This window comes from Apium graveolens, chromosome 7, assembly GCF_009905375.1.
Source record: "Apium graveolens cultivar Ventura chromosome 7, ASM990537v1, whole genome shotgun sequence".
Taxonomy (NCBI): Eukaryota; Viridiplantae; Streptophyta; class Magnoliopsida; order Apiales; family Apiaceae; genus Apium; species Apium graveolens.
In genome coordinates, this window is record NC_133653.1 from 120963682 (window position 1) to 121030153 (window position 66472).

The 66472-nt window shown below is 31.0% G+C and overlaps 5 protein-coding genes across 6 annotated transcripts; 2 read left to right on the top strand and 3 right to left on the bottom strand.

Moving 5' to 3' along the window:
* Positions 1 to 6551: 6551 nt before the first annotated feature.
* LOC141672363 (beta-glucosidase 44-like) lies at positions 6552 to 9618 on the bottom strand. Its single transcript, XM_074478940.1, has 11 exons — positions 9320 to 9618; positions 9156 to 9214; positions 8608 to 8683; positions 8456 to 8527; positions 8280 to 8367; positions 7916 to 8168; positions 7714 to 7829; positions 7408 to 7625; positions 7297 to 7328; positions 7099 to 7201; positions 6552 to 6957 (listed from the first exon to the last, which is right to left on the bottom strand). The coding sequence occupies exons 1-11, from the start codon at positions 9558 to 9560 to the stop codon at positions 6683 to 6685; spliced, it is 1533 nt and encodes a 510-aa protein (XP_074335041.1). The 5' UTR covers positions 9561 to 9618; the 3' UTR covers positions 6552 to 6682.
* A 4439-nt stretch (positions 9619 to 14057) lies between these two features.
* LOC141670372 (beta-glucosidase 44-like) lies at positions 14058 to 17262 on the bottom strand. Its single transcript, XM_074476168.1, has 11 exons — positions 16948 to 17262; positions 16506 to 16564; positions 16324 to 16399; positions 16165 to 16236; positions 15844 to 15931; positions 15516 to 15768; positions 15311 to 15426; positions 14976 to 15193; positions 14861 to 14892; positions 14653 to 14755; positions 14058 to 14493 (listed from the first exon to the last, which is right to left on the bottom strand). Exons 1-11 carry the CDS (start codon positions 17189 to 17191, stop codon positions 14219 to 14221), a joined length of 1536 nt encoding a protein of 511 aa, XP_074332269.1. The 5' UTR covers positions 17192 to 17262; the 3' UTR covers positions 14058 to 14218.
* A 914-nt stretch (positions 17263 to 18176) lies between these two features.
* Positions 18177 to 23093, bottom strand: LOC141672827 (actin-interacting protein 1-2-like). Its single transcript, XM_074479512.1, has 6 exons — positions 22702 to 23093; positions 20973 to 21134; positions 20445 to 20631; positions 19718 to 20137; positions 19023 to 19430; positions 18177 to 18636 (listed from the first exon to the last, which is right to left on the bottom strand). The coding sequence occupies exons 1-6, from the start codon at positions 23091 to 23093 to the stop codon at positions 18379 to 18381; spliced, it is 1827 nt and encodes a 608-aa protein (XP_074335613.1). The 3' UTR covers positions 18177 to 18378.
* A 20628-nt stretch (positions 23094 to 43721) lies between these two features.
* Positions 43722 to 47608, top strand: LOC141672784 (uncharacterized). 2 transcript variants are annotated; one of them, XM_074479454.1, is made up of 7 exons: positions 43732 to 43858; positions 43943 to 44167; positions 45366 to 45589; positions 45673 to 45919; positions 46026 to 46111; positions 46300 to 46391; positions 47160 to 47608. In XM_074479454.1, exons 2-7 carry the CDS (start codon positions 44039 to 44041, stop codon positions 47441 to 47443), a joined length of 1062 nt encoding a protein of 353 aa, XP_074335555.1. In that variant the 5' UTR covers positions 43732 to 43858; positions 43943 to 44038; the 3' UTR covers positions 47444 to 47608. The 2 variants fall into 2 exon arrangements, with proteins under 2 accessions (XP_074335556.1, XP_074335555.1); XM_074479455.1 differs by having other exon boundaries at positions 43722 to 44167; positions 45369 to 45589.
* Positions 47609 to 56726: 9118 nt separating this feature from the next.
* Positions 56727 to 62136, top strand: LOC141674011 (uncharacterized). The gene is made up of 8 exons (XM_074480739.1): positions 56727 to 56834; positions 57426 to 57628; positions 57800 to 58055; positions 58162 to 58247; positions 58766 to 58860; positions 59023 to 59149; positions 59697 to 59768; positions 61944 to 62136. Exons 1-8 carry the CDS (start codon positions 56727 to 56729, stop codon positions 62134 to 62136), a joined length of 1140 nt encoding a protein of 379 aa, XP_074336840.1.
* Positions 62137 to 66472: the final 4336 nt, after the last annotated feature.

Below are 66472 nucleotides of genomic sequence, written 5' to 3' on the forward strand. Positions count from 1 at the left end.
CTGCCAAGTTATTCTCTGAGTTTTCATATACAAATTTCTTTTTCTTTATACACTAATGGCAAGCTAAAAAACCTCATCTCTGCAATCTATAACAAGAAAGCATAACAGTTAATACATATATTTAGGCTAAATTTCATACAGATCAAAGTACCCAATAAACATTTACTATAATAATAATTATAAAGATGAAGAAGCAGGGAACGGTGGATAGTCCGTTGAGACGCCTGAAGTTGCAGAGCCCAAGATGACGGGGAAGTCAGAATAGGGGCATAGCATTCACCAGGGACTCCGGTGAGCTGTTCTTAATTCATCAACTTTATAATTGTTTAAATAGTTTTTGCTTATTCGGTATACGATTAATATGTTAAGATGCTTAGATATATATTTAACTATTATGTGTAAATTGTTATGGATTGTAGAGAAATAATAAAATATGATTTATATATCTGTGTGCCTTCCCTCTTTAGGGTTTTCAGATATAAAAACGATCCCCCGCGAGTAGAGAAATAATAAAATATGATTTATATATCTGTGTGCCTTCCCTCTTTAGGGTTTTCAGATATAAAAACGATCCCCCGCGAATCTGGTATCAGAGCTAGAAAATAGGCCGGAAAAAATGAACAGTAAATTACTGTAGCAAAATTTCGGAATGAATAGTAACCGATGAATAGTGAAAAATGAATAGTAATTATGAATAGTAAAAATTAAAAATTAAATGAGAACTCCAGCAAAATTACTAAAAAATAAGAATAAAAGTTATAAATCTAAAATAATAGCAAATCTATTAATTTATTTTATAGTAGAGAATAAAGAAACAAAACAAATGTGTAAGAAAAATCTATATAGACAATTAATATATTTATATAAATAAAATAAGGAGAATTTATGTTTTTGCCTCCTGAACCAGAGTCTGTCACTTAAATGCGGTTTACCTTGGTTCACGTGGTGCAGGCATTGGCGTGAGCCGTAAGATTTACCCAGCGCGCATCCGAAGGGTAGCGGCTGCGGGTTACATACGATAAAAAAAAATTCAAATACCTTCATATTGCAATATCACCAAAATTACTACAAAAAAGTTGAATAATTCAAAATCGGGTTTGACTCCAAGCACTCGAAATATTGACCAAATATCAACCGATTTATGTAAAAATTACTTTCTGGACCATGTTAATCGGATCAGATTTTGTAAACAAGTGCTCGGAACGAGAACTCGGCCGAGATTTTTATAACGTTGCAAAATCGAGCAATGGTGGAAAATAACTTGTTCTAAGTTTAATTATACAGCCACTGATGGTATGTTTTTAATAGTGCTTTTAACATATATTTTTTTACCAAAATTTACTATTTGATCTCAGAATTGTCAATATATTCACAAGTATAATTAAAATTAGACATAAATATGTATATTTGAGAAAATGTATTACTTCCCGTCACAATTTATCTGTCATATTTGATTTTTTGTAATCAAATTGACTAAATTTTGACTGATAATTTTACATAGTACATTATCGAAAACATTCATAAAAATTATATCACTAGAATGCATGTTTAATCTAGTTTAAAAAATATTTTTCAGTTTTTCAAATAATGAAAGAATGAATTTTTATTTATGTACAAAATTGAGTCAATTTTTTTTTTTATCATAGGTAACCCGCAGCCGCTACCCTTCGGGTGCGCACCGGGTAAACCCTACGGGCTCACGTAATAGCCTGCAAACCACGTAAACCAAGCTAAACCGTATTTAAGCAACAGGCTCTGACTCAAGAGGCATAATCATAAATTTTCCTCCCGTGGGATTCGAACCTGTAACCAAGAGGATAGTTATCCCCTCTTTAACCAGTTGAGCCAACCCTTGCAAGCAAATTGAGTCAATTTGACCATCAAAAATCAAATAAGACATATAAATTGAGATAAATGAAGTACATTTTTTAGTTCATGGAAGGTGTCAAAAAATTCACTTTTCACTTAATTTGCAATACTATTAAAATCCAAGGACATACCGAGCACATGGACGTATGACAAACTAACTGCACTGCGAAAATGCGGGACTATGAAAATTCGGAGATTTATAATTACAATGGACAAGTTGCAGTTTGTGCCCTACAGTGAGAGGAAAATATGTAGTTTTTCAAATTCGGTCCCTGATATCACGTAAATAAAATTTTAGAATCCTAGATCCCGCGATTCATCTCCGACGTTATTTACAGATCATGGCATCATGCCATCAGCCCATTTGACCCGGACAAAGGCTACAGCTAAGCAAGCATGGTCATAGAATTTTACTTAGACTATTTATTAAGTTTTCGAGTGCATATGATGAACACTCGACACTACAACGTGAACACACGGATTTGGACTTCTTGTTTAGATCAAAATAATGCATATGTTTCAAAATATTGTTGAGTTCAAAGGTATATCATGTCGAATAAATTTAGCTGAGCCTGAGTAACATATGATAAAATAATGTGTGAAATTTGTTGATTGCCAAAACTTTTGTATATCATGGCATAATGGAGTGGAAACAACCTTAAAATCGATATCTACTGGTTCGATACCGATAATTAAAAAAGCAGGTCAACTGACGATGAGTTCAAATACTGATACTAAAATCTCCAGTTACAAAATCAGAACAATGCCATTATAGGAACCAACAAAAAAGATAGGGTGCAAAGAAATTCTTTATATCTGCAGGATCAACAGATATTACCTACAAGCACGGCACAAAGAATTGTAGTCAAATTGGATTATGTAGACGAGAAGAGATTCAGCAGGATGACAATGGTGTAAAATCAACGGAACTAGGATTGGAGATGAAGGAAATGTTCCAGATAGGAAGTAGGGTTTCAGTATGCTTAAAATACATAATTATAGCAATAGAACCACTCAAGTCGGCTGTGTTGAACCTCGATTAAGTAATAAGCGTTAAAGTAATTAATAATCTCGTTAAAATAATATTTTTTTCGGTCCCAACATAATGAATACACACAGTGTATTTTTACTCCCGGTAAAATAATAAACTCATTAAAGTAATATTTTTTCTCGGTCCCAACCCCTATTACTTTAAAGAGGTTTAACTGTACTCGGAAAGGACGATGATGATATTTGAGTCTGAGCTCTTGGACATGACTCTGCACATTTGCAGGAAAGCTGTGATTATGAAATACCTAACAACCATCTTGAAGTCCTAACAACCTTAAAATCAGTACTTACGGGATCAAAACCAAACCCTACAGAAACAGAAGCACGCGTTGTTGGGATTAATAAGAGGAAGGAGCTTAAATTGTTCAGTTGTAGCATTCCAGAGGTAGATATTAAGATCTGAATCAGTAGGAGGAGGGCTAAAAAAGAATCCTGAACGATTACCATTATCTGCAGTCGAACCATAAGTAACAACAATACAAACAATGCCATTATAAGAACCGACAATATACAATTTACGCATTGTCTTAATTTCACCTTCAAAATAAGGAAAATCAGTACTCGATTCAGGGGAGATGGAGTTGTAATTATTATTAATTGTGTGAAGAAGAACAGATTTATTTGCATGACTAAAATGTAAATCAACAAAGCTAGGGTTTGAGATTATGGAAAACCAGGACTTGCACACTGTTCTGAACCTGAATAATGATCTCCCTGGAAGCCTTGATAGAATTATGATGATCAGATCCTCCGGAATATTAATCTTGCTTCCTAAGTAAGAAATGTCATCATTATTAATCTCTCCGCAAGTAGTGAGAGAGATTGAGTTGCAATTATCATTTACTCTGTGGACAGTAAGTGATTGGTGTTTGCTGAACTCATAATGGCATGAAGAAGATGATAATCATCGAACTTAGGGTGTTTTGTTAGCGAAAGCCATGACTAAGTTGTTTTGAATCTAATTGATGATTTCACAGGTAGCCTTGACAGAATGTTGATGATCAGATCTTCTGAAGTATAATGCCCTGCTATGGTTTTTATAATCAGAGAATCCGTACTACAAATCTGTTTTGAACTCTTATTTTGTTGAAGAGTGTAAATCCTGTTCAGGACTTCCGCCGACACCTTAATATTGTTTAGAACTTCCTCTGACATCTTAATATTTTAGAACAAATTCGAGTTCACCCACCCCATTTATTTATATTAAATATTTGTTATTAGTATGAGTGTTTGTATTGGGTATATTACTTGATGTTGTCAATCATATTAAGGTGTCTTCCTTTGACAGCTTAATATTTAGAACGATTTGTTACTTAACATATTTATCAAAAGTATCTTACTCAAATTTTAACTCATGTATAAAATCTTGCTCAGAGTTATTAAACCGTATTTTCATTTTAATGCATTTTCCAAAAAGATATTATTATTATTTATGATATATAGCTAAGTTTTAGGGTCTGTTTGCGGTGCTTTAAAAAATGTAACTTACGACTTAAAATTGAAAAATGTCATATAATTGATATGAACATAGTAACTTATAAGTTATTTAGTTGTTTTAGATAATTTTACGTATAAGTGAATTATAAGTTGATAAATGTGTTTGGTAAATCAGAACTTATAAGTTGTAATTTTTTTGCAACAAAATTAAAATATAAAGTACAAATTACATAAATTAATAATTTTGATATATGAATTTAAAAAAAAAAGTAAAAATAAGAATAATGACCCCAAAATAAAATTATATAATATACATTATTCATGAAGACCAAAATAAAATTTAAAATTTACTTTAAATATCTTAATATAATATTTTAATACGTCTATATAAAAATAAACATACAAAATTAAAAAAATATTAGTATACTAATTGAAACAAGAAGGTTAGCATCAATGCTATGTTGTGCAAAGTGGACTGGGGATATATTTTGCTAAGGAAAGAAAATGATATTAAATTGTTCGGCTGTTCAACCAACTTTGGCAATTTCATCATTTTTGAGGGTCCAAACCAATAATGGGCTTTCGGCCCATATATGACAGGAATACGGGCACTTAGTCTTTTGATATAACTCCAACAATGGTGCAATTCTTTCACATACATAAAGTTACCGGTTACTACCTGGCACGGGTGAGCAGAAAATCGCACAAACCGCAAAACCGCCCGCACCGTACTAATCCATACGGTAAAACGCGGTTTTTAATTTTCATGGTGTGGTTACGGTTTGAATTTTTAATTAACCGCGCGGTACGGTGCGGTGCGGGTTGTGGTATTAAATTTCTGAAATGCGGTTCAAACCGCACCGCACATAACCGCAATATTTAATATGTAATAGATATATATATATATATATATATATGTATATAATATACTTATATTCCTATCGGGTCATCCCACTAAATATTTACAGCACTACCACTTCCCACAAGTACCAAGATTACATTACATCCTACTATTTCTTATGTGATTAGAATAGTTAGCCTTTGAACTAAATTCATGATCATTGTTTACAAATTTTTTTTGTCAAACTTAATAAAAATTCATGATCAAATTTTGGAGCTGCTATTTATGTCTTTTGCTTTGCATTTTTAAGTTATTTTTATTTTGTAATTAAATTCCTAAAAAAGTTAAATTTTCCGGTGTGTAATATTTAACTTGTATTATTGAAGAATATTGACGAATTTGTATTATATTATTCGGAAATTTGATTAAATTTAGGTTTTGTATTTTATTTAAATCTTTCGAATTTTTAAAGTGTAAACCGCAGTGAACCGCACCACACCGCACCGCATTTTCGTGGTGTGGTTTATGTGGTTTTTAAAGGTACGCGGTGTGGCTGCGGTTTGAAAATTTGATCAAACTGCATGTGTGGTTTGATTTGCGATTTGAGGAAAAAACCGCACCGCCCGCACCGCGTTCAACCCTACTACCTGGCCTTGTGTTAGTGATCGGGGAAGCTTTTAATTAATTTCTTCAACTTTTGGATCACAAATTCATTAGCTGAACTTTCAGAGTGTCAGTTAATTGCATATTTTGCTACATTTGATGTTGTGGTCAGAAAATGTCGGGTTTGTTCTAGCTCCTTATGAGGCTGATGTCTCGTTCGCATACCTATCGACTTTCATAGCCAAATAAGGTGGAAAGTTGAGAGGCCAGTGATCTGCTGGCTGTTTGGATTACAGAATGTTAACTATATGATCCTTTTGTCCTCTAACACCTTAAGTTTTAGATGAGCTGGTTACTCAACATGGTATCTGAGTTTAAGCTGACAGGAGGAGTAAGGTTCCAGTGATGGGAATGATGAGTCAATAGTTGTTGAAAGCAAGGATATAAAGAATCAAGATGATTAAACAACTTGTGTTAGTTAGCAAACAATCAGAGGGATTCATGAGCAAGATTCCTTGGTATCAGAAGTTGACATCTTGAAAACCTCAAATGGTTTCGGATTTACAGAAAAAGCTTAATGTCCAAAGAAGTCAGTATATTGGTTTTCTGCTCATAATGCACTAATCAAGGTTAGCTGAACTATCAGTTTCCGATTTTTGGTTAAACAATCTGCAAGAACATAATCTGTTTGTGTATGTGTGTGGTGTGTTAATCATATATCAGCAAAAACTTGCAATAGAATGCAGTATCATGACAAAAACAGAGAAGAAGATTCATTGCAATTTAGGTCAGCATCTGAAGCTTTATTGCTACAATGGCACTCGCGTACCAAACTACTCTTGCTAAACGTCGTAACCAACCATATCAGGAGGCTACCACAATCTAATGCTTTTTACGAAGCATTTTCTGGAACCAATAAGCTGACATCTTTGGAGTCCTCTTAAGGGTTTTGAAGTCGACAAAAGTTATGCCAAATCTTGATGTGTAGCCTAATCTCCATTCAAAATTATCAAGCAATGACCAAGCAAAATAACCTATTACGTTTGCCCCCTCATCCACTGTCTTCTTTAGCTGCTGTATGTAAGACCTGTAGTAGTTGATCCTTTCTGTGTCCTTCAAACCATCAGGAATGGTCACATTGCCAGGTTGATCCATGCCTACAGTACAATCGTAATTAATTATCAAGTTAGTACTTGAAGCTCCTTCACACTGCAGATACATTAAGAGAACGGTAACATTCAATTTCTATCATTAGTCTTTTACACATATAGAAATGTGTAAAGAGTTCAACATCTCACCGTTTTCAGCCAAAACCATTGTAGGATTCCCGTATCGTTCTTTAACATACATTATTGCTTTATACAGACCCCATGGTACATTGTAGAGCCAGTATGAATATGCCTGCAGGTTTCCAAAATAACAGTTTATAACTTTGACTGATTACCAGATGAAATGCAATCTAGCATGCAGTGCTGCATAATTTCAATTCAACCAACCTTCGGACCAATAGGAACACCATTTTTCTCATCTGCAAAATAAAACAAGATGAAAAACAACATACGCAAGATTCACATATCAGAAGAAGGGGCATCAGGAAACCAACTTACAAACAAATCCAACTTGCCAGTCATTCTGATAACCAGGCGGCATTGATTCATTGACTGCGACATGTTGCATGTAGTAAGTAGTGTACTGGTTTATTCCAATTAAATCTGCAGAACCTTTTACTATTTTCACCTCTTCTTTAGTAAACCTCGGCAGCCTATCTTTAACTATATTTTGCATGGTTTTCGGATACTCTCCATACACAATTGGATGAAGAAACCTGCAGATATGTAACTAGTGTCTTTACAAACAGTAATAAGATTAAAACATGATTTTGACCATTCAATCAAAAGTACAGGAGATAGTACCATCCTAAATGAAAGTCTCTTGCTCTTTGAGCTGCATATTGATCAGACTTTCCTCGAGTTAGAGGTTCATACCAAACAAAATCCAACAGAATTCCGATCCTTCCTTTCTGTGTTTTCTGAGAACCGTTGCTAGTAAGTTAATTACCTGTTTCTCTATCGCAACAAAACAGAAATTTTACTAAACTAAGAACACAAATCTTACTTGATACTTCTCACGATATCTTTGAACTGCAGAAGCATGACACAAAATCAAATTATGAGCTACAATGTAAGGCTCGGTCCCAGAATTTCCAGCTGTACAGTTTCCATATGGTTTAGAACATCTCGATGGTGCAAAGAAGCCATCATTATATCCTAGAGCAGCAACAACTCTAGGTTCATTAAATGTAAACCAGTTCTTAACTCTGTCTCCATACATCTTGAAACAGAAGTCTGCGTAATCAGCAAAATCTTTCCTGCACCAGTGAATCACATTAACCAACTTCAACATTGTCAAAATTATGATAATTTTTCATTTGTTCCAAAGTCATGTAAAACAAATGTTAATGATTTGTAGCAATACTTACACCACTTCGCGGCCTAACCATCCATTGTATCTCTCTTGAAGGGCTTGGGGAAGGTCATAGTGATTAAGATTAGCATAAGGAGTAATGCCTGCATTAGAACAGAACAACAAGAGAAAATTTTCATCAAACACTGTAATTTAGTTAACTGTTAACTGTCAAGTAGTTTACAAACATGCCTTTCTTTAGCATGTAATTTATCAGTCTGTTGTAATAAGCAACTCCCTTCCAGTTAACCTTCCCAGTTCCATCTGCACACATTTCACATGTAAATTACAGACACTCTTTTACATATGTTGATTAACAATATACTGGTGGCAATTTCTTTTACTTGGGAAAATCCTGGACCATGAGATCGAAAACCGATATGCATCAAAGTTCAGTTTGGCCATAAGATCAATATCTTCCTGCAGTAAAACATTATTCACAATGAAATTCAAACATTTAATCTGCACCAACTTGGTATTTTCCATGATTGTTACATCTTATCCTCTCGTGTGATATCGGTTGCTTACATTTTATCCTCGCAGACCCTACCTTTACCTACCGCGCCTATTTCTGACATTGTTTAATTTCCAACAGTATAGATCGAATGAAAACACTAAATTGATATCAAGGCTCATTAAATAACATATCTGAAACTTTATATAGCAACTGCAGTCAGGGGAGGATCTAGTGAGAGGCACCGGGGGACACGTGTCCCACATAAAACAAAAATTTAACTTTTATTATCATTAAAATTTCCTAAAATATATGAAAATCCCCCCACACAATTCAAAAATATAAAGGTGTATTTACAAAATATAGTCGATGTCCCCTCGGAATTTAATTCCTGGATCCGCCCCTGACTGCAACAATGACTATCACCGACACACTTACCTTGTATCTGTGATACTGGTCTACAGTAACTTCCCCTGTAGCATTATTCACTTCAAGCCCTGTTTCAAGTAAATCAATCTCAAATATTCAACACAATGATCACCATCTCTGTACACATTAGTACAAATTTAACAAACTCGAAAAATGAAGACTAAAATGCATACCAGGCTGTCTAAGAAACACATCCCAAATGCTATCACCTCGGCCATCTTCATGAGCAGCTCCTTCAACTTGATAAGCTGAAGTTGCTGTTCCATAAATGAAGTCCTTTGGAAAGCTGTCTCTGCTTAGTCCACCGGTGTCGAGGTCCTTCGACACCGGTGAAAACTCCAGCTGCCCCTGAGCCAGGACTAGCAAATTAAGCACCAAGAAAAGTAGTGGCCATCTCATTTTATTTGTCACCATTGTTGTTTGATGTGAGAGTTGAGTACAGGGGAAGTGTAATTTATAGACACGTTAAGTTTACATGTAGTCCTAGAGTGAAAATAATGTGAAGAAGTAGCCGTTGTTTGGTTTACTTTGGTTCACGTGGTTTATGGGATATTGCGTGAGTCCGTGGGGTTTGCGCACCTGAAATGTAGCGGCTGCGAGTTAAAAAAAATAACGGTTGTTTTTGAGAAATTACTTTTACGGATTTTTTTTTTACCGTTTCTCCTTCATAAAATCGCACAAATTTTAACAAAATTATCGACTCATCGTCATCCCAATAATCATTTTCACAATTCGATAATCGAGTATTGTTTCACGTATATTTTTTAGATAAGTTACGGAATCCTTCTCGAAACATGTTATTATCGAAATTGTTATCGATAAAACAAATTTTCTTTTTTCTCGAAATAATATTGGACTTTTTCACCATTGACAAAAGATCTGCACCTCTGTGGCTCTGTTTTTCTCGATTTATCTCTGTGCCTTGTGTTTGTTTATTGTTATATTTTTATCACATGTTTACATTCTGTGTGGATATCAAAATAATTCTTATCTTCATGTTTCACACAACAAACAAAGCATGTGTGAGATGATTCACTGTCTGTTGTATACCCAGCTCTTGTACGGAATATTTTTGAAAATAATAAATAATAATAATAATAAAAAGAAAAAAATAGTCGATTTGAATAAGAAGAATACGAAAAGAAACAATAATCATATCACATGTTTTAAACCCAACATGTGAAACCCAACCTGATATAATTTATCATCAAGCTATCCCGGATCGTACCATAGCTCTTGATAACATGATAAAGTATAGAGAGAAAAGAGAAAAGTAGGGTTTTATTATAATATGATATGATTGTTGTTGATTACAATAGAAAATGAGCTTATATAGCCAACAATCAAACATAATAAAGGAAAATATCCTAACAAGGAAATTATTATAATAATGAAACTATCTAATAATATAATATCATTATATATGTGAGCACAGTTTTATGGAAACCGTTATTTCATCGGAGATCTCGGAGACCACCTATGTTCTGTAATCAAAACACTTTAAAAATTATTATATTGTGAAATATGTTCTACTAATATCTCTAATTCATTAAAATTGTTGAAGATCCTTTACGTTTAATAAGTAGAATGTGTATGTTCTGCAAACTGAATACATATTCTGCAAACTAAATATGTTTAGTAGAGGAAAACATTTTGTAATGTTTTACATGCAGTACGTATATTATATTGAAGATTTTGAATAAAATAATGATCTTTGCGGAACAAGATTTGTAAAATAATACGTTTTACAATGTTTTTATGCAAGATTTTACTTGCAGAACATAAGTGGTCCAGGTTTTCAACAAAAAGGCGGTCTACATAGAACTTAACTCTTATATATGTTAACAATAATATTAATCATCTTGGAAAAATGAGTTTAGTTGAACACCATTGATTGAACCAAAATTTGAACTTTCAAGTGAATGAGTGTTGTTCTGATTGGCGTGAAGAAAAGTATGGAGGTTCTTTTTGGACCATATGCCAAAAATAATATTCCTATTATAAAGTTGAAAAGCAAAAGTGAATAACGTGCTCGTGCCCTGCGTAACTCATGACACTAAAAGTGGCAAAATATGATGAATAATATGAATCCGCATGAATATACATTATACAGATATGTACTGACAATTCACCAGTGATCATCCATGTGTTGTTCAACATTATTGTTACTATCCTAGTTATTATTGACAAACAGAATCATATATTCATAAAATAATTCACATATCTTTGTTTAAAAAAGAATTCATGTTTTTAAATACGAAGAAAATCAAGAGCTCGAAATCTCATCTTAAGTACAAATTAGTAAATAAAACCGTGTTGAGGAATAGAGAATTAGATAAGGTATTATTGATAAATAGAGAATCAAATATATCATGTCGAACAATTTTAGCTGAATCTGAGGAACATATATATCATTAAGTAATTGATAATTCAGCTACAGTCGAACCTCGATTAATTAATAATCGTTAAAGTAATTAATAACTTCGTTAAAATAATATTTTTTTCCTGTCCCAATAATTTTACTCCCAATAAATTAATAAACTCGTTAAAGTAAATATTTTTTATCAATCCCAATCCTATTACTTTAAAGAGGGTTTAACTGTATCTTTGTTCAAAAAATAATTCATGTTCTTAAATACGAAAAAAATCAAGAGCTCGAGATCCCACCTTAAGTATAAATTGGGAGCTGATATGAATATACAGAATCAATAAATGCTTATAATGAGATTATGATCCCCTCGTCTATATGAACATCTCTAAATTATCGTTATACATAATGAATAATTGGTCTTACTTCTTAATAATTTTAATAAAAGATGTGCACCTAGTGTGTACGATTAGGGGTGAGCGTGGTGCGGGCGGTGCGGTTTTTTCCTCAAACCGCACATGCGGTTTGATCAAATTTTCAAACCGCACCCGCACCGCGTACCCTTAAAAACCGCATAAACCACACCACGAAAATGCGGTGCGGTGTGCTGCGGTTCACCGCGGTTTACACTTTAAAAATTCGAAAGATTTAAATAAAATACAAAACTTAAATTTAATCAAATTTCCGAATGTTATAACACAAATTCGCCAATATTTTTCAATAATACAAGTTACAAATTACACACCGGAAAGTTTAACTTTTTTAGGAATTCAATTACAAAACAAAAATAACTTAAAAGTGCAAAGTAAAAAACATAAATAGCAGTTCCAAGCTTTAATCATGAATTATTATTAAGTTTGAAAAAATAAATTTGTAAACAATGATCATGAATTGAGTTCAAGGCTAACTATTCTAATCACATAAGAAACAGTAGGATGTAATGTAGTCTTGGTACCTGTGGGAAGTGCTTGTGTAGCCAACTGAAAAGCAAACAATAACCTAATTAAGTATTAGGCTATAAATATTTAGTGGGATGAACCGATAGGAATATAAGTATATTATATATATTTATTTATTTATTTATAACATATTAAATATTGCGGTGCGGTGTGGTTTGAACCGCATTTCAGAAATTTAAAATCACAACCTGCACCGTACTGCGCGGTTTATCAAAAATTCAAACCGCAACCGCACCACAAAAATTAAAAATCGCGTTTTACGGTACGGATTGGTGCGGTGCGGGCGGTTTTTACGGTTTTCTGCTCACCCCTGTACACGATTATCAAAAAGTTACGCACTCCTTTAAAATTTCAATTAGAATATGATTTGATATCATATAAACAATCTCGAATCGACATCGTAATTGCAAGAAGTAGCATGATCGCAACAACAAATTAAATAAAACAAAATTTTATTAGATATCATCATCAAAAAAAAGGGAGATGACAAAAAAATGATTAAATTTTGATTTGAATAGTCAAAGAACTGAAATTTGAATGACATAAGATGGCATATAATGTAAAAAAATAATCACTAATTGGTTACAAAAGAATGGTCCATGAAACCAATCAATTAATTGAAAATGATAAAAAGAAAAATGGTCCAGAGACTGTTGAATTATCAAAGCTGTATTGTGCTTTACTACTGAGCACACTTGTAAATGGACGTATGGTTTGTTAGAGACGTTGAGTTAGCCTGATAGTGCCAAGAAAAAAAAAGATGTCATTATTTTCTGCCTTCCCATACCCTGAATTTCTGAAAATATACAAATAATTTTGTCACAACTTCAATCAGAGCATTTTAAGGTTTTACAGTAACTGATTCCTTGATATGGTATCAGAGTTCAGGCTGGCTGACAGAGAACTCAGATTCGATCCCTGCCACTGTTCGGCTCATTAATAGGCTCCCGAGTGAGGGGATAATTATATGTTTCTTGTACTGACAGACAAACCAGTATTCAGATTAATGAGGGCGGGATGACTCGAATCCGAGTCTCTTCCTGAATCTAGTTATTGTTCTCTAAAATTGAAGTTAAGGGAAAGCCCAACTATTCAATTCCCTACACCATAGTTTTATTCAATATCACTAACAAGATTACATCTGCAATGCATTAGGTGACTAACAATGACTAACAACAGGTGAATGATAATAGTTTGCTTGTTGATTTAGGAGTAGTTCTCCATAATCAGCAGGGTGTGTGTTTGGGATCTTCAGCTATTCCACTGGTTTCGAGTTTTGAGTTTCGATTATGCAGCCTCATGTAGCAGAAGCTAGTCTATCCTTCAGAGGTGTTTCACTACTATATCTTATAACTATTGTAACATGATTAATAACAGAACAGCTCGCTCCTCAGCCCGGTTAGCTCTGATTCTTGATGGCTCCAGAGTATGGTCAAATCACCTTAAGTTACGCGTAGAAAGTCAGGCGAGGTATAGAAGGGATTGAGAGTAAGAAAGTGATCTTCATACTGAGTATTGTCTGTTTCTACTTAATTAAGTGCAATTCTAGTCACTTCTGCTCACACAATAATCTAGCAGTTAGCAGAACCTCTAAATTTCAAAATGTTTATTTGAACAACCTTGTACAACTTGCATTGCCATAATTTATGTGCCTGTGCTAGGGTGATTACAGCCAACAATCATGCAATCAGACGAATTTTATTTGAACAAAAGATTTAGAGAAGAAATAGAGCTTAATCTTCAACCTATTGCTTTCTGTTGAGCATTTTCTGGAACCAATATGCTGACATTTTCGGAGTCCTCTTTAGGGTTTTGAAGTCGACAAAAGTTAGACCAAATCTTGATGTGTAACCTAATCTCCATTCAAAGTTATCGAGCAATGACCATGCAAAATAACCTATTACATTTGCCCCCTCATCAACTGTTTTCTTCAGCTGCTGTATATAAGACCTGTAGTAGTTGATCCTTTCTGTGTCTTGCAAAACATCAGGAATGGTCATGTCGCCAGATTGATCCATGCCTGCATTAAAGCAATATCGATAAATTAGTTAGAATTTACAGTTTATTGACATTTGCACTCTTAATATACATGAACAAGAAGGGAAAGGAACTATTTGTAATCAAATCTGAGTTCATTTTGTAATTTATTTGTGTTGCTGTGAAGAGTGCTACATCTCACCATTTTCGGCCAAAATCATAGTAGGGTTTCTGTATCGTTCTTTCACATACATTATTGCTTTATACAGACCCCAGGGTACATCATAGAGCCAATCTGAATGTGCCTGCAGGTTAAAGAAAATTAACAGCTTCTAAATTTAATCGATTAGGAGAAGAAATTATTGCAGAATTGTTTTGTACCGTCTAATGTATAATACCGAGTCACTAACCTTTGGACCAATGGGAACACCATTTTTGGCATCTGCGTAATGAATCAATATTTACCAGGGGAATCAACAAAACTAAGATTTCGCTTATTAAGAAAGGTGGACGAAATAAACTTACAGACGTATGCAACCTGCCAGTCATTTTGATAACCTGGTGGCATTGATTCATTGACTGCAACATATTGCATGTAGTAAGCGGTGTACTGGTTTATCCCTACCATATCTGCAGAACCTTTTACCATTGAAACCTCCTTCCTACTGAACTTTGGTAGCCTATCCTTGACTATATTTTGCATAGTTTTCGGATACTCTCCGTATACAATTGGATGAAGAAACCTGCAGAAACCCCAACAAACAGAACTTACATGTCTGGAGGATCCCTAGTTTCTATATAAATTGCAGTGCAAAAAAATGATGGTTTTACACTTCTTATGATAGCACAAGAGCTCATACCATCCTAAATGAAAGTCTCTTGCTCTTTGAGCTGCATATTCATCTGATTTTCCTCGCGTGAGAGGTTCATACCAAGTGAAATCCAAAAGAATTCCAATCCTTCCTTTCTGTGTCTTCTGAAAAACCATTGCTAATAAGCTAATATTAATAGATTTATTTATCACGACAAAATCTAATGAGACTAACTGAAGAACGCCTATCTTACTTGATACTTTTCACGATATCTTTGAACTGCAGAAGCATGACACAAGATCAAATTATGGGCTACAGTATAAGGCTCTGTTCCAGAATTTCCAGCCGTGCAGTTGCCATATGCCTTGGAGCATCTTGACGGTGCAAAGTAACCATTATCATATCCAAGAGAAGCAACAACTCTTGGTTCATTAAATGTAAACCAGTTTTTAACTCTGTCTCCGTACATCTTAAAACAAAAGTCTGCAAAATCAGCATAATCTTTCCTGCACCATTGAACATCTATAAACTTTATAAACAGTGAAGCTGAAGGACTGATTATGATCTGTTGGAATACTTACACTACTTCGCGGCTTAACCATCCATTGTATTTCTCTTGAAGGGCTTGAGGAAGATCATAGTGATTGAAATTAGCATAAGGAGTTATGCCTGCGCATAAGAACACAACAGAAAATGCATTTGTTTTATGAAAATTCCAAGTAAAACAATTAGACTTTCATAATCACATTCTTGTTTATGTCAGTGTTTCCTCCAGCATTATTTTCTTCGATTAGTAATCTATACTCTCCTGTCCTCAACCAGAATCATTAAATATTTACCTGGCGAACACAAAGTTACCAGAGAAGAAGCAAGCATAAGGTAAAAATACTGTTTTAACTTGCCTTTCTTTAGCATGTAGTTTATTAATCTGTTGTAATAAGCAACTCCCTTCCAGTTAACGTTCCCAGTTCCAGCTGCATAACCCTCAAACAACAATTAGCAAGCGCACACTTAATAAGTACATTGATTCATGAGAAGTGAGTTGGTGGCAGGTATTTTACTTGGGAAAATCCTACACCATGAGATTGAAAACCGATAGGCATCAAAATTTAGCCTGGCCATTAGATCAACATCCTCCTGCATAAAAAGATTTAATGAGAATATTTTTATATTTCAATATACTTGAACATAGTATTCAAAATTTTGAATTGCAAGTGCAACAATAGTAATCACAACCACTTACTCTATATCTGTGGTACTGGTCTACAGCAACTTCACCAGAAGCATTATTTGGTTCCCGTCCTGTTTCAAGTAAATTTACCTCAAATACGAAGTATAAACTTCAAACTAAACGACACTGTACAGACTTTACTCAACATTGTTACCCTACCTATAGTCCATACGCAATGTTTAACAGAAATAAGATCATTTTAGTAGCTTCTATACTAAATAACCTCGAGGTTCAGTTGAGTTGTTCATATAACATGGTATCAGAATTTAGGTTTTGTAGAGGTCTTATTAGCTTCCACAATATGTTTATGTCAAAGTTATTCATTTAAGTTGGAAAACACAATATAACACTCTCTATATGAAATAATAAGCTCAACTTAATTTTCAGTCACATGAATTTGGTAAATAAATGTTAATGCGACTCCTGCTATATTTTTTAAAATATGAATGCGTACCAGGTTGTTTAACAAAGACATCCCAAATGCTATCCCCACGTCCATCTTCATGAGCAGCTCCTTCAACTTGATAAGCTGAAGTTGCTGTCCCATAAATAAAGTCCTTTGGGAAGCTCTCTCTACTCAGCCCACCTGTGTCGAGATCCATCGACTCTGGTGAAATTTCCATCTGTCCACCAGCCAGGACTAGTAAATTAAGCACCAAGAAAAGCACTGGCATTCTCATCTTGATTGTCATGGCCATTTTAATGCATAAAAGAGTTGTTTGGTGTGAGAGTTGTACAAGTGAGGGGAATGATTTATAACAAAAGATATCTGGTTATTACATTGAGTTGATTTTTATAAAACTTTTATAATTTTGTAAACTTCTTACAAAGAATGTAAATAATTAAAATTTGTCTACCAAAATAGCCAAAAATATTTCAGGAATTGAGAAGTACTCAATTCGAAAAAGCAAATAAATCACTTTGTTCAATATCAAAACAAAAACATCATAATTGCTATAAATTACAGTAGTGGAAATTGTGGCAAAGAAAGAAGAGGTTGGTCCAGGACTCTCAAATAATTGATACAGAAAGCAGGATAAAATGGTCCAATCTCCAACTTCTTCTCGAAACAATTTAATATTTTCGGAAAAAAATAAATATTTTAATTTTATCTTTGATTAAATCTCCCATTGTTGAAGAGACGGAATAAGTGGTACACATTTCTTTAAAAGCATTAATTACAAGTTTCAAGTAAATTTTTAGGCTTTAAACGGTACTATCAGCAGGTCAATAGAAAGAACAACAAGATGAAGTTGATATCAATCCAAGAATGCAGCAACACAACAGATAAAATGAGAGAATGAGGAAAGGAAATTTGAGAAAGGGCCTAGTAACAAGACTCATTAATAAGTTTTCTGAAACACCAGTTCCATTGTCGAAAGAGTACACTCAGAAAAGAATTAGAAGTTTAAACCTCAAACACAAAATGTACTAAATGTGGAATATTTTTTTGATCTTCACAACCATTCATTGAATAATCTCATCAAACTGCAGGTTTCTGGTTTGTTTTAACCACTAAAACAAAGTCGAAGAACAAAATGCAGGCTTCTGGTTTGATCTTCCAGCTAACAAGTCACTCAGTGATAGCCTGATGTGGTAAGCCTCTAAATCATACTAGGAAATCTCGTCTACAATGAAAATACAGTTTCAAGATTCCAACAATAAAGACTTCATAACCATTCATTGAACAATCTCATCAAACTGCAGTGCTTTTCTGCTAAATTAAACACGAATTCTTATCAAACCACTCTAACGAGAGAAACTTCAAAATCAACTTACAATTCATGAAGTGCACTTTATCCTGCTCACTTTAAGACAAGTAACACTTCAGAGAAATAAAAGATGTACATAAGCACAGCACATAATCTATGATAATCGTTCATATTTATTCTTGGGTTAACGTCCATAAACGGACACAACCATCCTCACCAGAACTTATTACAGTGTTTTCTTCAGTAAACGCCAGTCCATAAACCCCACCCAGGTGAGCTCCTTTGATTGTCGTTCGACTTGATGCTGGTTTGCCTATTTCATATATGATGACACATGTATCAAGTGATCCAGTAGCAACCATAGTGCTATCATGGGACCAGCATAGACAATTTACTCGTGCAGTATGAAATAACATGTTCTTCAGCTTCATCTGCGGGGGAATGAGTGAAAAACACTTATCAAATGATAATAAGAAACAAAATGAGCAATGAAAAGGGTGCATAGTTTAATACATTCTCCTCCATTAATGTGTGCATCATTTACATTATAATACTTTTGTACATCATCTTTCCAAATGAGTTTTAACTTTTATATTTAAAACGGTTGCCTTCTTTGACAAGCTGAGAAGTCATAAAAAGGCAATCCGTGGAACTGGCTTGATAAAACATCTATCATGTCTTTAATACCTAAACATTTGAATCTCTGTATGCTTATGTGCACCTGCATGACTGTATTTGTCTGTTTGTACAACACGACAAGAGATGCAGTTTATATCAATAAGAAGGTTTGATCAGAAACATAGGTCATGATGTTTACCTCTCTGGAAGCACGATCCCAAACAACAGCTTCTCGATTGACATCTCCTGAGGCTATCATAGAAACATCTGGAGAATAGCGTATTACAGTAATAGCACCCCGATGTTTTTCTAGGACTGCCTCTTCGTTGAAACTCTCACCCGATATAGAATATATATGCAATTTACCATCCTCACCACCCACAACGGCTTCACTTCCATCTGGAGCAATTGCACATGCAGTCGCAGAAAACCCAAGATTAATTGTAGACAACACTTTCGTACCCTGAAGGAGGACAACCCCAGAATCAATTGCAACCAAAACAAGTTCAGGAGAGAGCGTAGCAAAGCTCAAGTCCTTCGGTTGACTGCCAATGTCAACACATTCTGCCTCCCCACATTGATCTCCATGGAGAGAAATTCTCCAAACCTGAATATCGGGTTCACAATTAAAAGAAACTATTTTAAAAATTAAAACAGGCATTGTATAAAATGATAAGTGAAGCTTCCTTTAAACTAGTCCAGGTGTAATACTGAATCATGTCACAATTAGTTTAAAATAGTCAATAAATTAAAATTGTGTATACAACAGTGATAATATCTGCATCATAAAAATGCAACATTTTGCTTATTAATCTTAACACTACAGGAAAGTGAACAGAGAAATAAATTAAACTATTAAAGCATGGTATTGCATTTAATCTGAATATGAATTACCTTATTGTCATATCCAGAAGTAACAATCTCTTCATCGACAGCAGCAAAACATTTAATTTTATCCGTCACCTTCCTGTCCAGTTTACCAGAATATCCAGTGCCTTGAGTCCATTTAATTATTAGACCATCATAGCTGCAGGACAATATGACATTTTGCTTTTTAAGCATTACAATAGAATTTACATTCTTCATGTGTCCAGAAAGAATTACTGGAGATTCATCGAGATCAGTTGCTGAAAACATAGATATTGTGCCACCAAGAGAGACAGTGACGAGATAATTATTATGCCAAAGGCCCCCAACAAGCATATCTTCAACACCACCAGATCCTGGAGAAGTCAATGTCTTAACCACCTCCCCATGACCGTCATCAGATATTGCCCATACTTTTGCAGTCTTGTCGGCAGACACAGTTAGCAACTAGACATGATACACAGCAACATAAGCGACCGGGATAAGAGCAGAGGCACAGTAAATGGTTTTCTAGTGATGAAGACTTAATAGCTAGCTTGTAGTGAAACGGTGAAACCTAAATCTCGGCATTGATTTTTCAAGAACTTTGATAAGGATGCTAAAACAAACGCCCCCACATAACAAAATACATGTGGGAATCAAAGTGAAAAATCTCTGAGGCTGGTTTCAACAATTTGCATGGAAGTTATTCTTAGGCATCAATTTGAAGACTCTAGCCGTTTATAATAAGTAATGTTTAAAATACAAGGCTTACTTGTTTACTGTCAGCACTCCAGCTAACAGCATATATGCTACCTTTGTGGCCATCTTCTGTAGACAGTTCCCCAATTTTCTCTGCAGTTTTTGCGTCATATAAGATACCCTTTTTGTCTGAACTCACAGTGATGAATTTGGTGCCATCTGGAGAAAACCTCACACAATTGACAAAATTCGTGTGATCCCTGAAAAATAATAGAAGCCCAGAATTTTCAGTGATTTGCTATACATATATGGTCAGTAAACAATAAATACTCATTATAGATCATTTCCGGGTCCAGGAGTAACAAATGACGGTACTGAATATGAAGATGTACTGGGACTACGAGAAATATATCTTCTAACTCATCATGTAGGAGCATAGAATAGACAGATAAGAAAGGAAATCTCAAATCTCGCATGTAAGGTAAAATTAAAGTCTTGCTTTAAGACGAAAACAAAAATAAAATCCTCCAATAAAGCAAATACATATTCAACTATTCGAAAGACAAAAACTGTTAAGGCACAACCATACAACATAACACACCTGTGAGAGAGCTTGAATTTAAATGGCGGTCCTTCATAAAAATTCACTAAAAAGTCCTCCCCGCATGTTGCAATTCGAAATGGCCGTGTTGGCTTAAATGCACAACTTAGAACTCTCTTTGAGTGGCCATCAAAATCTCCAACAGTGGACCCAGAGTCCCACCTGCTCGAGACAGTTTAGTATATCAGATAAATGTATATGATAAAAATATATGTTGCAAGACAGAAACACACCCGTTCTTGCAATATGTATAAAAGTTATAAACGACCTAAAGTCACTTAATGATAAGCACATATCAGAAAGGAACTGTTATCAGAAGAGAAGCACTTTATAAAAACATGTTGCACGAGGAGGATACACAGGGTATGTTTGATTTAGTTTGGTTATCGGAAGAGGACTATAATGTAAAATCATGGAAAATACATTGTATAACTAGATAGAATTTAGCATTGAGCAGTCTACCTCAAGAAAGGGATCTTTTAATCAGAGAGGGAAGTTTTCCAATTAAGTCACCATTATTATTTTGCAAAGAGCACAAACGAACAGTGAAGACATGTAAACAATTACACTGAAATTTGAAAGTTGACCAATCATTCAATGTATAGTCACTCTAATTCCTCAACAATCAATACCTCTAATCCTTAAAAACCATATAAGCTAACCATTATCATCATCAATTCAAGTTTAAAATTCTTTAAACAAAGATCAATGTACAAGCCTCTATTTGTTTGCCGCAGAATGGCTTAGTTTTTGAAAAAAAATATGCGCCAAGAATATTTTATGGGCGAGCTACAAATATCCAAATGCCGGCACTATAACACTCAAAGATCATATCTTTACACTATAAAGCTAAAATTCTGAGATTGTAAGCCAAAATCAAACTTCAACTCCTACAAAAATAATTATCAGTTCTCAGATACTAAATCCGAATTGACCTAAATATGATTATCACAATCCATTTCAACATCACAAGCAAAACAAATTCCCTACCATTATAATCAGATTATCTGAATTTACACTAAATCCGAATTTCCCTATGTATGATTATCACAATCCATTTCAACATCACAAGGAACAAATTCCTTTGCATTATAATCGGATTATCTGAATTTACCCATTTCGGATCAAATAAATATTGAAGACTCCAATCAAAAGACCTCAAAATATATAACTATATATAGACATAAGCACAACGCAAAATCAAGAAATGACAATAAAATGTGACTCCTCAATACAGAGCCGGACGTGAGGCCAAACTTTTTATATGTTAACGAATGTTGGCACCAAAAAAATTGAACTTTCACGGTCACATTTTTTTATATTCTAAAAGACAACTAATAAAATAAAATATTTTCCGCGCTTAGTTGGACCAACATATACACTATTGATATATTATTTCATGTAATTCTTTCGATTTATTAGCGGCCACAATTTTTTTCCGCTCGGGGCTTTCTATAGGCCATGACTCAATACATAGACTCAGTCCCAACCACAGTTAGGGGTAAGCGCCTGTCTCTTGTTCAATCACCCGATGAGCCAGAAAAATTAGTGAAATTTTTTATTTTAAAATCTCAATTTGTCCTTTAAAATCAAAACAAATTTACTTCTACTTCCAACCTTAACCTGAATAATCCCCAGATATTTATTACCCCCGATCATTTTAAATCCTGGTTCCGTCACAAAACATTCAAAATTACAAAAATCAAGAAAATGATGAAGAAAAACGCACATAAAAGCGCGAACAAAAGACTTCCCCTTGCAATCACCAGAAGCAACAATCCTCAATCCATCAGGAGACCACATTAAATCATCAACCCTGCCAGTCAAAACCCGAAACTCGACTTTCAAAACATGATCATCATATCTTCCCCAGATCCTCACAGTTCCTGAAACATCTGCAGATGCAACCCACTCTCCATTTGGTGAAAATCTTGCAACTGTTGTAGGATACCCATGATCTGTATACACATCTATATCTAATGGCTTGTCAAGATGTCTTATTATTATTGATCTGGCATTGCAGTATAATATTGCATTGCTTTTTGGGTCAGCTGAGATCAAGATTCCTCTGCCTCGTTCTGTTGAAGGGATGCATGCATAGGTTTCTTTCAGTTTTGTCATTGTTTTTTTTGTTGAGAGTTTGTGTGTATTTGTTTTATGGAATATATGGAGCTTCGATGAAGTATTCGCGCCTCTTGCGTGCGATACGGAGTGGGAGCCGTATGTATACAATATTACAATTGTTGTATCAAAATAATCTGCACCTTATTTGTCCCGCTAACAAAGTAGAAAATAAATTTTTGGTAGGCCTTACAAATTACCAGGAAATATCGAACATGCGAATTATATTATAAAACCTAGTCCCCTACCTTCGTCATTAGACTAAAATCTTGTCGAATTATAAACTTTTTTGATAATGACAATCAACCCGTACACTACAATTTACGGTTATTTTTGACTAACTTCTTTTGTCGGTCGAATTTAGCACGAGGGGAAAAAATGCGGGAACAATCCCGCCAAAAAAAAAAATTCCGCGTAATAAATTCGACCGGATTCGATCGAATTTAATAAGTGGGATCGGCAGGAAAAATTGCCGCCCTTTAATTTAAAATTTTCAGTGGGCGGGGAATTTCCAACTAAAAAATAAATTTGGATAATTTCTGCTATTTTCGACCTACAGCAGTCGAAATTATATAAATTCAACTGACCTTGGTGGAACGGAGATAAATTCGACCGTAGGCGGCTGAATATTCTATTTTCGACCTTATGTAGTTGAAGTTAACTAAATTCAACTGATCTTGGTGGAACGGAGATATATTCGACCGGAAGTGGTTGAATATTCCTAAATTCGACTACAATCGGAAGCATTTATTGACATACTAAATTCAACCGTGTCTGGTGGAATTAAATCTTGCTATATTCGACCAACGAATATAATAAATTCCGGATGGTTCTGGAACCGTGTCTGGTTCCCATACGAATGAGGCGACACATGAAATATAATAATAAATTTTACGTGAAATTTTTGCCATTAAAATTCCGGGTGGCTGGATGAAGTATAATTATATATCTATACTATTATATAAAAGATGAAATATTGAAAGTTTTGGTACGGTACCTGTTTTTTGGTATACGCTGAATTCACTGAATTACCCTTATTTTAAATATCACAGGCAAGTTTATTTAATAAAAATAGGATAATAATATCTATTACTATTATATAAAAGACGAAATATTGAAAGTTTTGGTACGGTACCTGTTTTTTGGTACACACTGAATTTACTGAATAACCCTTATTTTACTTAAAAGTTTTATTAGCCTTAGTAATCGAATTAGAATAGAAAAATAAATATAAATTGTTTTCAACCAGAACACCTTACCTTTTTTATTTCTCTCAATTAAAACAACTTCTTTAAATATCACACCCTTAGTATTATAATAGAAAAAAAATTGTTTCCAACTATAACACTATTACCATTATATAAAAGGCGAAACATTGAAAGTTTTGATACTGTACTTTTTTTTGGTACACGCTAAATTTACTGAATTACCATTATTTTACTTAAAAGTTTTATTAGCCTTAGTAATCGAATCAAAATAGAAAAATAAATATAAATCCTTTTCAACCAAAACACCTTACCTTTTTTATTTCTCTCAATTAAAACAACTTTTTTAAATATCACACCCTTAGTATTATAATAGAAAAAAAAATCGTTTACAACTATAACATGTTAAATTTTTTATTTCTCTCAATTAAAACAACTTCTCTAATTATCACAGGCAAGTTTATTTAATAAAATAGGATAATAATATTATAATCACTAATAACTAATAAATTACCTCTTTCAGCTACTTAATTATTATTTATTTTTTACGGGTCCACATTAAAAAATATTTGTTTTATATAAATTTTAGTATTAATTAAAGACAAATATTCTTAAAGTAAGTATTATCTTACAATTCAATTACATAAACAAAATAGAAAAAAAAAATAGACGAAACATTAAAATTTATTTAGAAAATAAAATTATCTTAATAAAAATTAGTTAAATAAAAAATAAATATTTCAAAAAAAATTATATAAAAAAATAATAATAATCCCATACATCGCACAGGTACAAAGATAGTGTATATATATATATATATATATATTAAAAAGATGTCTTTATTGAGATATTTCTTCTGGATATTTATATTTGTTTATTCCTAGAAAAGGTTTTCTTAAAAAAACTAGTTTAGGAAACCTACTTCACGACAATCTTTTAAAATATATTTTTTAAAATTTTCGGTTATTCTGAATTGCTGAATAATTATAATAATAATAGAAGTAAAAAATCACTCTCTTATTAAACATGTTTACTCTACTGAGTCGCACTCTCAAAGTTGTAAAATCCACTTACACATGAAACATATTACTTCAATGAGCCATTATCTCCTTATTCACAAATCTAAAATAATATAATATTATTTATTAATCAATAAATGTTGACTAATCTGGATAGTATTGAACTTGGTAAGATGAGAATAATAAGATTGTAATCTCTTCTATATATAAGAGCACAACAACAAGAGAATAATATTTTGAGATTAAAAAGTCTTATTTAAAAGACTAAACTACCCCTATTTTTAATATTTATATAAAAGTTGTGTTATGTGGGAATCAAACTCGGGTTACTTCATTCTTCTATACAACCTCGTACCATCACACCATATTGTCACATGTGCTTTTAATCATACACATAATATGTAAGTGTGCTAAAAGAATATTTTATTTAACTTTAAAGATAGCTACTTGAATTCCGCAAAAAAAATGATAGTTACTTGAATATTTGTACAATTAATTTTAAAGAACTGAATTCCACATATAAAGTTAGGCATAATATATAAATGGATTATTATTTTATTTATTATTATTTTTTAATTTGAAAATATATCTCATATATTTTTAACAATTTTTTATTATAAAAAGTAATTAAAATGTATATATATAATTTTTAAAGAAAATATTGAAAATAGAATCGCCTATATATAAATAATCTAGATTGGTATTAAATATTTAGATAAGTTCAAATTATAATGAGTCAATGAATTTTAGTTTATTTTGAATTTGAAATCAGAATTTGGCCCATTTGTTAAAAAATATTCGAAATTTGACTACATGACTAGCCGAAAAACATTGTCACATTCTACGTTTAGTAAATTTAAATTACAAGTTCGACGAGAATATCTTACCAATAATGTGAAATTTTTCGATATCTTATATTAATATAAATTAATGTGTTTGAGCTATTTATAGGATCAAGTCAACTGATTATTTGTATTAAAATTACTAGTTTCACTGATAGCGCAATAGTGTTTTAGGACTTGTCTCGATTTTATAAATATTTGAAATTTGATATGAGATCTCACGAGATTTGTTAAAACTACGATGATATATTAAATGATTTATTTTTTATTTTTCACTTTAAAAAAACTAGCATTTTAAAAAGAATTCTTTTAGATAAACAATATTTATTGATCAAGATAATATTGTACAAATATTTTGAATTATTTTAATATTTTGAATTATTCAAATAAAAGGTATATCTATACTATATTGTAGCATTTGATTCAATACATTTTATACTATTAAAAAAATATATATATTGTTCAACAATTTGAAGGAATTAACTAGTTCAACTAATATTTATAAAACTTTATCGAATTGAATAATATATAATTTTAGGAAAATAGTATACAATATTATCAAATTATTATATGAATAAATATTAGAGTTGTAATGAAATAAACTTAAAAATAGTTTAAATAACAATATAATTACAATTTTTTCTTCAAATTCTTGAAAAAAATTATGAACATCAAGAATAAGTCTTACAATATATAATTTATTTTTATGTTACATGATTGATACTCGGTCGCGTAAAAAACAGATATGGATTATTTGTGAGTGATAATGTGAATACTATATATAAATTATTGCAATTTATTTATTACATAATTTTAATTTTTGAATAATTATAAATACATGTTATTTAAGTAATCAATTGTCTCACTAGATATTAATAATGATTATACATGTACATAAATCAGATATTTAACATATAAATAATTGAAACCATCGTAATTTTCTAAGAAATGTAACATACGATAATTCACATGCTAACATAAATACATATAACTTAATCTTATTTTTTAAGAGTAGTGTTAAAAAACTAACATTTTTCCAAACATACATACGTTAAATTTCAAAAACTAACATTTTTCATTAAAATCGACTTTTATATTAACAGTGGAGTAAATTTTATATTATTTTATATTATGATTGCAAGTAATTCTGAATTCAGTTATTCATTTTTTATCTTTTTAAATTGAGTAAGTTAACTGTAAGTTAGTAAAGAACTCAGTAATAATATAGACCAGTTATATAGTTTATTTAAATGAAATTCAAAATTTTTGGTCAACTCTGTATTCAACATATATGTTAGTTTTTAACTTTTTCTTTGTAAACATACCAACGACATTCTACAGATTAAGTTTATTTGTTTCATTTTAAACGTACACTACCTACCTTGTTTATATTCATTCATTAAATACAATTATACAACACAAACAAGAATACATATATTTTTCTTAATAAGATATATTGAAAAGTTGTGTAATTTAATAATGTCTTGTATGAAAATGATACACAGATAAATACGTTAGACATTGTACAATATTTACAAATAAGAATATAACTAAAAACATTATAATTACATACATAAATAAACTCTAGAAAATTACCCGTGCCTCGCACGTGTTAATATGCTAGTTTATGTTAAAATTACAAATTTTATTAATATGTCAAAGAAATTTTAGGAAAATAACAAGATGAAAATTTGAGTCAAGAAGAAAGGTTAGGAAAATAGGAGATAATTAATATATTTTCTATTAACTAATTCAAAATTGAGAAAATTGTAAAAATAAATTGAGATGATATGAGAGACTCCATCTCATCGTACCCGTACATAATATCAAACTAACTCATGAACATATTAACCAATGAATTGATATGTATTGAGATGATATGGAAAAATTGGAAAAATGAATTCATGAACATGTACGTAAATTTAACATAATCAATCAAACATATAGATACATAGAAATCAATTAACATCAAACTAATTCGTAACAAAATATCAATGCAAGGAGGGGGAGAACGTACCTGATTTAACGCGACTGTGCGGTTCTTTCTACATATAAAAATCATGCGAATACATGATGATTAGATACACAATAATCAATTAACATTAAAATAATTGATAACCAAATATCAAAGCAAGAAGAGCGGAGAAAATACCTTGTTAAATATGACTGTGCGGCTCTTTTTGCATTTTAATTGAGTTATTATATAGGCACACATACCCTAAATTTAAAAATAAAAATGTCATCATAAAACTTGCGTCAAAATTTAAGATATTAGATTATAAAACTTGTGTATAAAATTTAGGAATTTAATTATCTAAACTGGCATAGAAAATTTTGGAAAATATATTATAAAACTTGCGTAGAAATTTTTGGAGAATATATGGCAATTGTAGTTTTTAAAATTTTTTATTCAAAAATTGAGAAACTTTGAAAAATTAAAATGAGGCAATCTAAGAATCCACATAATATAAGTATATTGATGATTATTGTTATATGCATAAATGTGCAATAGTTGAGTTCTTACTGTATTTAAATTTCATTTTCTGCTGGATTTACTTTTCCTTACTACTAAAATAGGAAATCCAAGGATTAAAAATTAGTATTTTCCTCAGCCGCCTCCCTTCTTTCATCCTCTCTATTAGGGTTTGTCTATTTTTAAGTAAATTGAGGGGCTTCCACTGGTTTTCTCCGGTGGAAAGCCCCAACCCCTTCATTCTCTGTTATTCTCGTTTATTTCCTTTCAATAAAACCCATTTTTTTGGGTGTTTGTGTGTCTCTCCTCTTGGAGTGTGTGTTTTATCTCTCCTTTTGGAGTGTTTGTTATGTTTTTATTTAGTCATGCTTGGGTTTATCTGGTGATGGATTTGTTGAGGACGAATTTATTGATATTTTTGGTGATCTGCAAAGCCTGCATCGGATCTGGGATGGTGGTGATTATTGAAAGAGCTCACCTTTCACAACTAAATATTGTTCATCTTTCATGGGTTTATACTTTCGGCATGTCTATAGCTGGGATCCGACATGTAGATAGCTGGGGTGTCTTCGGCATGTCTATAGCTGGTGTCCGGCATGTAGATAGCTGAGATGCCGCTTCTCCAATCTCATTTTATGCGATTGATGTTTCTGAACACTGGGCTAATCATAGTTTTTATGTAATATGGTCAATTGCGATGTTACTATTTTCAGAGATGCTTTTGCAATTTGGATCGCTTGGGATATCTTTGATTTCGTTTTTAATTTCAAATTTTTTTAAATTCTATGTGTTAAACGATCAGGAAACAAATCATCTAATTATTTTTAGTATGTTATTTGTTTTATCACCTGGTTGTATCGACAGTTGGGGGTTTGTACCGGCTGTACTATATTCAATTTAATGAGAACTTTCTGCAAAAAAGAAAAAGAAAATCCAAGTAGCTAGGCCCAAAAATACACGGATTATTTTTAATATTATATAATTTTTTGAATTTAATTTGAAGTGAAAATTTTAAGCTATAAAATTTATTTATTTGAAATTTTAATAATATAATTTGATAATAAATAAAAATATACACATGGGTGTATAAGTTAGTGATATTTTAGTTTAAAAAAAATGTAATGAATGAAATTTATAATTTTATTGATATTTAAAAGTATTTTTTATAAATAATAATTATGTTCTAAATTTTAGCTTATATCAATAGTATATGAATTATCTTTAGTCTTTTAATAGATCAAATCCAACTAACTATATTCAGATTTACGTTAGTTTAATTTGTGTAATAGCAGATCAATGGTAAAAGTACATATTATTATATTTTAGCAGGTCTAATTATTCTCTTATTTTAATTTTGATTTATTATAAATCAATTGTATAATTTTTTTAGCCCATATGAGCTATATTGATTATTTTAGTCCGACGCTATTATACACGACAAAGGAATCAACTCTATTTTCATTTTATAAAAATAGTATGTATGTTATAAAATTTAAAGAAACTAGTTTATACATATCCAAACATTGTACAACTTTGGTATTTTGGCTATTAGGGTCGGATCTTTGTTATCCCACTCTTCAAAACCTATACAATACCTATTCACGAATTAGATAAATTTTAATTTTATTATAACCCGGATCAATAATATAATAATTATTTTTATTTTTATTTTGAATTTAATTTTCATTTTAGCGTATATCAATAATTACATTATTTTTTTAGACACATGCCTTCTATATCTACCAAATCAAAATCCACCTAATTACATCTAGTTTGTTTTTAATTTTACTTTAGCTCGGTGAATATTATTTTGTTTTAAATTGAATAAATGATAAATTTTATTTTGTTTTAGTATAATGACATTTTATCGATCAACGAATTACCTTTCAAATCTTGATTTTGTTTCTAACTCGATTCAATAATATATTTTTCTTAGTAAGATCGGTTGTATTTATCATTTTGTTTTAGCACGAGTAATCAAATCTTTGTTTTAGGTTCAGGCCCATCATATCCATCAAATTTGGCCAATTATACTTAGTTTTTGGTTTAATTTTATTTTAGTCTGAGATGAATATTATTTTATTTTAGAATGAATTGATAATATGTATTATTTTATTTTAGTCTGATAACATTATATCAACCAAACGAATTTCCTTTCAAATCTTTATTTTATTTGAGCTGAGTCTTTATTATTTTATTTTAGCCCGAGCCTGCAAATCCAACCAACAATATGTTATTTTTTTTTTATTTTTTAATTAAAATTGGATCAATAGTATAATTTTATTTAGCCCGACCCACATGAAATTTATATATTATTTAGTTTAAACCAAGTTATAATTATGTTGTGAATATTTATCTATTTATGAGAGTGTTTTATTTTAAATATTATTACTATAATTACGGTGACCCGACCGACTATTATCCAAATTTTCATTATTTCATCATTAATATAATAGTATAAATAGATAGATAGTATTGAAGATAGATAGATTGATAGATAAATAATGAGCATATATTAAAAAGAATTGTTCATAATATATATAAAGAAAGATTTGTTTTATTTGGAGAAAATAAAAAAAGACAATATGTTTTATTTAAAGAAGGTATAGATTAAAAAGAATTGTCTAAAATATTTGTAAAGAAATAGTTGTTTTAGTTGGTGAAAATAGATTAGGCAACATATTTTACTTATAAAGATAATTGGTTAGATATTAATTAAGGGAAATTGAGTAAAATAATAATTTTTTTAGAAAGGGCAATTATGTAGTTGAAGAAAGGTCCATAAGGTTTCATATTTATTATAATAATATAGATATATAGATAGATAATTTGACTTCAAAAAACAAATTTTCTTTTATTTTGTTTATGTAATTGAATTGTAAGATAATGCTTATTTTAAGTATATTTGTCTTTACATTAATAGTAAAAAAAGATATAAAAAAATATTTTTTACTGTGGACCCGTATAAAATATATTTGTGACAACTACTCGTTAGAGGTGCAGATGGAATTTTGACTTTTGCATTGTTTTAAGAACATAGATTTTTTGCATTTTCTTAAACGATGAGATGAGATTGTTGTTGTTGTCGAGAAATAAGGATGATAATGCTAAGTTGTTTCTATAAAGCAGATAAGAATTTATGGATTTCTAAAGTCAAGAGTTTAACACAGTCTTTACGTAAAATAATAATTAAATAAAATAAATAATTAAGTAGCTAAAAAAGATACTTTATTAGTTATATTAGTGGTTATAATATTATTATTCTATTTTAATAAAAAACTTGTCTATGATATTTAGAGAAGTTATTTTAATTGAGAGAAATAAAAAAGATAACGTGTTATATTTGAAAACGATATTTATATCTTTTTTCTAATATAATTCGATTACTATTGCTAATAAAATTTTTAAGTAAAATAAGGGTAATTCAGTAAATTCAGCGTGTACCAGAAACATGTACGTACAAAAACTTTCAATGTTATTATTCTATTTTATTAATAAACCTGTTCATGATATTTAGAGAAGTAGTTTTAATTAAGAGAAATAAAAAAGGTAACGTGTTATAGTTGAAAACGATCTTTATTTTTTTTCTATTATAATTCGATTACTATGGCTCATAAAACTTTTAAATAAAATAAGGTTAATTCAGTAAATTCAGCGTGTACCAAAAAATAGGCAGCGTACCAAAACTTTCAGTGTTTCGTCTTTTATATAATAATATATATATATATATATTATTACGAGTTAACAAGGCTTTCTTATGGAATTTAGTAATTTACCTATGTATCACTGTGTTTATAATATGTATGCAAATTGAGATTTTGAAGGGATTTTAAACCCATGACTTCGAACTCATCATCAACTTAGTTAGAACTTATAATCATCTTAAGTTCACCCTTTATAACCAGTGAACTATAAGATAAATGTATAAGTTAAAATCATTAAATACATAGTTACGTGTGAGTATAAATTATAATCATTAAATGCATACTTATATGGCATACAAGTTATATTCTCTTTTATATTTAATAAATATAAAATTATCAAAATATTTTTCATTTTTAAAATTTAATTTGTGTGCAAGTCTTTTTTACGAGACTTAGTAATTTACTTATGTACTTCTGTGTTCGTAATATGTCAAAAAAGGAATATTTTAAGGGATGTGAACTCATAACTTAAAATACCTATGCTGTAAAAAACTGAACTCGGTCCGACTTATTGAACCTACCGATAAATGAATAATTGGATTACTCGGGTAGTACTCTGAATTAGTGCCCGCACTAAAAATTGGATGTACTAAAAAATTTATATCTTATATATTACATAAAAATTAAATATTCTAATATTTTAATTTGTTTATTTTATAAAATATTTACCTAAGATTACTCGAATTATTCGGGGAGTAATCGGATTAAGTACTTGAACTAAAAATCTGATATAATAAAAAATTAATATTTCATATATTATACATTATACAAAAATAATATATGCTACATATTTTAATTTGTTTATTTTTATAAAATATTACCTTAAAATTATTAACCTAATTAGTGCGATTAAACACCACGCTAAAATATTAGCAATAATTAAATAATGAATTAATGTCTAGAATAAGAAACTTGTATTCAAGAACTTGAAATCTAGATAAGTAAATTATTAATATAATTGTGTATCTATAATATGTTATACATTTATAAAGTGAGGAGGAGAGGAGATTACAGAGATGATGAATGGGAATTTGAAAAAGTCTTTAGTCTTGGTCTATTGGCTAATTAGGTATTTAGACTAGGGGTCTTTAGTTTTTATTTCACTTTTTAATATTGTTTTTTTTAGTTATTTTTAAAAACCAAGTTCGACAGATCCGAACCGGATCGAGTTGGACCCTTATCACTAAACCAGTTTAAATGCCGAGTGGCATAATATCAGCCTCGGAGGAGGCTCCAAAACCGAGTACTTGTAATCAGAATAAGTACCCGGACTGAAAATCTGATGTAATAAAAAATTAATAATTTCAATATTATATTATATATATAAATTATATATGTTAAATATTTTAATTTGTTTATTTTACAAAATAATGCCTAAAAATTATCAACCTAATTAGTGCGATTAAACAATACGCTAAAATATCAGTAAGAATTTAATTAATGTACAGTCCAGAGTAAGAAATTTTTATTCAGGAACTTGAGATCCAGAGAATTAAATTGTTAATATAATTGTGTATGTATAATATATTATACAGTTAAAAAGTGGAGATGAGAGAAGATTACATAGATGATGAATGGAAATTTAAAAGAATCTTCATTCTTGGTTTCTTGGCTAATTAGATATTTAGGTTATGAGTGTGACAACCCGGGTCAAATCCCGAGTCTTTTTCGAAAACCGGGTCAAGTCTCGATGCAGAGTTCGATATAAGCCGAAGCCAACTGTCCCGAATGCAACCAACTTGGGTAAATAACAAGCCCACCACAGGCCCCCAAAAGATCATGATTTGTTGGTGCACAAAGTAGTAGTACTTTGCCTTAGAAACTGAACAGAAGTCCCAAATCTCCTCGATGTAGGACTGGGGTGTTACAAACTCCCCCACTTAAACTCCTGACATTCTCGCCAGGCCCGAACAGACATCCCATAGGACCAAGATCGTACCTCTCTAGCCATTGAGGAATAATACCGGCTGGTTTCGTGTCTCCACCTCCGGATTTCTTGCCATTCTCGGATAATACGACCAACCTTCGTGTCCCCACCTCCGGCAACTTGACGCATCAAGCTCTCGAGAGTCGGCTCTGATACCATATGTGACAACCCGGGTCAAATCCCGAGCCTTTTTCGAAAACCGGGTCAAATCCCGATTACGAGTCCGAAATAAGTCGAAGCATACTGTCCCGAGTGCAGCCAACTTGGTTACGACAATCCCACCACAGGCCCCCAAAAGATCATGATTTTTTGGTGCACAAAGTTGTAGTACTTTGCCTTATAAACTGAACAGAAGTCTCAAATCTCCTCGATGGGGGACTGGAGTGTTACAATGAGTCTTCGATTTTCATTTCACCTTTTAAGGTTTTTTTTGTTTTTTTTTAAACCTAGTTTGACCGATTTGATCCCGATTTGGACTCCTCCCAAAACCAGTTTAAAAGTCGAGGAACATAAAATCAGCTCGGTGGAGTCCCAAAACCGAGTACTTGGACGAATAGACGAGTTCCAGAATACTGAAAAATACCCATCAAATTAATTAAGTCCACATTCATAAACCAGTGACTTATAAGATGTTGTATAAGACATGCCTGTACTTTAACAAGACTAAGACATTTTTTCAACCCTAAGTAAGTTGTATTGTTATCTTAATTTGTATTTTGTACTTGTAACACTCAAAGTCTGTAAAAATATCAAAGGAGCAGACTTGTGTCTTTTTCTATAAACAGTGTCAAGCCTAAGAATTCTATCTGGAAGAAGATCATGAATATCATGCCTCAGAAGAATTATGAAGAAGTTTGGAATTGAATAAATCTGTTTTAGGAAAAATAATCTAAGTCAAGATCTCTACAAGTCACAGATTTAATGTTATAGAGAAGTCATTCGAGAACTCCAGAATGACTTATAGAGAACTCAGGAAAGCTTATAGAGAACTCAGAGATATCGACAAGCCAAATTGAAGACATGGAGATTGGAGATATCGACAAGTCATTTCTTCACTAGAGAACTCAGAGTTATCGACAAGTCAACATTCATTAGAGAACTCTGAGTTATCGATAAGTCAAATTCCACTAGAGAACTCAGAGATATCGATAAGCCAAAATTCACTAGAGAACTCTGAGTTGTCGACGAGTTAAATTTGACTAAGAGAACTCTGAGTTATCGATATGTCAATAAACCATTAGAGAACTCAGAGATATCGATAAGTCAAAGCGAAGATATGAAGACTAGAGATCTCGACAAGCCAAAATTCTCTTATAGAGAACTGAAGACCTCTACAAGCCAAATTAAATATAGAGTACTAGAGATCTCGATAAGCCAATATACTTATCGAGATGTCAAGTTCTCTATAGACCAAAACTGGAGATCTCGAGGTAAAATCTCAAAGTACAAAATTGCAGATCAGTTCAATATTAAGATTAACAATCAACAAACAATCCAAATAGCTGGATTGACAAGTCTACAAAAAGCAACTTGAACAATGTGCAAGATCAATGGTGAAGATTAACTGACAAAGGAAGATCAAGATAATCACAGGATTCTAAAGATATGCTAAGCCAAAAATAGAAGATATACTTTTCTATAAATGAAAATGACAAGTGACTGTTTACAAAAGCTAATAGCATATTTTATTGTACACTGTGTAAACCAGCAGTTAACTAAGTTATAAAGTTAACACTGGTCCTTTAGTCAGTTGTAACAATTGAGATAGAAAATCTTGTAACACTCTCAAGAAGAAACTAAGCTCTTTATCAACAAAGAGCCTAGAAATTTTATAGCAAAACATTCTTAATTTTAATATAAAATTAAGTGAGTTTTGAAGATTTGTGTTTTTTATTTTCTGCAAGCTTAATTTCTTCATGAACACATTTTACTACAAGATTTAATTTACTTTGTTCAACCATAAAAGATCGAGAAAAGCTCAAAAACAGTAAAACACACATTCACCCCCTGTGTATTATTCATTTCCTAACATAAGACTCATTCGATATATATTGGATAAAATCAATAAATACAAGTTTACAACAAGTTATACTTTCTATAATTTCATCAAGATTAATATAATATTATTTGTATGATATGTAATATTATTCGTTAAATTATGGGATCAATAATAATTTTGTATTCTTGAAAATCGTTTCCGAAACAATACCCTAAAATGTTACTCTATTCATTCAAGTTTTCTATTTTTCACCGCATATCTAAATAACAATAATAATATTGTGATATTATCTATTGTCTTATTGAATATTTTTACGTCTCTAAAGTTAGTTTTGATCATCTTACATTAACTAATCACACGTGTATGTAAGTTTTTAAATTATTTAATTAGAATACAAATCAACCAATTAACTTATAATCTGTGTTCTTAAAATCGGTCGATTAACCGATTAACCGTCTTGATTAATCGGAAACCAAATCAAGTACGTTTTTAAAAAAAATGGTAAAAAATCGGTCGATTCTAGGCAAAAATTGACCGGTTAAAGGATGAACAATAATATAAATATATTTTTTAAGGGAAAATTGAGATTCAAAATAATAGTTAATATTTAATAAAAATATATTAACTATTGAATGCCCCTGAATCTTCGTACAATTATCCAAATCTCTAATAATTAAATTAGTTTCTTCAATTGAATTACTCTCATATCTTCCTAAGATTTATTCGATCGATTCATTCACTTCATAATTTTTTGTAGCTGATTTGATTTGCAACTAATTTTAGCAACTTACAAAATTACTTCAAATTTTTGTATAGTATATGCTAATTTCTAACTATTAAGCACTAAGTATTAATTATTATGTATAAATCAACTATCAAAAAAATTATTATATGTGAACCACCTAAATATCAAATATAAACTAATGATATGTAATATCATTCTTTTAAATCTTTTGGAAGCTTAATGAAATTTTAATAAAATTATATGTTATTATTTATTTATTTAAAGTGCTTTTATTAATCACCGATTATCTAATTAATCATTGAAAGTAGCTGAAATTAAAGTAGTGAAAAAGAGAAAGAAAAGTGGGTGAAGTGGTGGAACCCATTAATTTTTAATATATAAAAGGGAGATAGTGGAGTAAAAGTAGTGTGAAAAGAAAGGAAAAGTGGGAAAGTGGTGGGACCCATTTATTATTTGTGGTAAGTTTTGAAATGTAAAGAATTAGATGAGATATCCAAAAAAGAAAAGTGTAAAAAAATGGTTGGAACAGAGGGAGTAACTCTACAGAATAATTCTGATTTCTGTCTTTTAGAACACTAATTAACATTTTTATTTTCTTTCCATACAATTTTAATGAACAAACAATTGCAAGAAAATTGATTGAATATATATTAGTGAACACTGAAAGCTAAAATGCGACTAATTATGTTATATGGTAGGAAACTAGATATGAACCGACTCACGAAAATATGCACAAAAACACCATTTCAAAAGTTGCTTCAATTTTGGGAGAAATTTTGATTGATATTGAGAATGGAAATATTAGTAACGATCAAACTTAAAAGAGAAAGCGCCTTATGTTGATATTTAAGGAGGACGATATATTTAAGGTGTTCGAAATATGTAAAGGTGTCAAAAAGTTTTCGGAAGTTTATAAATAAATAAACGGCTATTATGAATATGCAAAATCTATTATACGGAAACAATATTTGTAATATAAATGAGAGTTAAACGTGATTGATCATTGTAATAAAATATTTATGTTGGCTAAATAATTGATAGTAGAAATATGTGATTTGTGGGGATATTGAACAACGTACTCAGTTCACTTAACATGAATACAACAACTTTAAAGGTTGAGTAGCATAATTAAAATGCATGTCAGCTTTCCGAAACTTTGGCTATGGATTATAATTTGATGAATAGTTGAAAGTAGCTGAATTAAATTTTAGAGGAGCTCAACTTTAAGAAATATATAAATTATGACAAATAAGAGGTACACACTTTACTGAAAAAAATGTTTAAGCCACATAAACAAATAAAGAAATACTATTACAAGTTGTTACATTGTAAAAAATATGAATATTTTAAAATAAAATGTCATGAGAGTAAAAAATGTAAAAACAAATAAGTAAAAATAAATAGAAGGTTTTTTGTTGTGGAGAAAAATAAATAGAAGTTTATTAGAGGTATTGAGTACAATTTTGTCTGTGTTATCACACATATTGGTGGACGGTAAATTGTCTTGCATGTAACCCATTGTATCACAAAAATTAAGACGGCTTTAATCAAATTCTAGGATGTGAAAATATTGTATCGACTTGAAATCATACCCACAATAAATTTATAATAATACATAAATAAGTTATAATATGAATTATAATGTGGCCCATTCTTTGCACGGGCATTTATGCTAGTTTTTAATTAATTATTTAAAACAATAAATAATTTTTTGTTCTCAAACTCTTAGCTAACCAACCGGCTCACAAAAAAATTCAAGGGATTTAAATAAATTACAATATTGATCTTTCCTTTTCAAAATATTATCCCTCGCACTCTTTAGTATTCTCATTAATCAAAATATATGAATAAATTATATATGGGTCCCTATCCACAGCCATAGTTGGATAGGGTCTACTTACAACCAACAAATCAGGACCGTTGAAGGAAAAAATGAATGTCTGGGATCCGCTACTGCTGTTATATTTCATTGCGGTCACCGCAATGAAACATTGCGACATGACCCACATACTCCATTTTCCTTTCTGCCCTTTATCTATATTAATTCATTTATTAATACTTTTTTATTTACATAAATATTAATTTAATAAGATGTTATTCTTAATATTTCTGATTAAAGAATGTATATTAAAAAATATTATAAAATATTTTTATAGTAAATTAAATATTATATTAAATATTTAATATTCAATATTTTAAAAGTATTGAAATATTAAATGAAATTAATAAATTCAAATCCCTTCAAATATTTAATAATAAATATTAAAATAATAAAGGAAAATATTTTTGATATTTAAATATTTTAATTATTCAATATTTTTAATAATAAATGAAAATATTTGAATATTTGAAAATATTAATAATGTTAAACATTAATAATGTCAAATAAACATAAATATTATACCTCCGCAATGTTTCATTGCGGCTCCGCCATGCTTCATTGCGGTAGTCGTTTTTCCTTACACACAGACACAGAAACTTAGACACAGATACCCGCATATACACGTAGAAACTAAAAAACAGACACTCAAAAACAGACACAGATACACGACCATCAGCGACATTGAAGCGATTTGAGACAATTTCAATCACAACCACTCCACTGATCTTCTTGTTCATCAGGCATACAAACGATTTATAGCTATGCACACACTTATACACACGATTACACCAACACACACGATTATACAATGAGTTTGAGTTTGAGTGCGATTTTGTTCGATTACTATTCGATTTTTTTATATGAATGTGATATTTGTTCAAAATTATGTTGATTATGTGATAATTAGGGTTCGAATTAGGGGTAAATTAGTTAATAATATGTTAAATGTTATTTTGAAAATATAAATGTTTATAAGAGTAACTTAATTATAATATGCAACTATTTTACATAGTTTTGTGAAAATTTTGCTTAATAGTTATGTCAAATGATATTTCTTGACATGTAATTTATAAAATACAAATTTTGACGATCCAACTATATGGATGTTAAAATATAATGATTATAATAATTAAGAAATATTATTTCTTAAATAAAATGCGGCAGGTGGCCGAGTTATTTTTATATAGTTTGTTACCAAGAAATGTTTAACATTTTGGGGGCTAAGTTGTTTTATATTTTTTATAGATAACGGAAATTTGATAAATTTTCATTTTTTTAGTTTTTCACATTTTCAAATTTTAGCATTATATTTGTTTATTAAAATTTAAAATTGATAAAATAAATTGGACAAGTACAAGAAAAATAAAACATTAAATAATTTATTTCATTCAAATATAAATGAAGTACATTCAAATATTTTTTCAAAGAAAATACATAATAACATTTTATTTCGACGAGAATGATCAAACTTTAACGGTGTTGGAAGAACCGCCTTTATCACCCTTATCGTCGTCTTTCTTTTTCTTCGACTTTTCCGCCTTCGCTTTAGCTTCATTTTCCTTTTTATTTTTGCGCTCAAGCGCCATTTGAATACGGCGGAGAGCTATTGCCATGTCTTCTTCTCCTTCGGGCCCGTCGTAAGCCACACCATCGATAATTACCTTATTATTGTCAAAATCATAGTAGCAAACCATTTTTCGGAAAATAGAGAAGATAATGTTGAAGAGAAAATGTAGAATGAAAATAGAGAAGAGAATGTTGAAGAAAAATGAGATGAGGCAGGACTATTTATAAGTGAAAATCTGAATTTGAAAATTCACAAAATTAAATTTAGCACAGAAAAAATTTTGCTGAAAAAATTTCATTTGACTGTTGAAATTGCCGCAATGAAGCATTGCGGGGTGTCCTAACAGCCGCAATGTTTCATTGCGGTGTGTCGGTCAAGCTTCTGCTCTGTTGACCAGTCAATTCTTATTAATATTGGCACATAAAAATAAGTTTTGCACAAAAAATTAGTTTTGACTGTTGATAAATTTTTTAAACTGAAATAACTCAATTCACTAAAAAGTATAAAATTAATAATATTATTTTTTAAACTAAAATAATTCATAGGATAATTTAAAGAAAAAGTACAGAAAAAATAAAATTGATAAATTTATTATTAAAATTGATAATATTTTAAAATATTACTACTACTTATATTTAATGTTAACATATTTTAAAAAATTAATTACTGTTGAACATTAATATTATTTTTATACTTATATAAATAAGTTAAATATTAGAATAAGTTAAAAGAGCATTAAAAGCTAAAGAGAGGGGCAGTTGAGACATTAAAAACTAGGAGTCTACCCAACAATGAAATATTGCGGATTGCGTAATGTTCCCTGTGCATGGCGACATCCCGCAATGTTTAATTGCGGAAGTCAAGACCCGCATTGAAACATTGCTTCCTCCCGCAATGTTTCATGGGTTGACTGACTGTCCCCCCAACCCACGTTGGTTCCTGATTAATTCCCATTATATATATATATAATCACCAAATTCATTATAACCAGAATCTAGCCATCAAATATAAACGAATACTATCATCGCCAATATCATTTGCATAATTAACAAAATTTTTAAAAAAAACACCGAATTTAATGTAATATCACCGATTTTTTAATTTAAAATCATAAAACATACATGCCCAATCACCAAATAAAAAGGTTGTTTATATTTCAAAAAAAGATAATTTGCGTACATAAGTAATGTTTGGATTGCATCGATGATACAATTACTTCCAACATCAGTTTTACTTTTTTCTCTCGTTTTCACTTAATGATATTGTATTTTCCTATTTGATTTCATTGTTCTCTAGTTTCTGTGATTAATGCGGATCATCAGATCTTGAGAAGGTATCAAAGAAGAATTAAAAAAAGTGAACAAAAGCAGCGTGAGAGCATTTACTGGATGAGATTACGATTCGATGGAGAAAAAAATGGATATGAAGTATGTTGAGATTTCAAAGAGGAAGAAAATGAATAAACGATGTAGAGAGATTTGTAGTAGGAGGGGGATTGTATGTGTAGTGAGATGAGTGGATGACGATTAAAGATAGATGTGTGTGTATATGCATCCTTCATCCCCATTGTTAAAGATGAATATGTACATGTGAAACGGAAATGGAAAAGTCCGTAGCGATGATGATAGATTCGAGAGATATAAGTTTTAAAATATAAAAACAAATTATGTGCTGAGATTCACCGTATATTCAAAAAAATAAAGTGGCTGAAATTTAGTCTCAGCTCTTAAATTAAATTGGGTTCACATTTTGAGCATTTGGCGTGTGCTCGGAAAACGAGTCTCAACGCTCGGCTTCAATGGTACTAAAAAGCGCTCCGCTTTGGGGACGTGGCGATTTTTTTGGATACTATTCGATTGGGACAAGAAAAGAAAGTAGAACCCTCCCATAGGTTTTTCATTCAATATTTCTTGGCCCACTATTGGCCAGACCACCTGGGCACTTGGCCCAATGTGAGTCGGATCACTTAGCCATGCTTCATAATTAGAAAAACGAGGGCCTTGTTTCCTGGCAATTGTGTATCGGTTAAACTTTATCTAATACATTGATTGAGGGACGTCATATCTATATTTAAGGGTCCAGATTCAAACAAATCTTTTTTTCCTTTTCGTGGATAAAGTTTTTCCTTTTCACTGAATATTAATATCCGAGAAAAGAAAAAACCTTATTCGCCTAAAATATGCGCGAAAATGATTTTTTTTTTCTAAATCTGGGCCCTTGAAATGTAAATCCGACGCCTTTGGAGTAGTGTGTTAGATAAAAATTATCTGAACATGACCCATATATATATATATGATGGGTCTAAATTGAAATATGTGACTAAATTTATTATGGTGGGCCCAAAACTGGGATGAGACAAGATCCTTGACTAGTAACTGAAAATTGGATACTATAATGGACCAAAATTGAAAATTGGATACCGATCCTACCGGTATAACTCGACACTATAATGGACCAAAAATGAGACGATATCTCTACAATGAAATGAAAATTGTATACCGGTGGTCACAACAGTGTGTTGGATAAAAATTATCTGAACATGGCCCATTTATATATATATGATGGGTCTAAATTGAAATATGTGACTAAATTTATTTATGGTGGGCCCAAAACTGGGATGAGACAAGATCCTTGACTAGTAACCGAAAATTGGATACTATAATGGACCAAAATTGAAAATTGGATACCGATCCTACCAGTATAACTCGACACTATAATGGACTAAAAATAGACAAAATCTATACAATGAAATGAAAATTTTATACTAGTGGCCAAAAACGAAATATCAAAATCTAATATTTTCTTTTTCGTTGCTGTTGATTCGTTACAGTGTTAGACAAGGTAAATTAACATTTTTACTGAAAAGAAGCATTCTTTGCATCAACTTGAACAAAGCAAAATAAGAAACTGCTACTTCACAGCCTCGTTTTTCAAATTCTTGCGTCCTTGATTTTGTCATATTCTTCTGACTTTCTCTCTACATGCATTTTACATCACTCCTATCCTCCCAAGTCCCAACTAAAAACATACATAAGATTGCAGTTAATATGTAAAATAGTTACAAAAAGTAATAATATCTGCAGATAAGTTGCTTTTATTTCTTTCCTTTAATGCATCATTTATTCCCATCTCTAATATATGTTACAAAAAATACTTTCTGGATACTATTTTATCAGATTTCCATTGTGCAGAATTTTAGATAGAAATTTTAGATCACATCTAATTATTCAAGATATACAAAGATATTCTTTTTATTTTTAAGTTATATGTGCGAGAGAGATTGTGAGGGAGAGAGAGAGAGATAGAGAGAGGGGGAGAGAGAGAGAGGGAGAGAGAGAGATGAATACAGACAAAGTGCTTTGGTAGAAAACTCGAGTCTCTACTAACTTTCTAGAGTAGATGGTTGGTGATAAGCATGCAGATATTGGATTTATTCATATATAGCAAATTTAAGATCAAGTCTGATGGTCATTGAATTTAATGCAGAAAACTTTGGTGGGGCTACAAATAGCGCAAGAGAATAGTGGCAAAACACAAGAGAAATACCAAGAGAAAAAACGCAGAGAGAAGTGAGAGAACTGAATGTGTAAGAAACATCAAATGTCTAAAGTTCTAGCAAAGGATTCCAAGAAAGCAATGGATTCCAAGACTAATTTTCAGCGATTGCTCTACGCTCTCACTCCTCGTGTCCGTACAAGATCAATCCCAAAGGTATAATTCTCTATCCATATAAAACCTCTCGTTTCTAGTTCCGTCCTGATGCTGTCACTGAATACAGGTGTACATCTGATGAAAATTTGATTATGTGCCTTGACTATAGTCACCTCCTTTTTATGTTGCTTGTATAAATGTCAATTTTTTGTATTATATCTCTTATATATGCTAGATTTTGTTTTGTGAGATTGATGCATTTGGGTATGAATATATATATAATGACATGACAGTTGATGTACAGTGTTTTAATTGATTTTATTGATTGGTTTTGTTGATGTGAATAGAGGGGCTCATTTCAATTAAAACACACCATATGTCATTATATACAAAATTTTGTACACCATTTTATATACGAAACATTTTCCATATATAATACATTGGTGTCTTGAAATTATATATTCTTATATGTTTTGAATGTTTGGATTTGTAACTTGTAACTTGTAACTGAATGTTGTATTTAAAGAACTGCCTTTTCTTGTTTTATTGGGAGGGATCATAACTATACAATATATTTTGAAACTGAAATTATTCTATTAAATTTATTTGTATGTGATTTGTTTACAAATATAAAAAACAAAAGAGAGTTTATTGTTGGTCATTTCTTAGTGTCTTGTAGCTAGGTGCAGGGACATGGCTTAATTATATGTATAAAATTATGAAAATGACCCTTTTTATGCTTTAAATTAAACATAATTTATCAAACTATATATATATATATATATATATATATATATATATTATAATAATGTTTTTAAGTTTTAATTGTATTCTATCAGTACTATTCTCAAATACTGTAATTATTTCTCCTATAAGATGTTGTAATTAAGTTTAAAAATAAAGTTACGGTGATAATTTTTGAAGCGGAGCGTGAGAATCTGTGCGCATTGCGTTGTGGCTTTATATATTATTCATGAGGCACGATATATACACACGCAATGCGTAACTTTTATACATTATTCATGATGCACGATAAATGTTATCGTATGTATAGTAGGATAAAAAGTCTGCGCTTTGCGCAATTTTATTACGTGTCTTGCACGGATGCTAGGCATGTAATACCCATAACAGTTCTCTCAAAACTTTTAAACTTTGGTCCATCTTTGTTGATCATATAGTGCTATTGTGCACTTTTTTTCTGCAGCACTTTATTCTATATTTCAGAACCTAATTTCTTTTCTTTTTGATGCGGCCACAGAAGTATGTTGAAGGGTGGAATAAATTTTGGAATCCAGTCTGCAAGCCAATTACCCGATACTACAATTTGGGAGATCTATGGCATTCTTTCGAGAAATGGAGTGCATGTGGTGTTGGAACAAAGGTTTTTGAAAATCCTCATGACAGTGAAGAGGTGGATCACTATTTTGTTCCGAAATTATCTGCAATTCAAATTTATACTATCAAATCACTTGAAAAGCTAAGGTATTCTGAAACTTGCTTCTCATATCAATAATATCTCGTATAACATTTGAATCGCAACTAAATATCGAGGCTGTCCTGTTTAGAATTCAGAAAATCAAAGAAGGTAATGACATTGCTCAAGTAGAGGCTGAGCATTGGAGTGAAGGAAGCGATGGTGAGAAGACGTCCGGATCTGCAAGCAATAATTCCAGCAGTGCTTGGGAAATCACAGCTGACGACTATAACCTTGAGAACGATGATACACCGCCATTCAAGAGGAACTTCCAGAATCTTTATTTTGAGTTACAAGACTGGAGCACTCCATACTATAGGCCTCCTCTGTTTGAGAAAGTAATTTACAGTTCGCATTTTATATGATTTTTAATTTCATTCCTTTTGCTGTGATATCGTTTAGCTGTGAGAACGCTTGAACAATTTTCTTGTTTCTTTTATTTAGATTGTCGACTTGGCTGCAAAACATCCAGGGCTTATGACACTGAAAAGCACGGATCTGACTCCCGCTAGCTGGCTTGCTATATCCTGGTGTGCTGTTGTTCATCATTATTTAGTTATTGTTTTTCTTTGAGTGGAAATTCTTGATGCTTTTGTTTGTTGTTCACAATCTCTTCCCCGAGGCCATATCTCTCAGCTTTTAACAATGTTTACTTATAAAAGCTTTCTAATTGTATATGGAACGTTACCAGATGGCTGTTTTGTTCATCTCTAATCAGGTACCCAATATATATGATTCCGGCACAGGAAATAAAGGATGACATGATGTCACCCTTTCTTACATTTCACACTTTGTCTTCGTTTTTTCAAGGTTAACCACTATCTCCTTCTGAACTATATTTGTGTTATTGTAATGTGTTCTTCATTATTCATAGGATAAATGACCTTTTGACCCATAAAATATATATCGTTATACCCATTAGCACCAAATATTTGAACTCGTACCTATTAACCCCCAATGTATGAGATTTCATATCCTTTAGCCTTTTTCACCGTTATCCTTCAAGTTGTACCGCTATGGTGAAAAGGTATATTTTTATGGAAAATGGATATGGTGAAAACTCGGAGAAGGTAAAAATACATTTCCTACATATTTATTATATCTATTAGCCCTTAGTATATTATGTTGTACTTTTTAACCCCAGGTATAAAAAATATACCTTTTAACCCTCGCGGTATAAGAAATGTACCTTTTAACCCTCAAGGACAACTCGGAGAAGGTAAAATATCTTTTTTGCCCCTTCAATTTATACCGGTAATGCTAAAAAGAGCTAAAGGGTATAACACTGTATACCTTGGGGTTAAAAGGTACGAGTTCAAACATTTGGGGCTGATGGGTATAACGCTACATACTTTAAGGGTCAAAGGGTCATTAAATCTTATTTATAATTAAAACAAAACTTGACCAGAAACGATTGAAGTTAATTCACAAGAACAATGATGTTTCTCCAACATAATATCGTAGTTTGGTCATATATATTCTTGAACAACTAAACATATTTTTCATTGTAAGAATATGATCAGCAGGTAGTTTATTTCATTCCACCTCAAATAATATTATGAATCGTCTGTTATACAGATAGTGAAGATGTTGAGAATGGCTCTGGTACGGACAGCAAGATGATGTCTCTCCCTCCATTTGGGATTGCTTCTTATAAGCTCGAGGGAGATGTGTGGTTTTGTAATGAGGTCTCCGACGATTATGGAAAGTTCTCTGCTCTCAACAGTGCTGCTGGTTCATGGTTGAAGCAGGTTAATTTCACCCATAAAGATTTTGACTTTTTTAATACGAAGGCTGAGCATGTGTGCAAGGATGATAAATGCCCCTGTCGTCGCTATGGCAACCTCCATAGCATTGTCTAGTAAACAGTTTCAGTTTGATGGCTCAAAGTTGCTTTCAAAACTTTGGAAAGAGTTTTGTTGTGTTTTCTTAATTTTGATGTAATTGGTATGAGAAGTTCGGGAAACTTTACGAGGACTGTTAAGAAAATTTGATGTAATATGTTTTAAAACTTTGACTCCCCCCTCTCCTCCTGGATTTAATCATATGCAAGTAGTATCTTGTCTGATATGTCTGATATGTGCTTCGTTTTCATTTCACAGTTTTCTCGTCTACTTCCCTATTAGATTTCTCAGTTTTCTTTGAGTTACAATGTCTTAAAAGGATTTTTGCTAATTAATTACACACGCACACTCTACAAGTTAAACTCAGACCTCACGGGGATTGTTAAAAAGTTAATAATTATAATTTTATATTATTTCTTTCTTTTAGTTTCTCCTTTTCTGATTTGGTCAGAATTAGCACTCCTCTGTTAGTACTAGTTACATATGCAGCCGTTCCTGGAGATAACAGTAATGCCATCCCGGCATTGATATATAAGGGAAATCTGAATGGGTCTGTCATTTTGAAGTTATCATTTAAACTAATGTTCATATCGATTAATATCTAAATTTTGTGAAGTGTTTGAGGCAGATGTTTTCAATTTCGCTACTTTCTCTTGTAATATTTCTGACCGTACTATAGCAGGCTGAACCGAAACGACTCTTGGTAACTGCAAACTGCAGAAATCAGTAGCATCTCGTCTCTGCAATTTTATGCTAGTTTTCAGGGTGCTTTTGTGATCCTCCTATCTCATTCATGTTTTACTTTAGCCATATATTTGATATTAGCTTTTATAAGAAACACAACATATATATCATGAGATCTTCCAAATTTACAAAAATTCTCAGAAATTAGGGTTTATGAAAAGACCTAAATATCATAAAATCCTCAAACATATCAAGGTTTACAGAAAAAAAATTAGTTTACAAATAATCCAATTAGCTCATAAACATATGAATTGAACAAAACCTCAAAATTTTATAACTGTGAAGATACTCGAAGCTGTATGAAGAAAAGTTCAAAACCCATAATAAAAACATGAATACTCGAAACCATATGAAGAAATCAGTCAAGAAAAATTATTTATATCTATTAACATGTGGAGAAGAACATATTGTTAGCTCTAATCGGTTTCAAGATTTCCTCTTTGCTTTTCTTCAATATAATTGATTTCAAATCAATTGCAACACTTGCATTTAAAAAAAGTTACCCAATTCAGTTGCAGTATGTTTTGAATTATGAATGTACTAGATAGATTATGCATGGTGGAGTGAGAGATGATAACTTGATAATAAGAAATTTGTCATCAATCTCATAAATCTATTCTTTTTATTAAAAAACAAGAAACCATCCATTAATATGTTACTAACTTAAAACCGTGCGATGCACTGATGTACAATTATTTTTTAATATTATATAGTTTTTTAAACAAAATATTTTGAATTAAATTTTTTAAATTTGTTTATTAATTTTTTTTATTTCTACCCTTTTAAATGATATGACTCCATGATAGTTATATTAATACACGTATATGTTCATAGGATTTTAAAAATATTATAGCGATTTTATAGTTTTTTTAGAATAAAAATACAATGTTTCTATTATATTGGAACTTTAGTAGAATTATTTTTCAAAGAGTTTTTACTTAATCGATAAACTATAAGAGTTATTTGAAAAAGACAATAGTACTGATGAACGATATAATTTATTGATCATTTTATGTGTGTTTTAAAAATAACAATAATTATGTTTAGTTAAAAGTTAATTTTTGGTTCATATTAATAAGATACGAATTATGCTTAATCTGATATTAATTTGATTTATCCCGTATTAGTGGTTTCCTTTATTTTATTTTAACCTGAAGCCCATTACTACGACCAAATTCAACTAATTAAATTTAGTTTAATTTTATTTTTTATGTCTCGATCAATAATATAATTTTGTTTTAGTCCGAATAATTAACATATATGATTTTATTTTAGTTGGTTGAATTATATTTTAATTATATTGGATGATTAATATGTATTATTTTGTTTATCCTAGTTCAATAGTATAATTTTTTAGATGGATCAGTAGTATTTATTACTTTTTCTTAACCCGATGCACATTATATCAACTAAATTCAACTAATTATATTTAGTTTGCTTAAATTTATTTTAGTCCGAAATTTCATTTAGAATAATATATAACTAAATATGAATTAGAATTTATAATTGGTAGAAGAATTTGACTTTAATATCAATTAATTATAATATAAAGTTGGATATGAAATAGAATTTAAATTAATATAGGAAGTTGACTCCAATATCAATAAGAATTGGAATTGATCAATCGACTAACTGACCAATTAGATTTAGAATAATTGATTAAGGGTAATTAAGTAATTTCAGCAAGTACCTACCGACCAACTACCAAACTTTTAATATTTCGTCTATTATAATATAGTATAGATGTCTTATGTCATGTATATAGCAGCAGTATGACATTAAAATATTAAATAATAATAATAATAATAATAATAATAATGGTGATTAAGCTGATAATAAAAGAATATAAAAATATTTTCAGACCGGGGCTCCAAATTAGCAAATAAAAAATTATATAAAAATAGTGAAATTATACAAAATTCCCTTTTAATAAAAAGCAGAAACCTCCGTTGTGCCATGTAAAGTGGTATCTATCACTAAAATATTATTTAATTAAACTAATACAATAATAATTATATTGAGGTTATATAATATGAGTCTATTAACCAGAAACTTAAAATAAAAACTAAAAATATAACATTATTTACAAATTTACACTCCATTATTTAGAAAATAAAATTTTGGTAGGTAAGAATAGTAAGATTTTTTAATAGGAGTACTCCATAAACTAGGAGTCGAGAAAAAAAGATGGGAATGTAACATTATATACGAACTGGGGTATTAGTAAATAAAAACTTATCCAACAATGGTATAAAATATTATGCATATTACGGCATATTAATAAAATATCAAATTAATTATTGATAAAAATTAATTGTAAATAATAACAAATAACTTATTATGAGTTTTTAACTAAAATTTGAAGAAAAAAATGGGAATTTTATACTCCTATGTCCCTTTTTAATTACCACATGTAAAGAAAATAACATAATAAAAACATTATTATGTAAAAAATTTGTATGTGGGTAAAAAATGCGGTGTTGTCCGTCCCAAATTTATTTGCATGTCTGACATGCGTTTATATAGAACGGGTATTTAAGACGGATATATTCACGCACATGTATTTTGGGGAATCGGTCCAACAAAATAATCTATTTTGATCATTTTTTTTCTTTACATGTATGCCCCTAATTATTACTTATACGATTATCGGTGCATATATTAGTATGTTATTTTTATTAGAATATTAGTTGTAAAGTAAAATATTGAAATTAGCAATTATGGGTAAACATGAAGAATTATACTCAAAAATATATTGAAACAAGATTGAAAGAACCAAGGAAAAGAGACAATTTCTTTTTCTTTTTTTTTTACAAAAGTTACAATTAGAAATGGACTATATCTCAGCATATATGTATTTTGGGTAATTAGTCGCCAAAAATGAGCTTTGTTAGATTTATGCCCCTAAATGATGAGTTATGGGTTGTATATAGCGCTGAGTAAAAAATCGAACCGAAACGAAACTCAAAAAACCCGGATAAAATCAATCCGAATAAAACGATCCAAAATCGAAACCGAAAAATAAAAAACCGAACTAATTTAAATGGCTCGATTCCGATTATACGTTCCAACCGAATCGATAAAAACTGAACCAAACCGGTTATCAATATTAATAAGTAAATATTATATTTTACATATAAAATTTAAAATATTTTTTATGAATTTTGAAAATTTATTACTGTATTGTTATATTTTAGACTCCGTTGTTGGTTAATCTAATGCAAGGTTTGGTAAGTTTAAATTACAACTTGACCGGAACAACTTATTAATAAGGTTAAATATTGTAATATCTTATATTTATAAAAAATATATTTGAGATTTTTATAAGATCAAATCAATTGATAAATGCATTAATTATACTAATTTTACCGGTGGTATGTTCTTAAAAGTATTCGAAATTTGACATGAACTATCATAGGATTTGTTAAAACTACGAAAATATGCTAATTGATTAATTTTTTCACATTTCAGTTTTAAAAAAAAATAGTTTTATAATATTGTTCGATGATGGTGAATTTGTAAATAGTTAATCCCAAAGTACTATTTCATTTAATTCTTTTTTTAAAAAAACTACAACTATTTAATATAATTTTAAAATTTTATTTATGTAATTAGGAAAATGATAAGAAAGTTGATGATTTTTACAATTTTTTTGATGATTTCTTGTATAATTTTATTAAATATATATATGCATGCAAACATTTTTGAATGAAATTATAAATTTTGCATTATTGTTCAATTTAATATGGATTAAAATTAATCATTGGGAACATTATATTATTATAATTTTAAAGATAATATACAAGATTGCCATTTTTTTAAAATGATAATCCAATTATACCAACCCATTATGCTTCATCCAAATGTGTATTAACTCTTTAGGAAAATAGATCAAAAACCACTACAAGTAACAAAGGCTAAAAAGGACCGTTAAAATATGAATGCGGCTAAAAATGATAGAATACGGTCGTATTTAGAGTCAACCAGGTCAAAGTCGTGTTTCCTGCCTAGATAAACTCAAAAATGACGAAATCTGTCATATATAGTCTATGTCGTATTAGAACGGTTATATTTAGTAACAAATACAACAGTATTTACGAAATCGTAGAAGGGCGGGACAAAGCACACCCTTTTCCAGTTTTTTAAACTAAATTCGATTGATTTCAGTCGTAATGTATTAAAATTTGGTTGACCTAAATTCGACCGATGTTGGTCGTAATAAACCGGACGTACTTATACGGTCATTTTTAGCCGGTCGTATTTGATATGTCTTATTTAACTAAAATCGACAGCATGGTTAAAAAGGACTAGCTCTAAGATGAAGTATTTTTTCGATCATTTTTAGCCAAAAACATCCAAAAACGGTTGTAATTCTCTAAAAATGGCCAGTTTTTTTGCATTCGTTTTTAGCCAATATTGTTGTAGTGAACTGAACCAATCATTTAAGACCTGATTTATACTTCTTTCTTTGTGTCCCAACAATTGGCATAAGTATATTCAAAGATATATACCTATATTGTATGCATGCTTTGGGCATTTTTAGACTCCCTCGTCTTCTAAGTCTTTTGTATCTAGAGTTTATGAAAGAATATTAATGTTGATTTCATTCACCTTTATCATTCTTGATTTGAAAACATGCATTGTTATGACAACCCGGGTCAAATCCCGAGCCTTTTTCGAAAATCGGGTCAAGTCCCGGTTACGAGTTCGAAATAAGCCGAAGCATACTGTCCCGAGTACAGCCAACTTGGGTTACGACAAGCCTACCACAGGCCCCCAAAAGATCATGATTTGTTGGTGCACAAAGTAGTAGTACTTTACCTTATAAACTGAACAGAAGTCCAAAATTTCCTCGATGTGGGACTGGGGTGTTACAAACTCCCCCACTTAAACTCCTGACGTCCTCGTCAGGACAGCCCATAGGACCAAAATCGTGCCTCTCTAGCCATTATGGGATGATACCGGTTGGTTTTGTGTCCCCCACCTCCGGACCTCTTGCCATTGTGGGATAATACCATCAGCCTTCGTGTCCCCACCTCCGGTAACTTGACGCGTCAAGCTTTCGAGAGTCGGCTCTGATACCATATGTGATAACCTGGGTCAAATCCCGAGCCTTTTTCGAAAACTGGGTGAAGTCTCGATTACAAGTCCGAAATAAGCCGAAACATACTGTCCCGAGTGCAGCCAACTTGGGTTACGACAGGCCCACCACAGGCCCCCAAAAGATCATGATTTTTTGGTGTACATAGTAGTAGTACTTTGCCTTATAAACTGAATAGAAGTCCCAAATCTCCTCGATGTGGGACTGGGTGTTACAATTGTTGATTGTGTCAATGTTTGATTTAGCTCGTTGTCTAAAATCTGTGATAAATGTTTAATTAATCGCAAATTAGATCAAATTTAAAAAAAAAAATTCTCCTTTTCAAAATAAAGAAAAGAACAATTTACAAAGGAATAGGTCAATCTAACAGCAAAGCATGATTGGAAAAACCCCACCCCAACAAGCACTATTTTTTTCATGAAAATCTAAATTGGCTAAACAAGGAGCTACAACATTACTACTTTTGGGTTTTATAAAAAATCCTCAAAACCTGTTTGGCAACAAATTTTAAAATAATAGATAGTAAAGGATCTAAATCAGAACAGTATTTTGGAAACTTTTAAAGTGCCATTACTGTAACGAGACTATTCAAATCAATTGATAATCTTGTCCATCCTCTGTGCTTCGCTAAAATTGTTCCTTTTATATCAATGAGTTCTTTCTAACAACACATTATGCTCGAAAGAGAGAAAATTAGGGGAGGCGTTCAATACTTGCCCATTGTGGTGACGGGCAATCACACCAACTCCACCTATAATAGTTGCCCCACAAAAGCTAATGTCAAAATTAACGAGAAGGTACCTATAATATGATTCCTCCATTGAGAATTAACTACTGCTTTGTAAATCGAAAGAAGTGAGTAACACCATTCCACTAAAAATGATACACCGGAAACATCTTTCGAATAATCTAGTTATTCATGACGTGCCAAATCTATCAATATATAGTAATAAACAACTCAAATTCATCACATAGTAATATTTCAGAAACCCTAACTAAAAAATCCATAACATTAAACGTCAAATATTTTTTTACAAATGGCTTCTATTTTTAAAGCAGGTGCGGCGTTCGATTCTCGATCTAACATTGCCGAAGTGATTCCCATTCAGAAAATATTGTCTGTTCTTCTACCGCGAGAGGGGCGGATTGGGATTGTTTAAGCAATTCACATAACTATTGACCTCTTGCCAATTGATTCTGAGTAGCTTTTTCGAGATCAGAAGAAAATTGTGCAAAAGCTTCTAATTCTGCGAATTGCGCGAGTTCCAATTTTAATTTGCCAGCAACCGCCTTATTGGGTAGAATGCCTTCCACTGTGGGTTATCAACCTACCCTTACTACCGAAATGGGTACGTTACAAGAAAGAATTACTTTGACCAAAGAGGGGTCCATAACTTCTATTCAAGCAGATAATGTACCTGCAGACGATTTGACCGACCTTGCTCCTGCGACGACATTTGCACATTTGGATGCTACTACTGTACTATGAAGAGGATTAGCCGCCAAAGGTATCTATCCAGCAGTAGATCTTTTAGATTCAACGTCAACTATGCTCCAACCCCGGATTCTTGGTGAGGACCATTATGAAACTGCCCAAAAAGTTAAGCAAACTTTACAACGTTACAAAGAACTTATAGCTATTTTGGGGTTGGACGAATTATCCGAAGAAGATGCTTAATCGTAACAAGATGCATATTTTTATTATGTTGGTTTACAAAATCATTTTTTACAAAAAAAAAAAAATCAACTCCGATTTTTATAATATATATATAACATATATTTTTTGAGATTGTACTTATCTGTAATAACTTCTTCAAACATGCTTCTTCAGTATCTAAATTATATTTCTTTTGTGTTCAAAAGTTGTATTAATAATGAACTACTAATAGAAAATCTCTCCAATTAAAATAATTGAATAAAGTTGTAGAAATCATTTTGTGATGCTATTCTACTTCATCTTTTATTTTAATTTAATTTAACTTTCATCATCAAGTTTTACATATTTGACTTTATATATAAGTTGGGTGTTGATGATAAGGTCGAAATTTCTTCGGTTCATTTATTTAGGACCGGGATTGAGATATATAGATTCTCATTTTATTTTATTTGTGCCCGATAATAAATAGAATCGTCCAACTAAAATAAAATTAATATCATATTTTGTTAGTCCAACGGCTTATTTATATATTCAGAGCTACAAATAAAAAAGTAGATTGTATTAATTTTGCGTAGGTGACGGATAAAAGTTCTCTAAATACACGTAATTGTTAACATAATTTTAGCTAATCTAGTGATGGAGGTTATACGCGAGTAAGAACTTACGAGCAGTTGAATTCCGCTTTTTCTCTATTGGTTGTGGAACCGAACTTTACTTAAAAAATTTCTACTTGTAATAACTTTGTACATAATTATATATATATATATTGTTTTCAATTATATTTCTTATACTCTTGCTTAATATCTACACTTTTGATCCAACAATAGAAGATTTATTTTCTTTCAAGTTTGAACATGTTATTTTTGTACAAAATAAAAAAATGAGGAAAAAGTGCCTACAAATATTGTTTATATATATATATATGTTTATGTATATGTATATATATATATATACACATATATATAAGGGTTGTGATATGTGAGAAATAAATTAAAAATATTCGAACATTTATCATGAGACTAAGAAACTGAAAGCTACTATATGTTTGAAGGCGATATTAGGAGTTTTGGAAACATAACATTTTATGAATATCTACTCAAATTTTTAATTTAAATCTAATGATGGAGTTTCGATCTTGGAATTGGTGTTCATCCATTTGGTTTGGCATGTTGTGCATGACACTAAATTTTTGAAGCAATAATAGGATGTTTTGAAATATAATCTTTTAATCAATATCTCCTCAAATATTTAATTTAAAGTCTAACGATGAGTTTTGATCTTGAAAATTGTGTTTTTTGTTTGGTTTAGCCTTTTGTGCATGACACTAATAGTTTATGTAAGTTTCATTTGTAATTTATTTTCGCAATCCTCAATAGCAACTACTTCCCTCTGTTCTACGTTTTTCTTTTTAAACTTCACAACTAAATTCACTATTTTTCTTCTTTGCATCCAGCTATACATAAATTTTGGATTCTTTTGCATTGATATCATATTCCTTCGGCCCCACCAATAAATCAAATTAAATTACTTTTTTCTCATACTTAGCTTGTTCTTGTTTAATGTGCAAACAAATATGGTTTGTAGATAGTCAGTGAGAGGAAAAATACAAGTAATTAAACAACCTAATACCATACATTTCTCTCCTTCCTTGAAATACATTTATGAGCTTAGTATAAAGAGTGGTAGAGGCTAACACTAAGAGGGGTGTGGTTGAAGAGGTGCTATCACAACTTAGCTATATAATTAAAAACAAGCCTTATCGAAAGAAATTTTTACTGTACTTTTTTTTGTAAGAAAAAATGGGAAGCTATTCAATTCTTTCAGCTTCTTCATCAATGGAGGTTTCAAATTTCCAGAGTTTGCTTGAATCTCTGACTCCTGTTGTTCAGTTGAGGCCAGTTCCTGCGGTAAATTCTTTTATCACTTTTAAGGGTAGCATTATATATTTTTTTAAATTTTACATTGCTAAACTGAAAAAGGTTGAATGTTACATGTGTGCATATTCAGATCTGATGTTTTTCTGGTTCAGGCCTGGTTTTTTTCCATAAAATTGTTTTTTTGTTTTTGTTTTTTTTTTCTATTTTGTTATTCAGATCTTTTTACTTTTTCCTCCTGGTTCACTGCATACTTGCTGATAGACCTTCAGTTCATGGAAAGTGCTATAAATCTTGTTTATAAATCTTGTTTTCAATATTTAAGAGATCTCATGTGCTTCATTATTAATTTATTCCACAAAAACTCTTTGATAAGTGCATCTTTGTTAGGAAATTAGCTATGTTAAATTCTATGGCAATCATTTATATATACTACAATCATTACATAAAAATTTTAATTTGGAGATTTAAACTGAACTTTCTTTTTTACAATTGAATACCATCAATTATAGTCCTTTCAGAAAAATGAAAAGTTTTTATGTACTGTCTATCATTCAAATTCAGTTATCTTTCGATCGATCGGGTTAAAATCATTTGTTTGCATATATTGTCTTGGATAAGCAGGATTGCATCCAAATTTTTGATGAGGAGTTGAACCCATCAGGGATGCCAATCACTGAATACTTCTTCCTCAAAGATATTTGGTGTAGCTTGGAGGAGTGCAGTGCCTATGGTCAAGGCACGTTAGTAAAACTAGCTAATGGAGAACGCGTGACACAATATTTTAGTCCACACTTATCAGCGATACATCTCGTTACAAAGAAAAGGTATGAATAATTCATATCTCTTCTCTATTTAGTCCACACTTATATAGTTTTATAGACTGAAAGGGCTTTTTGAGGTCAAAAACCAAATTCAAGTTAACAATTTAAATACTAGATCCTATATGTCTTTTACTTATTTTCTCTTCTTTAACACTTATTATATATAATTTGTAGAGTTGATCAAATGAAGGATAGAACTGTCATTAACAGATCAACAAAAGCTACCAAATCTTTGAGTGACGGGAAGAGTGATGATCTGCTGAGGTCATCCAACAACATCTCCGGTACTAATGACAAGTTAAGAGATTTATCTATCGGAGAATCATCAAGAAATGACAAGGAGGGGTGCAAAGAGGCTTGCTTGTCTGACAGTTTCTTCAAGTTCTACGACACTAAAAAGCAGTTTGATAAGGGTCCTCTTTTTAGTAAGGTAAAAACTCTTGTATACCCTAACTTCTTTTAGATTTTATATTATTATCTTGGATCTTTTCATTATCGTTGATTTTGAACACTTGTGAATTACCTGTTTGATGTAGATGCAAGAGCTAGCCCAAATCTATCCTGATCTTAAGACGCTAAGGAGCATTGACCTCTCCCCGGCCAGTTGGATGGCTATTGTCTGGTTTGTAATTCGACACTATGATTCGTCTAGCTAGATACAGTGTTAAGACTTGTTGCTATTTTTCTGAAAATCGCATAATTACGTATGTCCTGTACTTGATGCATATATAGTTCAATATTAGGTTTTCCTATAATAACCGACCACTATCGTGTGGTGGTTATAAATGAAGTGATTTGTAAAAAAAAGGTTGAGTTAATGTTTCTTTTCGATCATCCGTAAAATTATAGAATACTTCAAAATTTGGAATTTTTTTATCATGTTTTTCTTGGGCGCAAGATAGGAATCTAATCATTAGGAAGGGTTATTGTCGGAAGTAGTTTGGAGTACTATTCTAGATGCATATAATGCTTTTACAATCTTCAAAACTCATAGTCCATTGATAAATTTAGATAATATAATGTGAAGATGTACATACATGGGAAGGTACCTTCCCTTCGATTGAAAATATAATAGGTGTATACTCATTTGGGGTTGACATATATTTCATATTAATTACATATAGTTTTTTTGTTTATTAGGTCCCCTATCTATCATATCCCAAACGATGGAGCTCAAATTCAAGACTTCTCGGCAAGCTTCATTTCATTTCACAAGCTATCCTCCTTTAGGCAAGGTAAAAAGGATATCAATTACAACTGCAAATGTAGATATATATATATATTAGTTATGCAAAAGTATTCAACTATGTTATGTGAGACTGCAACTGTCATTACATCTATAAAATTTATTTTGTACAACTACAACTCATTTGAAAATATTTTATCATTTTATTTAGACGATGCAAGTGTGGATTCCTCAAGAAATGGAACAGGGAGGGCGCCAATGCCTCTTCAACCATTTGCACTGGCTACCAAAAATCTGACAGGAGATGTTTGGTTTAACATTGCATCTGACAAGGAAAGGTGCGAAAAGCTGAAGAAAGCTGCGACAGATTGGGTAAATAAACAAAAGTTTTTTCATCATGACTTTAATGAGTTTTCTTGGCTTGAGCACATTCGATGCCAGGTTTATAGAACTTAGTATTATGATGGTTTACTTAATATGAGTTTCTCAGAGCCTTTATGTAGCCAGCTGATAATTTACTTGTTAAAAAACCTGTATTCATATTTTATTATTTATGTTTTTGAATTTCAGTATTATTTACTCTTTAATTTGTTCCTAATGACTTTGTAGAAAAAAATTGCAGAAATTTTTTTGAATGTGTGACTGAGAAAACTGTATCGACTAGATAGGTGTTCTGCAATAGGTCTGTCAGGTGATCAAACTGTAATTCTTAAGGTGCATACAATACTCATTATCTAACATCTGAAGATAAATAAATTTGTTTTGGAAAACATGAAAATGTTTTAAAGAACTTTAAGATCATTTTTGAAAATACTTAAATTACAAATGAGATAAGATGTGCCAAGTACATTAGTTTTATTTCACTGTCAATTTTTATTGAAATAGATCAAGGAAAAATGAAATACCTGCATTGGCTTTAGCCATTTCCGAAATTAAATCAAGGAGGGCAATAACTAGGTAACTTATGATCACTGCCGGAAATAGTACCACCCCATCTGTATTCTGATCATTAAGCTGAAGACATCCAATCCCTCATGTTTCGAGATTTTATGTCTATCGAACTTTAAAGAATTTCGAAGCATTGCCTTCTCAAGACCTCTTTACATTCTTTCAATTTTCCAGGGGCTACATTTATTCTTTTTCTTCTCATCTTCAATTTAAATTCTGTGATACTAATTATTGGCAGTTTATGAAGTAAAATCTACACAGTTATCTTGCAATTAGAATCTGTATAATACCTGCTTTGTAAAAAGACTGCAGTAAAATCTTTATATAGAACTTCGACCTCATAAACTATTATGACAACTACTTTTTGGATATTAGTATAAATCTTGAAGCATATATTAATTAGGTAAAAATCACATAGATATTAAGAAAATTAGTATATATCACCTCTCCAACTTCTCTCAATTTCGTAGCTAATCTTTTTAGCTATCTTCATGGTATTGTTTATATTTGTTAGATTCATCTTGCACCATAATATATATTATCTATCATCCTGATAATTCACTCCTTCTCTTTTTACTCTTCACCTACAAAAATTCTAAATACAATTCTTCATTTTAAGGGTTATCGTCAGCATTTTCTATTATTTTTTTAACTTAAATTTCTTTTACATGTAACATCTCTCTTGTTTTTGAAATTTTTTATACCAAGCAATTGAGTTTTTCTAAAATAACAATTACATCCGAAAATATTAGGTATCGCAACAATTGTACTAAAGTTTTTTTCAAGTATGTACATATATAATTAGTAATTTTTTTCATAATAATATAAGATAGTGCATGTATACATATGAGAAAATGAATAAAAATATGTCAAAGTTCATTCAGCCGGAAATAATTTGAAAAAAATATTGAGATACCTAGCAACTATGGATTTTTTTCACTCTATCTAAAGTTTTGGGTGTGCTCATACTACAATACTACAAGAAAAAGGTCTTTTTTCGACCGCACAATTTCGACCGATCAAAAAAATTGATAAACAACGACCGAACAGTCAAAGTGGGCGGAATCTGCATATAAATTCGGACCGCATCACAAACAAAGTCGGTATTTTTTTTATCGACCCATTATTCTGACCAAAGTTAAGCTTGTTTGATTTCATGATGACGTGTGTTGTCTAGGTCAGTTTATTCCTACCGATTATAACGACCGAAAATCGGTCGATAAACGGCAAAGTCAAAACTTGTTCACTAACCGTTGAACTTGTCTCCACGTCATCTAACTCCGACTAAATAAATCGGCCAACTTTACAAAAATCGGTCGGAATATCTAAAAGTCAATACTTGTTGACTGAACCATTGAACTTGCTACACGTCACTTAACTGCCACAAACTATACCGGCCAATATCGTCTAAATCGGTCAGTTTTATTGTGATGAAAATTATGATCTTTGGTTTTCTATGAAGTTACGGGAATGAGAAGGGTTTATGTAAAAATTATGGCCATTAAGTCTTTTTTCACCCGGGAATAACTTTGTCTATATATACATACATTATACGTGATATAAACTTATATATTTCTTAAGATTTCTCTTACTTCTCTCTCCAAAATAATTTGTTTCCTTTTTTTTAGGTATTCATATTATATATAGAGAAGAAAGTTCTATGAAGACCATATTTTTACTAGAGACCTCGGACACCACCTATGTTCTGCAATCAAAACACTATGAAATATATTATTTTGTGAAGTATGTTTTACGAATATCACTAATTCATTAAAATTGTTGAAGATCATTGATGTTTAATAAGTATAATGTGTATGTTCTGCAATTTGAACAGATGTTCTGCAAACTAGACATGTTTTATAAAATAAAACATTTTGTAATGTTCAACATGCGGTACATGTATGATATTCAAGATTTTGAATAAAATAATAATCTTTGTAGAACATAATTCACAAACTAATATATTCAACCATGCTTTCATGCAAGATTTTAGTTATTGAACATAAGTGGTCTCCATGGTCTCCAACAAAAATGTGGCCTCCGTAGAATTTGACATATATATATGCATGCATACATATATATATTCATATTTAATAAATCTTAGATGATGTTTCCACATATACATATATATATTTCAATTATATATAATATTAATGTGTACACTTTATTTTTTGGTTATTATAGGCACGTGAAATTTAAAGAGGTGTACTATATACGTTTGGTCGTGGAACTACAAGAAATGAAAGAGATTGAACGTAAACTCGAACAGGAGTTGCGTGAAACAATAACCGAAAGGAAAAAGGATCATGAAAGGATCGACGAGTTGTGGGCGAAAAAGGAAACCCTTACAGAGCAAGTATGGAAGGCTCGTGCATAAATTAGGAGTCTCCGAATTCGTTATAATCATGGAGACGGGTTTACGTAAATTTATATAATTTAATTTTATGTGGTTTTGTAACTCTAATCTAAGAACTTTTGTTTGGATGGTTCGTTCTGGATTATTATATTGATTTGTAATTTAAATATTTAAAAATCAAATTGATGGGCTAAACGATGATAGATTTGCACTAGTTCTGTAAAGATGAATCGATGGTAAAGTTTAAATGCGTCTAATTTACTTTTTGAATTTGTTCCGACAAATATGTGGGTACCACATATATTCTCAAAAAATATGCATATTTTAGCAAAGATTTTATGTATATTTAACGGTAAAAGTAAGGATGTTCATTGCAAGATATTTCTTGATCGATAATGATAGTTTTACCGAGAAAATTGTGAATTTATTATTACTTGTTTGAGAAGTTTTGAAAAAAATTTAGACGTATTATGACCTTTCATTAATAAATTATTTAACTATCAAAGAAAAAATACTCTATGTACCATTACTTGCGACTGAATAACTTGGGCACCGTTTTACGACAGAAACCCTCATCCGTCTGTAAATAATTACAATGCGTTCTGTGCTAAGGACACTACTTAAATTATATATTTTTCGCTTAATCATTTCACCATGGTATATGATGTCTTCGTAAATTATTTATTTTATTATATATTTGTAATTAAATATTAAAAAAATACATCATTAAACTGTGTTGTTATTGTATGATACTTACAATGAACACAAAATCTATTATAAGTTATCAACTTACAAAAGAAATATTATCATTCATGAATTGCATTTTTACGATAGATAAATTTCTCATCACAAGTTCACTAACATATAATAAATGCCACATTTTACCATTTAAAAAATTATTTTTAAACACTACAAGGACAAAGCCTAAATGTGATGGACTAAATGTGACGGAAAAATGGAGCGCTTAAATGTGACGGATCCTGTTACATTTAATTATATGACATATTTGACTTTGACTATTTTATAATTATGACGGATTTCATGGTAAAAAAAATCAACATTGACCATGAGAGCTTTCCCCCTAATTATCGGAAATAAAAAATGTGACCAACACGGTTAATACTTTTGTATGTGACAAAATCTATCATGTTTATGTACATTTTAAATATGACGGAATCTGTTATATTTATGTGTATCTTAAAAGTGACGAAATCAGTTGTATATAGTAGTGCTATATGTGACCGAATCCATCAAATTTAGCCTTACCCTAATTTTTTAGATTACTTTTCCCCTGCTACGTCCATGTCTCTGCAATAGCGTGATCTCTCTTCTTTTTCCCTTCTACAGCAGTTCTTGTGCACTTCCTTGTCCATGTTTGATTAGTATTTCTTGTAATAGTGGGTCAATCTTTACAGCTGATATTGCTCATTATTAAAGATTTCTTATAATCAGATATGTGTTTGCAACATTAAAATTATAATACATACAATATGATAATTTTATATTTAGCAATAAAACATGATAGCTTTATTGATATAAAAATTTATTATTTGAATTCATTTCAAGATTTGGCTCATATATTTACTAGTTAATTTTCTATTTTCACTTTTTTGCTTTAGACATAATATCAATGTGTTTATTATGCAAAATTAAATGAACAAGTGATTAATTTGTATACGTGCATTGTAGATGTCATCGGATCGAAGTTGGATGAGCCATAGGGATAATGGTAGAGGTGGTTTATCTGATGAGTATAAAAGAAGTGTTGATAGTTTTGTTAAGTTTGCGCAAAGAATAAAAGATTCTGATGGAAACATATTATGTCCTTGCAATGTGTGTAAAAATTTATTGTGGAGGACTGAATACGAATTAAAAATGCACTTATATCGATTTGACATTATTGAGTCGTACACAAGATGGTATTATCATGGAGAAAAATCTGATTTTCACAATCATTATTCCATGAGAACCAATCAGAATGATGAAGATGATGTGTATGATGCATTTTAAATGTTAAGGGACCTTGGAGAAGAACAAAATGAAATTGAAGATATGAAAGAAGAACCGAATGAAGAAGCATCTCAGTTTTATAATATGTTGAATCAGGCCTCAGTACCGCTTTCTCCTAATCATGAAAAGCATTCAAAGTTGTCATTTGTTATGAAGTTGCTGCACTTTAAGAATAGACATCATTGTAGTCAAAAGGGTTTTGATGAGTTACTTGAGCTGATTGGATCTGTTTTGCCCGATAAACATACATTGCCTGAAAAATACAGTGAAGTTAAAAATATGGTAAGTGGGCTAAATATGGGGTATGAGAAGAAGTCGTTCCGTCGTAAGTTAATCAGGGTAAAATAGTGTCTACTTCTTTTTTGTAAACTTCTTCTGCACACTTTTTTTCTAAACAAAACACAAGTATTACTTATAAATATAATTATAAGTATTCAACTATCACCTTCTCTATTTCATTTACTTGCATTTGTATGACTAATTCTATACATAATTGCAAGTTAATATTGGTAAAAAAAATTATAAGTGTAATTAAAGTGCATATTATTCATACGTTTGTAGATGTCATAGATTCGTAGTTGGATTTCCCTGCTAACCTGGAGGTTATGGTTTTACGCCCAAGGCTATTGCTTCAAGTAATTATAGAGACACGAATGATCTGAATCTTATGCTTTATTGTCCATGTAATTAATCCATGTAGAAATCAACTCTTTCAAATCATCCCCGAAGTCAAGTTTCACTTATTTGCAACCAAATTTCTTGAGAATTACACCATAGAATCACTTATAGTGAAGCCAGTGGGTCGAGAAATAATTGATTGAGAAGACGTTTTTTATGAACATGAATTGCTGAGGAAGCTTTTGTATGATAAGTTTTTGGTGAGGACACTAAAAACATCGAGGACCTAAATGAGCAAGCATCTAAATTCTGGGACAATGTGAAAAATGTTAGGACCAATATATTTAGGCAATGTCAAATATAAGAAGTGAAATTGGTTATGAAATTAATTTATTCGAAGAATCATTTCAAAAATAGTGATATGGCCTTAAATAAGTTACTCTTGTTACTTGGTGATGTGTTTTCAAAGGGGCACAAACTCCCTTTTTCAATTTTATTATGTAGTCAAGAAGTTTGTTAAGAATTTGAGCTTATGATATGCAATATACATGCATGCATGTGATAGTGATTGTATGTTGTTCTATGGTGATGATAAAAATTTGGAGAAATGTAAGTATTGAGACTTGAGCGGATATAAATTAAGTTTCAACAGATGGTGGTAGCGATACTATCCCAAAAAAGGTCCTACTATATTTTAAAATTACTCCTCTCGTACAACGATTATACATATCTACTCATCCATTTGAGCATATGAAGTATCATAAGAAAATAATTGTACATATATTTAGACTCGTCGTCTTTTAAGTCTATTGTATCAAATGTTTATAAGAGAACATCGTTGTTGATTTTATTGTCATTCTTGATATGAAAACATGCATTATTGACCTTTGTCATTTTCTAAGAATATATCTTCAATAGTTTGATTCATAGTCTAAAACTCGTGATAAATATTTAATTAATCACTAATTCGACCAAAAATTAAAAATAAATCATTTTTAAAAACAAAGAACGCAACAAGTTATAAACAAATAGGTCAATCTAACAACAAAGCATGATGCTATTCTATATTGGTTGTGGAACCGGAATTTACTTATATTATTTCTACTTGTAATAACTTGATACATAATTATAGATATTGTTTTTAGTTATTTTTCTTACACTCTTGCTTAAGATCTACACCCTTGATCCAACAATAGAATTTCTTGTTTCAAGGTTTAACATCCTATTTTTGTACAAAATAAAAAAATGATGAAAAAGTGCCTATAAATATAGTTTATATATATATATATATATTGGTGAAGATATGTGAGAAAAACTTTAAAAAGATTCGAATATTTATCATGGGACAAAGAAACTGAAAGCTACTAAATGTTTGAAGGCAATAGTAGGAATTTTGGGAACATAAAATTATATCAATATATACACCAATTTTTAATTTAAACTCAAATAACGGAGTTTCGATCTCGGAATTGGTATTCTTACGTTTGGTTTGGCCCGTCGTGCCTGACGTTAAATGTTTAAAGTGATATACTAGGATATTTTGAAATATAACATTTTTATCAATATCTCCACAAATTTTTTACTTGATGTCTAATTATGGAGTTTCGATCTTGAAAATGGTATTCTTTTGTTTGGTTTGGCATCTTGTGCATGACACTAAAAGTCTTGCAAGTTTTTTTTGTAGTTTATCTTAGCAATCCTCGAGAGAGTTTTTATTTTTAAACTTCAC

What these genes read in the sequence shown, in the direction of transcription:
- LOC141672363 (XM_074478940.1), bottom strand. Translation starts at nt 9,560, where the DNA reads ATGGTGACAAATAAAATGAGATGGCCACTACTTTTCTTGGTGCTTAAT. An exon ending in ACCAGTATCACAGATACAAG is followed by an intron (nt 8,684 to 9,155) that starts GTAAGTGTGTCG and finishes GTTTTACTGCAG; the next exon opens with GAAGATATTGATCTTATGGC. An exon ending in AAATTACATGCTAAAGAAAG is followed by an intron (nt 8,368 to 8,455) that starts GCATGTTTGTAA and finishes GTTCTAATGCAG; the next exon opens with GCATTACTCCTTATGCTAAT.
- LOC141670372 (XM_074476168.1), bottom strand. Translation starts at nt 17,191, where the DNA reads ATGGCCATGACAATCAAGATGAGAATGCCAGTGCTTTTCTTGGTGCTT. An exon ending in ATGGTGTAGGATTTTCCCAA is followed by an intron (nt 16,237 to 16,323) that starts GTAAAATACCTG and finishes AGGGTTATGCAG; the next exon opens with CTGGAACTGGGAACGTTAAC. An exon ending in TATGATTTTGGCCGAAAATG is followed by an intron (nt 14,494 to 14,652) that starts GTGAGATGTAGC and finishes GCTTTAATGCAG; the next exon opens with GCATGGATCAATCTGGCGAC.
- LOC141672827 (XM_074479512.1), bottom strand. Translation starts at nt 23,093, where the DNA reads ATGACAAAACTGAAAGAAACCTATGCATGCATCCCTTCAACAGAACGA. An exon ending in CTTCTGGATATGACAATAAG is followed by an intron (nt 19,431 to 19,717) that starts GTAATTCATATT and finishes CCCGATATTCAG; the next exon opens with GTTTGGAGAATTTCTCTCCA. An exon ending in GGGATCGTGCTTCCAGAGAG is followed by an intron (nt 18,637 to 19,022) that starts GTAAACATCATG and finishes ATTCCCCCGCAG; the next exon opens with ATGAAGCTGAAGAACATGTT.
- LOC141672784 (XM_074479454.1), top strand. Translation starts at nt 44,039, where the DNA reads ATGTGTAAGAAACATCAAATGTCTAAAGTTCTAGCAAAGGATTCCAAG. An exon ending in AAATCACTTGAAAAGCTAAG is followed by an intron (nt 45,590 to 45,672) that starts GTATTCTGAAAC and finishes TGTCCTGTTTAG; the next exon opens with AATTCAGAAAATCAAAGAAG. An exon ending in AGCTGGCTTGCTATATCCTG is followed by an intron (nt 46,112 to 46,299) that starts GTGTGCTGTTGT and finishes ATCTCTAATCAG; the next exon opens with GTACCCAATATATATGATTC.
- LOC141674011 (XM_074480739.1), top strand. Translation starts at nt 56,727, where the DNA reads ATGGGAAGCTATTCAATTCTTTCAGCTTCTTCATCAATGGAGGTTTCA. An exon ending in CATCTCGTTACAAAGAAAAG is followed by an intron (nt 57,629 to 57,799) that starts GTATGAATAATT and finishes TATAATTTGTAG; the next exon opens with AGTTGATCAAATGAAGGATA. An exon ending in AGGGTCCTCTTTTTAGTAAG is followed by an intron (nt 58,056 to 58,161) that starts GTAAAAACTCTT and finishes TGTTTGATGTAG; the next exon opens with ATGCAAGAGCTAGCCCAAAT.